The 72,089-nt window shown below is 35.0% G+C and overlaps 1 protein-coding gene across 1 annotated transcript; it reads left to right on the plus strand.

Annotated features, from left to right (window-relative positions):
- The first annotated feature begins 16,112 nt into the window (after window positions 1-16,112).
- On the plus strand, window positions 16,113-53,077 carry LOC111058054 (nascent polypeptide-associated complex subunit alpha, muscle-specific form-like). The gene is made up of 2 exons (XM_022345554.2): window positions 16,113-16,769; window positions 48,343-53,077. Exons 1-2 carry the CDS (start codon window positions 16,749-16,751, stop codon window positions 52,420-52,422), a joined length of 4,101 nt encoding a protein of 1,366 aa, XP_022201246.2. The 5' UTR covers window positions 16,113-16,748; the 3' UTR covers window positions 52,423-53,077.
- Window positions 53,078-72,089: the final 19,012 nt, after the last annotated feature.

A 72,089-nucleotide genomic window follows, 5' to 3' on the forward strand; every position in this document is an offset into this window, starting at 1 on the left:
AATAACTCACTTGATGAAGCAGGAGCCTGGTTCAGAGCAAATGGATATCTTTTAAATGCTAATAAGACTGAAAATGTCATATTTAGTCTGAGACCATATGATAATAGATATACTCAACAGGATATTGTAAATAATGTTAAATTTTTAGGGGTACACATTGATCATCAACTGACCTGGGGAAAACACATTGATTATTTAAAAGCTAGGCTTTCAAGAGTCATCTATCTCATTGGACGTCTGAAGCAATGTGTGACTCCACATAGTGTGAGAATGGCTTACTTTGAGTTTTTCCAGTCCCTCATTAAATACTGTCTTATTGTATGGGGCAATTCTCCGAGGCTTGCAGATATATTGAGGTTGCAAAAGAAAGTTGTTAGAATTATCAATGCTTGAGGTCCCTTGGATCACTGTAAGCCTATATTCATAAAATCAAATATTAAGACTGTCATCAATCTTTACATCTTTGAACTTGTTGCTTACTCTTTAAATGTTCAATTGGCCAATAGCTATTGATATATGAATTTCGAGTTGCAATACAACGTGCAGTGGTATCATTAAATATAAATAATAATGGTTACGGGTTATGTGTTTTCTTTTCTAATTTCTTAGATGTCCACTAAATTCATCGAGTAGTAGTATGGCTATAACAATTGGCTCTTCACAGTTTTTTATCCAATGTTGTACTTTACAATGGGAGTGCTGATAAATGGAGTCCAACTGAATATCTTGCGGTTTGCTAACGATGTGATGTTGGTGGCTGGAAGTGCTGGGAAGATGACGAAAATGTTGAATGCTTTGATAGAGGCCAGCGAAAGGATGGGCCTTCAATTTTATTGAATGCGAGCAAAACGAGAGTGATGACAAATTTCAACAAAGAGGAAGTAATGGTGACCTGTGGTAATATTGAATACGTCGAGGAGTATGAATATTTAGGTCAGCTTCTATCTTTCGATAACCGAACTGAAAAGGAAGCAAAACAAAGGATCAGAAAAGGATGGAAAATTTTGGTCATTGAAAAAAATATTCAAAGGTGACTTCTCAAACAACTTGAAATCAAACGTCTTGAGGAAATGCATACACCCGACAATTTTATATGGCGCACAGATGTGGTCATTAACATCGCAGCTAGATAGGAGACTCGAGACTACCCAAAATGTCGAAAATGTTGAGGAGAATACTTGGTTTACGGTTGAATCAGCGAGTCAGAAACACTCAGGTTCTGCAGCAGGTGAGAGTTGAATATTTTCAAAAGGAAGCGCATCTCGTCAAATGGAAATGGGCAGGACACGTGGCGAGGATGGCACCGGAACGTTGGGCAAAGATCTGCACCGAATGGATTCCGCGGGACACAAGAAGAACGAGAGGACCGCCCAGCCATTAGATGGAGGGACGCGATCGCTCAGCGTGTAGGAGATATGTGGCCGACAACAGCCACGGATCGGAGAAGGTGGCAAAAAATCATAAACAATTATTTGTAAAAAATATATTGTGAATTGAGTTTTTATTTTTTTCAAAGTTGTTTTTTTGGTAACTGCCAACCAAATCAACCAAAAATGGAATTTTCACAGATATGAGACTTGTGTCAGTTGATAGAGCTTATCAATGACTATTTCAGGTATAAATTTGATCAAAATCGTTGAAGCCGTTCTCGAGAAAATCGCGTAGAACCCTGTTTTAGACAACATTTTCGCCATTTTAGCCGCCATCTTGAATCGCATTTGATCGAAATTGTTCGTATCGGATCTTTATATTGTAAGGACCTTACGTTCCAAATTTCAAGTCATTCCGTTAATTGGGAGATGAGATATCGTGTACACAGACGCACATACACTCATACACACACACACACCACACACACACACACACACACACACACACACACACACACACACACACCACACACACACACACACACACACATACATACTGTGATGAAACTTTTAAATAAATCTCATGAGAGGAGAGAATCAACCAGAAAAATTGTAATTACCCTTATAGAATGAAAGAATCTGCTAAACGAATAGTTAGCGACCGAGCGATAAGGCTTCCATTATCAACAGCTGAGTATCAGATAAGAGTACCGTTCTGTACCTTACATTTTTCCAGAGAATTATTTAATAAAATTATAATTATTTTGCAAATTGAGTACGAACCATTTATGAATTGTTCATTGAATTTTGGAGGTTACACTTTTGTTTACTATTGATCAGATGTTTTGTAGCAGCTCAAACACAGCTGACTGATTCAATATATTATAAAATGTCATGCCAAGTTTTCATGCAAGCTGTAATATTATTTCTAAAATTAAGAACTATTGATAAAGGACCAAGAACTTCGAATAGAAAAATAAAATGTATGTATTATTGTTGAAATTATTTATTATTCATGAAATTATATTATAATGTCAAGTATTATTGTAACTAACTAGGTCATAACATAGAGAATTAAGCAGTTTAAAGAATTATACAAATTAAGTTATTATTGTAATTAAAGGAATTATATTTTACTGCTTGCCACTGACGTCATGCCTACGTCATAATCATTCTACCAATGGCAAATTTTCATGCAAATTAATTACACAGAGATTCTCGAAGGAAAGGTTCTAGCCCAAAGCCTAGAAGAAGACACTGCACTTCCCTTTTGAAATCCTCACCAGTAAGACCTTGTTAAAAGTTACCAAAGACCTATCTTGTGAAATTTTGTTCGATTTTATATGTTTTATCTGTGAGCCAATATTTTAGGCTATTTTATTTGTTATTTGTAAATTTGTTTTATCAATCGATAATTCGAGAATTTCAAGTTTAATTATTCCCTGATTTATTTTGGTGAAGGAGATATTTAATTAAATTTCCACACGTGCTGAAACCGAAGCCTGGACCCTCCGCCGATCAAACAAATTTGATCTAAAGGAAAAAACCATGACCGCCAAGGAGTTTCACGTGAGTTTTGAAAATTTGGGGCCCCAATCTACGCTTCGAAATAAAATACAGTGCAGAAAATATAAAATTTTCTTCGTAAAATTAATGGCCACGCTGACAAGCGCTTATTAATTATTAAGATCTTAGAATTTATCTGGTATAGAATTTTAAGAACTTGTAGTTGATTAACTATCCTCTGCTGCCAGAACCACGACCCCGAGCAATTTTAAAAATCTTTTATAATTTATTTTCACCATTTTTTCACAAACTGTTAAATTTATCAATCATAAAATTCTGTTGAATCATGCATGGTATCATGCGAGCACAAGCAAAATTCTGATCATTTGTTAAGCTATTCTCAATCTGTAAATCAAGCTCTGAATCTGCACTGTCAAACTATATATTTTATTATATTATATTTCAATTTTGTCAATTCGTCTTCTGAGTTCGATTATTTCTTGAGCCTGTCAATTATTGTGTCTGACACGTTCCATATTATCAAGAACCGATCGAATACGATCATTGAAATAATTGAATCAACCTGGATATTGGAACAGATCTAAGTGGATGTAGTGTGTGGGGTCAGATCGAGATTATTTATTCTCTGTCCTTACCTGCTCATATATCAGCTTTTATCTGTTACCAACTTCGACTTAGGAGCGAATTCGTCAACTGTACAGCAGATGCAGCTGGAGATCATATAATTTCCTACAATAGAGCATAAAACCCGACAAGACTCTGTTCTCGAAATATATTCCGAACGATATCTGGTCCCAGTACCCTATCTTAATCCTTCGGAACTTATTAGAGACGCAGTCCCGTAAATTATCTACATCGGGATTTTTGCTCGACCTGTATGATTTTATATGTTGTTTCATCACAGGTAATAGTTCTAAGATATCTGGATTTAATGTTTAGCAACCGCTACACTGCTTATAAAAATTTTTATCACTATACAATCTGTCATAAGAAGAATCAAGGGTGAGCGAGTGTTTATGCCTCCCGCGATTCAGACGATTGTATCGAATCTTGTAGTGAATCGATCAGTCTGGTACTCACTTAGCGTCCACGCACGCATTTTCAAAATTTATAACCTTGATACTGGTGACTCAGTACAAGATTCATTATACGTGTATCGACCTATCCTTGGAGGCGAGAGTAACTCCCCCAGGAAAAGCTTTACATGATTATATGTGTGTGAGGCGTGTTAAAATACCGCTTTACAATACATACAGACCAATACCCAAAGATCACTTTTTTGGACTCAGGGGACCTTGAAACGTATATAAATTTAGAAATTGAGGTACCTTAATTTTTTTCGGAAAGCAATACTTTCCTTACCTATGATAATACGGCAAGGAAAGTAAAATACTATTTGAATGTTATGTAATATATTGTGATGAGAATTACATCATATTCCGACAAATAGATATGAGAGCTTCATCATTTTTTATCAATGGAACAACATTTATTACTCTATCATGACACATTTCAAAAGTTTTTAATTTATTCTTTTTGGAGATCCAGCTAAGTTAATAATAACATAAAAATGCTTCAATAAGTGAAGGCATACGATTTTACTTATAATCCCCTATAAGCTCCATTGTAAAATTAAAATTAAAATTTGGAATCTTTATGGCGTTGGCAAAAAAAAAAAAGAATTCAATGGCCATACTGTGGGATATAATAATAGTTACTGTAGTCAGCCCGAGTTGAAAGCAGAGAGAAAATAATACTATGTTTACTTTCAGTTATTAATTGCATGCAATGAATAGTCCACACGAACGAATGGTCCAGCTGACTTCTTACTAAGTTACATTGAAATATTAATTGCATGCGTCATAGCATGCAATGAATAATCCACTCGACAGCTGATTCAAGATGAATAATTCTAAAGTCTGATTTTTACGGTAATATCGACGTTCGAAGGAGATTCCTTTTCCTTTTCTATTATCCTTAAATGCAAATTTTCAAAAACCTTATGTATAGGCCTACGTCGACGTGAAATTCAAAAAGGAACATATCTGTCAAATTTCATAAAAATCTATTGCTGCGTTTCGCTGTAAATGCGAAACATAAATATAAACATATAAACATAAAGAGAAATATTCAAAACCGTCGACTTCAATCTTAGACCTCACTTTGCTCGGTCAATAAGTTGAATTCCATACCTGTTCAATGATGGAATAAAGCCTCTAGTTTTCCACTAGAGGCTGGCAATAAATTCTGCAAGATTTTGTTATTTCCACGCACGAGAAGAATAATAATCCGGAATACTCATTTTTATAATGGGAACAAAATGATAACAACAATTTATCATATGCTGTTATGATGCTGCATACTTATAAAAAATGAATGAAGTATGCAAGAGGATGTTATGAATCATGAATGAAAGTGATACAAAGCAATGAAGCGACAATAATAGAGGATGGAGTATGTGTGAGAGTGAATTTGATCACTGTTCGAAAACCCAACTAAAACAAAGCGCCAACCGTTTTAGCATTGTTCCAGCGTTTTGAAAACATTCAACGCACACAATGAGGCTGTGAATTTTGCGACAAAAGTGTTCACATGTTCCATTACAATTATTATGCAATACAATGCTCGGCTATGAGCAAATTACAGCAGAATGTACAAAGAGATAAGTAGCCGACCCCGCAGAATATTTACGACAACCATGAATTATTGTCTTGCCGAATGCTCGGGCGGGAACCAAATGACGTTTATCAGATGCAAAATTCCCATTTGCCCCGTCTGTTCATCCGTGTTTGACGATTGAAATATCTGGACCTAAATCTAGGAGAGGAGTGAGATTATCATGCCGTGTTGATGAGCGATAGTGTAATTTGTTGATTACATGCTGAGCTTTTACGAGGCGTCTCGTTAATTACTCAAAACGATTGAATTGAACCTCAAATTCTGGGAAAATTAGATGAAAATGAACTTGATTGACGTCGCTGTTCAATTGATTCCACCCTTTATAAGGATAGTTCTTGAATTGTAACACATAAATGTTATCAATTCGTGATTAATTTCACGAGTTTCAAGCCTATTTGGTTCTTGCTTTGAACCATACCACATTTCAACCAAACCTCTTACATTCATTCCGCATGAATCTATACGATCTCATTGTATGTGGAAAATTGACATATCTATAACTGAAGGTGCATCCACATCTTCATTTCATAATGTTATCACCGTTTACAAGCATTTACTACCGGAATTAAGAATGCTTCCTCTAGTTTCCACCTATCTGCTGAAGATTAAAACGCATCATCATGTTAAGGGTAATGCTACCAACACAGATTGAACAAAAGCTTTCACCAATTTATTCTCAAGGAAAGCGGGAATTGCATAATAGGCTTTCTTTTTCTAAGCATGTGTGTATGTTCATGTGTGTGCTTAGGACTAGCCAGTCCTAGACCCGCACTTTTATTGATATAACACTCTAAACAGGCCACTTTCACCAACTTACAAGTAAGATGTGTTTAGAAGGATTTTGTGAACTTAACTGATATCAACAATTGGAATTTTGAATTGAGCAGGCTAACGAGAATCAGGAGAGGGCCATTTCATTGGATATACAATCTTGGTAGACTTTATTTAGGGGAACTTCAATGGTATAATCATAATCACTTTCAAGAATTCAGGAACTTTGTTTCCGGTGTGACGTAACACCATTATGATTCAAGAGTATACTATTCGAAAACAATGAGAGATAAGATTGGATTGAATAAGTTCTTTATTCATGTGTGTTACAATACATAATTCATAGAGATACAAATATAAGGAGGTGGAGTATACCTCAAAATATTGTGAAATAAATCGTGATATTATTCAAGTTATTTGAATACAAAGTATTTCTACAAAAAAAAGTGAACGCCTTCAAAGAGTATTCAAACTAATTCGAAATTAATCATGCATTCACTTGTGAAAATAGTTTTCTGATTCTATAGAGATTATTTTCTACTCGGTATCTCCTATCAGTTTATAATGTTCAATTATTGTGTAATCAAAGAGAATCATCATTCTATTTCTCAATATTCACAATTCAGATGATGAGCTCTCCTCTTCGAAATCAAAACTCGGATTCACGAAAATGGATAATCGTGAAAATTTGTCAAGAAACACTGTATGATATTCATATATGAATATTAATTTATATACAGAAGACTAGAAGTACGAGTAAAATGTTATAATGTTAGCTAGACATCTGGGAAAATATATTCACATTATTTTACGAGAAAATCGCTCCAAAACAGATTAGCTTACAAACGGCAATGTTTTACAACAAAATCGGGTTTCATTTGCAAGCATGCACCGGCGATTAGTGTGAAGAAGAGTAGACCAAAACAAGGAAGATAACAGAAAACGGAATAACTGTGAGCATAGTCCACTTAATATGCAAATCCAGGCGGAAGGACTAGGACACATACAGATATTTTATTCTAGATTGTGTCAGATACGGAGTATGACATCAAAAGCAGTAATTTGCATACTTATGCTTCACAACAATGCTTCTTATCATGCTTTGTATTTCTGTGAATATGGCTACAATGCATGTACAAAAGAGGGTAGAAGGGAAACGGCGGTGAGAAAGGGGGAGAATATCATTATTTGGAAGTTATTATTTCATAGTTTTCGTTGTGTTGTGGTACCTCTTCATTTATTCTTATTAATGCTTCTATTTTCGTTCCTTTTTTGTTATTACTCTCCCTATCCTTTCTCGTCATTTTGCTACTCTCTCTTTGAGGGTTAAGTGTAAGAGAGGGCCGACTGCGCCCTAACTTCGCCCTCCCAGGTATAAAATGAAGGCAGTCATTCTATTCTATTCTATTCTCTCTCTTTGAACTATTTCCTTTTTACCGGTTCTCCTCTTCCTCTGTCACCAGAAGATAGCTATAGCTATAGAATATAGTTCAAATACATGAAAAAAACAGAAATTGGGAAAAATTTTAATGTAAATAATTTAAGAGATCTATTTGGGTTGTTTTATTCCATATTAGGGTCTCATTTTCTTCTAACTTCTTCTGCTCTCTTCATCTATCTCTTTCTCATCGACATGATCAAAGTTCACAAGGAGAATAGAAACAGAGTATGAAGGAGGGTTCTCTCCCTTATCTTGTACAACACCCTTTCTTTCTACCTCATTCTTTTGCTCTTTCAGCTCCCAATTCTCTCTCACTCATCCACTGTTTAGTTTGACTTGCAAACTTCTTCAAGACTCGTGTACAAATGGGAACATTTCTCGAGAATTCCAAATTCGTTTCGGCCGAATAATTTCAATCTAGTGTTGGGAGCGATCCAAGCATTCCTCTGTACGATTAAATGCGTTCCATGGAGCGACATTACAACAACTCACATTGCATTATTAAGAGATGGTAGCTGACAATAAATGACTTGTTTATTATCTAATCACATTTAAGCTTGTCTTTTCATCTCTCTCCCAATTAAAATTATGTGTAATATATTAACAAATGAATGAAGGATGAAAGGTTTGCCAAGAGTTTTATTTATCAAGAGATGATATTTTCACAAAGTATTATATATTTTAGCTTGTCTGTATGGAAAGAAAGAAGAAATTACATCAAAAGGCCATTTCATGGGGATAGCACTGACTCGAAAATTACAGTGAAATTCCAAATTTCGTGTTGAATGGCAATTATGAGAATACATACAAAACAATATCAATCATTCAAATTTCATGCATGATTCACATCATCAAAAATTAAAAAAAGAAATACATACCATGTACTTACACCGTGAATCAAACGAAAAATACAAATAAAGGTCATTCCATTCACAGTAGTAAAACGATGACCTTCCACTAGAATAAAACCAATGCCGTTCTACAAATTCTAATGTCTATTTGGAAAATTCTATCGAATGATGCGATCAATCTTTCCTCAAAAGAGTGCAGGTTCTTTATTATGGTCTCACTACATCAAGCTCATTCAGTTCGGTATATCTTTTCACGCCTCCATCTAACAACATTATGGTTTGGAAAATGCGATGCTGGTGAAGGATTAAGTGGTATTGCAGAATGCTCGACCTTGATCCAAATCGAGTGCAATATCATGTGTTTGTATCATTGATGGAAATTCAAGAAAGGTCGTGAACTTAGAAATTTGTTTTATTCTGTGCAAAGCATATCAGACTGTTTACTTGGGACCGTGATCGAGTGACTAATGTATCGTGCGCCTTCAATAATTCTCAATGATAGTGTGAGTTTTGTGAGTTGTGTTGGAGCCTTGGATGAAACAACATAGATTTGAGAGGTTGCTGTCTTGATGCTAACTGTATGAGGTTGGTGTTGGGTCGTGATGAATTGTTAGATCATTGAACCTCAGAAACTGGAGAATACACTTGGAAATGTTGCAGAGCAACATGAATGGTATCATTGTTGAGAAACTATCACGCTCTACCATAGAATAACTATTCTATTAATAACACAACTATTGTGGTTCACGTTGTATATGAAATAAACAATCTAGAAGGCCTTTCATTACTCCTTGGTTATACTGAGAGTTCTGTGGAACAGTGTGAGCTCATTATTGATTCAAAGTCGAATTAAAATTGTAATGAATTAATGTAGTTTATTTACAATCCTGTAATTTTGTCAAATATATTATGTTCAATAGTAAGTTCGAGTTTAAAAACTGATAATATTTATCGATACGATAATATTTTGAATGAGTTTGATATTTATAAAATATAAAATAATTCCAATAATACGATTGAAAAATGATTTGTAATAAAGGTTTTTTCAGATGGAGTTTTGAACTGCAAACTGTACTGTATACGTCGTAGACTACGGTAATCAATAATCAGAAATTAATTACGCAAAAATGTTCCAATTGATGGTGATTTGAGTGTGATATTTTCGTTTTTTTATTCTGTTTTTAACCATCAAAATTTAAAATTTTCAGTTTTCGTTGTTTTTTCAGTGGAAATGGACTAAATTTTGGAAAAGTGAAACCATAACCCTATCTCGTACTTTTAAAAGTTTATTCAAATTTGGGAGGAAAATGGTACAAGGATTATCCTTAGTTTTTCTCTCCCAATCAGTGCTACTTTGTAAAAATTGTAAATAAATAAAAAAAATAAATAAAAGAAATAAATTCAGTATTAACCCCAAATTTCATGATGGAATGTTCAACAACAGAATAATTAGGGGAATATAAGAATGTTGCACTTGAATTCTTTCAAGATAAGTAAACATGGACTCTTATCAGAGAGATAAAATGATATGGTGTGCCCATCTTTATTTCTCTAAAGCAAAACAAATAATGTTAAAATAAGCTTTTTTTTCAAAGTGGATTTTCATTTTGTATTTTTAGCCGGGACAATGTTTCGTAATAATACTAGTAGTTATCTTCTTCTCTCTCTATATCTATAAACGGCTGGCCCCGACAGGCTGAAATAACACTACAGCCCAAACTACTGAGCCTACAAGCTTGAAATTCTGCACAGTTGTTTATGATAGCCTCAAAACATCCACTAAGAAAGGATTCTCAGAAATTTGCCCCCCTGAGGGAGCTGGGGCCCCCCCAAAATTTTGTACTTTTTAACCGCTCATTGTACAGCAAAGTCATAACGAACTTTTTTGTTCAGCTATTGGAAAAACTCAGACCTATGCAGAAAAATTCCGACCAGGAGCACATAGGAGACCAGGAGAGGGTATTTTTCGAAAATTTTCATGGAAAATCATACTTCAGCCCAAACTACTTAGCCCACAGACTTAAAATTTAGCAAAAAATATTCTTCAAACATGCTAGATGCGCACTAAGAACGTATTTTGAGATATTTTGCCTGTAAGGGTTTCAAAGGATTAAAAAGGATCCAACTAAGTGAGCTTATAAACATTTAAACATTTAAACATTTAAACATTCAAACATTTAAACATTTAAACATTCAAACATTTAAACATTTAAACATTTAACATTTAAACATTTAAACATTTAAACATTTAAACATTAAACATTTAAACATTTAAACATTTAAAAACATTTAAACATTGAACATTTAAACATTGAACATTTAACATTTAAACATTTAACCATTTAAACATTTAAACATTAAACATTTAAACATTTAAACATTTAAACATTTAAACATTTAAACATTGAACATTTAAACATTTAAACATTTAAATATTTAAACATTTAAACATTTAAACATTTAAACATTTAAACATTTAAACATTTAAACATTTAAACATTTAAACATTAAAACATTCAAACATTTAAACATTTAAAACATTTGAACATTTAAACATTTAAACATTTAAACATTTAAACATTCAAACATTTAAACATTTAAACATTTAAACATTTAAACATTAAACATTTAAACATTTAAACATTTAAACATTTAAACATTTAAACATTTAAACATTTAAACATTTAAACATTTAAACATTAAACATTTAAACATTTAAACATTAAACATTTAAACATTTAAACATTTAAACATTCAAACATTCAAACATTAAACATTTAAAACATTTCAACATTTAAACATTTAAACATTTAACATTTAAACATTTAAACATTGAACATTTAAACATTTAAACATTTAAACATTTAAACATTTAAACATTTAAACATTAAACATTTAAACATTTAAACTTTAAACATTTAAACATTTAAACATTTAAACATTTAAACATTTAAACATTTAAACATTTAACATTTAAACATTTAACATTTAAACATTTAAACATTTAAACATTTAAACATTAAACATTTAAACATTTAAACATTTAAACATTTAAACATTAAACATTTAAACATTTAACATTTAAACATTTAAACATTAAACATTTAAACATTTAAACATTTAAACATTTAAACATTTAACATTTAACATTTAAACATTTAAACATTTAAACATTTAAACATTTAACCATTTAAACATTTAAACATTTAAACATTTAAACATTTAACATTTAACATTTAAACATCAAGAGAAATGACAAACCGTCGACTTAAAAAGGAACATACCTGTCAAATTTCATGAAAATCTATTACCGCGTTTCGCCGTAAATGCGCAAGAGAAATGCCAAACCGTCGACTTGAATCTTAGACCTCACTTCCCTCGGTCAATGTTATCCTTGAAATGCAAAATTTCCAAAAACCTTGTGTATACGTGCAATTGAAAAAGGATATATACCTGTCAAATTTCATGAAAATCTATCACTGCGTTTCGCCGTAAATGCGCAACATATAAACATTTAAACATTTTTTAAACATTCAAACATTCAAACATTTAATCATTTGAACATTTAAACTTTAAGAGAAATGCCAAACCATCGACTTGAATCTTAGACCTCACTTTGCTCGGTCAATGAACACCTTGGAAACCACGTAATTCTTAAACTATAGAGATTAAAACTCTCTGTTTTCTATTGTTCAATTTTTCTTGACAAGCATACACGTATCATGCTATTAATTAAATATCTGTCAAAATTACTGCAGAAAAACTCCCTAACCCAACTTCTTTGACTCATATATGGACCAGAATTCCCTGACCCTGATACCTGATTATAGCTAACGATCAACTCAGATTATTATACCGTATTCATTACATCAAAGTATGGAGGCAAAGTCTGTAACAGACTGAAATTGAATTTGCAACCAATTAAATTCATCGTTGATCTATCTATCCATCACTGACTTATGACAAACCGTGAGTATAGAAATTTGAATCGAAGATCTGCGATCATAAACTTTAATCTGTTATCAAGGGAATGTAGACCATACAGAAGCGGCATTCAACTTGTTACATATTTTGCCACAATTGAGATCCGGTTCTGTTCTCCGTAATTCAAGAAACTAGAAGCAATTTTCTCTTGCATCACTCGATTATTCTTGCACTTGAACCCAAATTGTTATCCATACCTGGTTTGTCGGCAGAATTAAATTGAATAACTAAGTTTTTTACCAGATCAACAAAATCTACCAGAGCGTGAACACGTTTCCACGAGGTCAGACAATCATGCTATAAATTATATGATAGAAGTTTTTGGTACTCTTATATTCTGTAATATATATACTCAGCTTGGAGCATTTATAACTTTTCAGATAATACTATGGACAATTGGACATACTAATTATCATTATTATCCATAGTGAAGTATCATTTTTGAAAACATTTCATTGTAAAAAAATAAAATATTTGACCGAGCGAAGTGAGGTCTAAGATTCAAGTCGACGGTTTTGCATTTCTCTTTATTTATGTTTATATTGGGTATGTTCCGCATTCACCACGAAACACAGCAATAGATTTTCATGAAATTTGACAGGTATGTTCCTTTTTGAATTTCGCGTCGACGTATACATGAGGTTTTCTGAAATTTTGCATTATAAGGATAATACAAAAGGAAAAGTAATCTTCAAAGGAAAAGTTCTTCTCCAAAAGGAAAAGTGATAACGCCAATATTACCAGAAAAATCAGACTATAGAATTATTCATCATAAATCAGCTGTCGAGCGGATTATTAATTGCATGCAATAGCGCATGCAATTAATATCTCAATGTAACTTTGTAAAAAATCAGCTGCTGTGTGGGCTATCAATAATTGCATGCCTCATTGAATGCAATTTTTATGCACTATTCAATGAACTATTGATTACATGCAATAACGCATACGATTAATAACTAAAATAACATAGTATTGTCTCTCGATTTTTCTCTGCTTTGAACCCGGGATGAGCTGTTGCCACTATGTTTGGATATAGAGATTTTATGATAATATTTATGATATTATATTATTTGTATATGCCACTATTCTATGATATAGAGATTTCTGCCAAAGAATTTAAACTAGTGCATAATTAGATCTTTTCATTGATCTCTTATCGCTTTATCGATAGTGGCCGTACTTCTTATCCAAAAGAAGACTCAATTTTATTAGAATGTTACCTTGTCTAAGCTGGCTGTTTTTCAGTTTCCTAATTCTATCCAAGATGGTTTATTTTACTGAATTATTTTATTGTGTCAAACGTGACATCACAATCTGGCTTCAGTAGTCATCACATTTAAATGTACTCTTATTGAGATGCTACTATAGAGACCACGAGAATGCAATGCAGTCCTCCAAAAAAAATGATCCAAAGATAACAGTGATTTTTCAACAAAAAAGGGTTCAAAAAATAATGAGAAATTAGAAAATAATAACCACCAGTTGTCTTCCTCCTCAACAAGTTCCATAAGACTGATACGGTGTATCTATGTGAGAAGGGAACAATAAAAGCAGAGAGCCAATATTGATCGACTGTGAATCAACTGATGCATTGTGCTAAGTGAATGGAAGCCAACTCAATGGAGAAACGGGTGCAGTCTGTAGTCTGTATAGTGGCCGCGTAACAATTGTACCTCTATTCTGGAAGATTTCATGGCTGTAGCAGGATAATAATGTACAACTTCCTTTGAAGCGCCCGTTGCATTCATTGAAAACACGCGGCCTGAGAACACACCAAAACGTTTGTTTGCCTATTATAGGAAGTAAGCTAATAAACTTGTTATAGTTTGGAAGAAGTAATTGGAGAGACAGGAAAAGCTGTTCCAGATGGAGGAGAGGAATGATGTGGTGAAGGAGAATGGGAAGAAACAGAAGAATAGCAGTTTTAAATTAAATGACGTATCGAATTGGAACGTGAGATAATTATTTTTTTTGGACAATTGAAATTGAGTTAGATTGTTTATTACGTAATAATTGTATTATCGGCGATCATAGCATTGAATGTATGATTTGGATCAATACAAGAATTCCAATTAATCTATAGTACTGATACAGACACACAAATAGGAGTGATTGCAACGTTCGTAATGTTGCATTCAACAATGAATTAATTTATTTATTTATTCATGGAGACAAAAGGTAACCCCATTTTGAGGTCAAAATGAACTATAAGAAAATTTAAGAAGAAATGATTATTTTCATTCATTTCAACCATTTTGATTATTCTAGAATTGTGAATTACCAAATGATTTATTGTTGCACTGGAGAAAAAAATTATTTAAAAATCCATAGATATTGGATCAATATCGGGAATAGAACTTTTCTGCGATGATTGATTTGTAAAATAATCTATTGAGGATTGTAGATGAAGGCTTCACGGAAGATATAGGACTGTTTTCTATCTATTTATTGCGAATAATACCCACATGAGCTTTTTTCTTGTGCATGGGTTATGGAAAGTGCTTTGGTAAATCGATAAGATGATCAATCATCAATGCCATCGGCGGGATTCGAGCCCACGAACGAGGTGGTGCTAGCAGACTGAAATTTGTAACGCTCCTTACCACTAAACCAACCCGGCCACCGGTTTGAATAGTCAGCCATAAGTCAAATAATCTTTAACGGTATCTTCACTCTTTGATTACACCAAGAAACTGTTTGAAACGGTTAAAAAGTGGAAAGAGCGATCAAGGTGAACGAATGCAATACTGATTCATTCATTCATTTCTTTATTCATTTATACAATAAGTAGCCTACATTATGAAAAAGTACTGATATGAATAAAGTTTTGTTGCATCTAACATATTCATTGATTTTTGTTGATAAAACAGTATTCAAAATCAATTAACATATCATTCAGTTTTTTGCTAACTAATGAAGCTGAATTTTCTTGAACTGTACACAAACTATTTCACATTAGTCTTTGGAATTTTTTGTTATTTATCTAACTAAGAAACGTTACATTATCGTTTTTATAAGTTTATACCATAATAAGATATGATGTATTGATAGTGATTCTTCATATTATGAAAAAATAATGTGGTTAACCGTACAGCGCCCTGTTGAAACAAAACTGCAAGCATCATCAACGCAAGCCAACGTGATGAGACAGATGCACAAGCGAGTGACGCATGCGATGTGTTGGTGTGCGAGTAGAGGCAGCCGACATACCGGTGCTCGGTGGGAACTTTCTTCGCGCCATACCGGCGAACCGAGCAGACCCAGACATGATGCGGGTCTCAGCACGAGGAAGGAAGAACAGGCGGCAGCGGATTACTTGAGACCGCTGCTAGCCTACTTTCACCTTCACTCACAAGGTCCTCATCTTCTTCCTCCACTTATTCATCAGGTCCTTCTCCTCCCCGACTTCTTCGACGCCCTTATTGGTCTAGTCCCCTCCCCGGTCCAGAGTCTATATATTCACCCGACAACCGTTGTCTTCGTTTAGTCCAGCCCGCACTCCTCTCAAGGGCGACAATGAAAACTATCTACCGTGTGACAGCTTCCTCCAATAGTCTCTTCAATCTGTTGCCTATGTGACATAAACACTCGTCAGCTATTTAAAATCAAATCTCCACGAACTAACCAATTTTATAATAAGGTAATAAGATAATTTTGAACTCGCAAAATTGAACTAGTGAACCCGTGTGCCATCAAAATCGATCCCAACTCTACTAGTCACACTACTAGAGCTTCAAGTGACTCGATTTTCGACTCATTTTATACAGTTTTGTGAACAGTGTAAAAACATCTTCATTGTCGGTGAGAAACACATACGATCTTGGTGAATTGTGGAGAATATAAACTTTTTCAACAAAGTTTGATAGGAGGACAAAGGATTATGGATAATTGAGTGATTGATTAGCTGCTTCCTGAATGTCTCACAGTTTACTTCGTGGACTGCATATAGTTCATCATCAAAAACGTATTAGTTTTGTGGAGGAATCAGTCACTTGAGTAGCATCCTGTGTGAAGTGTACTGTGATTGTGGGACCTCTCTCTGCAAGTCGCTGCATTTGCACTAGTGATATCCTAACTGTCCAGTGTGGCATCCCGTCTTCAAAGTGGATCACAAGCACAAATAGCATGAGGATAACGATTTATAAGGTAATTGTCAATTTATTACTTCTATTACTTAATAATTGTCAATTATTCTAATCTTCCTGCAAATTCACTCGACATTCTTCTTCAAATAATAACCAATTCCCTGGAGTTAATGTCTAGATAGAATCATTGCATCTCGGATGTAGGCCTATATAATATTTTCTGAAGAATATGAAATGAAATGAACTCCAAATTAAATTTTTAATGACACCAAACAAAGAATAACATAAATAATATGTGTTAAAACCATAAACATGACCAATAATAAAGGTCAAAGGCAATATAATATATAATATTCATGGATTCTCTCATATAATTGGGAACACAAATAATGATGATTACATGAACAGAATGAATCAATATAATGCATAAATGGAAGCACTCAAATGAAGTATATTATTATGATAAAATTAATAAGTGTGATTGTTTCAAGAAATCTTGATAATTAATTTGATTAAGCAAGAACTATATCATCTATAATCATAGATGGTAGGGAAGATACTATAATACTCAAAATAAACCATTAACATTGAAATAAAATTAGGGTGATAATATAATGAGATATTACGTTCATGAATGATATCAATTATTCAGTATACGATGCTTCACTTGAAAAATGTTTAAATTGAATGATTGAATGATTCATAGATGAATAACTAAATAAATAGATAGATTAAGTAATGTAGATAATGGGAATCAAATCAATCAATATCCTATACAAATATAGAATTGTATTTATATAATGGAAGTGAATCCAAAAAGATATTATACACAATAAAATGTATTTCCTCGGAATCAATTATTTGCAAGAGAGTCATTTTGAATTAGGAAATAATCAGTTCCAATAAATCAAATATTGTATTGGGAGTAATGTAGAATGAATTGAAAAAAGTACTAATTTCAATTCGATTGATCATTGAAATTCAACTATAAATTGATATTCATATTCTCATTCTTCATTATTTGACAAGTACAAAAGGATATTTACAGAGTTCCAATTTTTCTTGAAATGATAGAGGAACTAGGAACAATAAATTGACACTGAATAGACTACATAGGGCTAGTAACTCTACACGACTGAATGAAGTAAATTCACCACAACCCTAGGATTTAGTTCTAAGAAACTTAGCTCGTAGCGAGCAATTCTTCCAACAGTTAATAGCAACACAATGTAGGCTATACTGTCGCAGCGCTACATCTATATTAAGTTGCGCATTCAAATTACAGGGAGGAAAGTAAGCTCGCTTCCCTCGAGAGGAAAGACTTACTTGTTGTACATTGGAAATTACAGAACAATTCTGGAGCCGCTTTCTTACGGTTAAGCGGACATTAAAGATTGATACCAACGACCCCCTTGGAAGAGGGGGAGGAACTACTGAACCCCCTCCCGTCACAACATTAAACTAACCTCCAACACAAATGTATTCCAACTTTGCTAGTTGTTGCCGCCGCGCAATATGGAGAAAGTTCATCTGTGCTAACCGTTCTGGCCTGCAAGAAAGTTAGATTGGGTGGGAGAAAAAAGTTCAACCAAGCAATTTCATTGTAACGCACACACATTATTTATCCTACCAACTTTTCTCAACATATAACCAAATATTTACACAGGGTACACACAACCACGCACCCAGCGATGAAAACTTTTCATGAACTCTGGATGATTGAAACTTATTAGGTGATTTTTGTCTTGAGGAAAAGGGTTCATTTGTGTCGGTGTTTGAAGATGCATATTACATACAGTCTCAATTCCTGGCTGTTTCCTCCAAATTTCATGTATATCATGAGAATAATGCAAAATGCGAATATAATAGTATGATGCATCACGGTATTTAGATGAAAACGGTAGGGGTCATGAAATGTATGCGCAGTGGCCAGCCAGCTAGATTGTAACATCGCCACCAACTGAGGTTTTCAACACCTATTGCCAATTTATGGAACTTATTTTTTAAAAACAGATGATTGGATATAAAATGACGTCAGCTCCACCGGAAATTTAGCACAAACATGCGCGTGACACCTACCGTCTTTTTCTATATACCGTGTGATGCATGATAATGTAAGCAGTACATACAGTATTATTAGTTCCATATGGTGAGGTTAATATTATGAATTGACTACGGGTCGAAATCTGTGTTCGCATAAAATAGGATTTACTTCATATACAAGCTTTTGTGGTTCAGTGATCTGGTGGGGAGGATTAGTCTCTGACTGTTGGAGAAGTTGTATCTCCAGCATCCAAATTATTTCATTTCTTTACGAAACTAACTCTGAATTCATATTCTTCAAGCAAGAAAGACCCACTTAACAAACATACATGTCACTTATAGCTCCACGCGGTCTTTGTCATTTTAAGAAACATAATTTCAGGTCACAATGACTTGATTATATCCAATCTCTAATGTAGGTAGATAGTCACATACTCATCAAGCGAAATTATCCTGGGATAAAAATTGTCAATGTCTTCTTAGTGCAGTCACCTTCATAAAGAACCCACCTCATGGGAAATAATTACATCAAATTTGGAATGACTGGAGAGTGAGGATACTGAAATTTCTTCCTGAAATACGAAGGTCATGCTGGATCACGTTAGAAATTTGAAGTGTCTCTAAAGAAATCCTTCAAACTAATCATCTTACCAATTCCAATGAAAAATATAATACGAGCATGTTGTGGATACATCAATTTTATTTCTAGATACTTTATTTTATTAAGAGAATAATTTCACAAAGTCATGATAATTTAAAAATGATATTCTCATATCAATATGAAATGATTACCCTAATATTATCATAATTAATTAGAATATTTCAATAAAGGTAAGAGTAATATTGGAACTGTAGCCTGTTGAAAGGTTTCTTCAAGATCACGAATATAAAAGTATAACACAGAAGTGTGATAGAGGTATATCAATTTTCAACTATTTTCATTAGTGAACTAAAAATATTGTTTGTCCTTGACATATTTCATCACCTCTTCACCTCAATTACAACACTTTAGAGTACATATCATAGTGCACGACAATCTAAAGTATTCAACTCACCATTCCTAATGATCACTCTAATTTGTGTGTCTCTTTACAAATATGAATTTCTCAATATCATCTCGTTAGCTTCATCTCAAAGTACCAAACAGCATAAGGCTTGTTAGCCTTCACTGTACAAAAGTACAGTCAAAAAGTAGCTGAAAGTACAAATATATGCTACTATAAACACATATAGACATCATATCTGTGTGCCAGGCTCACTTTTTGGATAGATTTGGCATGCAGAGTACGCACTCTGTCAACGGCTCTAGTTTTCTATATTTGGCGATGAAGAGGTAGCGAAAAGGAGATGGAAAACAAGAAGAAGAACATAAAAAGGAGATTTTTGTGAAGGCCGTACAGCAGTGTTTCTGTGACAAATAATGATAATGTCTAGTAAGGGGGCGAGGTCGGCTGAACCATTTCTTCTCGAGCTCTCTTAATCTGAGCCACTTGTGCTCGTAAATGAGCCGCCTCAGTGACGAAAGCACTCTGTGTGAGTGTGTGACCCACGTTAATGAGCAAGCACGCACACACACGTCACGTCATATTATGTAACCAACAGTTTTTGTGTAGTGCTCTTCTATGTCTCCTCTTCTGAAAAGGAGCATTATCAACAACTATAGCACACCGTTGTCTGCTGGCTGAGACCTGGGCAGTGGGCATGGCGCAAGCGCGGTGGTCCGTATGCAGTTATTGAAATGAGGAGCCACGATGAGAAATAACGAGACATTGTTCAGGTGTTGCCATCACATTGTATCAGCAAACACCCCCACACACTGTGTTCTATGTCCATGATAGATGATGCACTGCAGTATTCGGGAAATAATAATTTCAATTATTTAGAAAAATAAGTTGAATTGAACGTTTTAATAGTAAGACAGACGTCAGTGTGTCATCATTACACTCAACTCTTCCAATAGAGCATTTGGTGTCCCAATCACTTTTCTGGAAACATTGTTGGAAATTCAAAAGGCCTGAAAGAGAAAAGAATAATTGGATGAGAAACTGTTTTTTGAAAAATTCAAACTTCCAAGAGCGTTTGAAGCCTGTTTTAGATCTCGCAAAAATCCAATTGATAAAACTTGTTAATTTATCAAGCTTCATTTTTGTATGGTTAGTCATGTTGGTTTGAACGTATCGTTCCTAAGCAAAAAATTCCACTTTCGAACCACCATCATCCTTTCAGAACTGAGGATGGAGATGTAGACCTCTATGAGGAATTCTGCCCACCCCTTAGTCCCAACAAAATTGGAAAGTCAAAAACTGTGTTCCAAACATTTTCTCCAAATTCCTCTGTCGATTGATCTATTATTGCAAAACTGAAGATTCCATACTTATCTCTGAATTGCTGCAACAGTCGCAATGTGTTCTTCAAAAATGTCACACCTTCAAAATATCTCGAAATCATTGAAGATATATTATGAAAAAAAATTAGATGGATAATTTGTGAGAAATTATGTGAGCTTCATTTGCATAGAATAGTGATGATGTCCGTGGGGCAGGTTCACGACAGGACAGGTGTGTCAAACATTTGTGAAGAGCATGCTCGACAAACAAGTTGCTTCATGGTGAAAGGCTTCGAACCACATTTTCTATTGTTTTCAACTCACTATTAGTTCTATGAACAGTAGACCTCACGCAGTATTCTCATCCACACGTACCTGATTGAAACTATGAACCTTATGGAAATACAGCAATACGGAAATACAGAAGAAACTGGCTTCTCCACACATCTATGTAATCACTCTTGTCAGCTGATTTATGATGAATAATTCTATAGTCTGATTTTTACTCTAATATTGGCGTATGAAGAAGGCTCCTTTTTCCTTTTATATTATCCTTGAAATGCAAAATTCCCAAAAACCTTGTATATACGTCGACGCGCGATTAAAAAAGGAGCATACCTGTCAAATTTCATGAAAATCTATTACCGCGTTTTGCCGTAAACATATAAACATTTAAACATTAAAACATTTAAGCATTCAAACATTCAAACATTTAAACATTCAAACATTAAGAGAAATGCCAAACTGTCGACTTGAATCTTAGACCTCACTTCGCTCGGTCAAATAGGCCTCACCCCTACCCCTGTGATAAGGTGGTGGAGGTGGTTTGAAAGTAACATATTTTGGTTTTTTGCATATATCTCTTTCGGAAATCTTTGTCGGATACAAAATTAAAGCTTACAAATCAGCCTACAAGTTTCATCTGTAACATTCTCCAATATATGTCATAGTTTTCTAGATATGGGCTCTTGAAGGTGTCACAATTTGAAGAGAAACCCTTCCGGCTCCGATTCTTTCATCTTTTTGGCCTCATAACTTTTTAACAATTGGTTGAAAAAATCCATGCCAATCATGAGCTCATTTACAGCATCATATTCTCTCAAATTTGATCTATTATTCCATCATATTACGCATCTCACTACGATTGTTGCAGCAGTTATAGTGTTGTAAAATCTTCAGTTAAACAACAATAGATCAATTGAGAGAGAAATTTGGAGGCAACGTTTGGAACACAATATTTGACTTCGCAGCTTTGTTTGCACTACTTAGAAGGTGAACATATCAAAAGTCCTCGTCCCTACCCCTTGTGCTTAAGGGATGAGGGTGGTTTGAAAGTTTCGTTTTTTCATTTCTGACTTACACGCATGTACCTCGGGAACAATGCATTTCAGCGACATGTTGAATGGAAACTGAGCAAAAATGAAGCTAGAGAATTTTACAAGTTTTGTTCAGTAGATTTTTGTGATATCTCCTTTAGTTTCCCATTAAATTCCCGAAAGACGCATATTGATCGAGATATATGCAGAAAACCAAAATATGGTACTTTCAAACAACCCCCACCACCTTAGCACGGGGGGTAGGGGTAAGGACTTTCGATATGTTTACTCCCTAACTATTCTTAAAAGAGCTGCGGGGTCAAAAATTATGTCCCAAACTTTTCCCTCTATAATCTTTCGTTGACTGGACTAAAAGCCTTCCGCGTGAATTTTTTTTCATTCAAAGACATGTCCGTTCACACAGTTTAACACACTTGTCTTATCGTTTGTGGCTGGGTTCAGACTCATATCTCTCGATAAATATCCGAAAACCCAAATAATCTGCACCTTTGAACCAACCCGACCCCCTTACCATAGGGGTTTGAAGTGGGGACTTAAAAACGAATCACAATATGTTCACTTATGATATATATATATATATATATATATAATATATATATATATATATATATATTATGAATATATATAATCACGTGACGTACCAGACAATGTTCATAACAAATATTGCTTCCAATTCCAACAGCGCTTCTCATTGAATTAAGAAAATGTCATAATACTTCCTGCTCATGAAATTGTTCTCACGAATTTCTCATCAATGAAAGAATCTGAGTATTTTTCGATTGACAACACAGGGACTTACACTAATGCCTACTCTGGTATGAAAACTGGAAAACTGGAAGTGCCTGAGTTCTTCACTCCACTTTAAATTTTTCAAGTTCATACGCTATTTACTCCGCACTTGAATGTATTCCTTTTCTTCGGTCATGTTCCCAATATGTTCAACATGTAGCACGTCAAAAAAAATTTCTAACGTCAGTGCACCTAGTGATTCGAAAGCTCATCACATACTCGTATTGTGATTGCATTCAATAATAGCCTACTTCAACACGGAACATATGTTGTTATCGTGTCTTTCATAGTTGGATTCATACCAGAAATCCGAAGGTTACTTGCTGACAGAATCATGTCTTCAGGTTGAAAACTGGATAATCTCAAATTGCCACAAGATACTGCATCAAACTGGACAGCAGAGTCAGCCTTCTGGCTACAAGAACCGTGTTTTTTCAGCGATGGACATTCACAGAATGTGAAAGGGGAGAATGAAGAGGAAATTGAGAAAGGGGGAAAAAAGAATAAATCATGAAGAGGAGAAGAGGAGATGTAAGAAGCATGGAGAAAAGTCTGAAGGAGTAAGTAACGGAAAGGGTTTAAAGGAGTAGGGGGAGAAATGAGACGATGGAAAAGGAGGAAGAGAAATAGAAGCAGTTAATGAAGAGAACATTCGAAGGGGAGCAGGGGGAGAACAAAAAGGAGTTGGATGGAGAAAAAAAGTGCATGCTGGAGCTTAAGGAAGAGAAGAGTATAGTGTAAGGGAAGACAAGATGTCTAAGAATTAGTCATCGAAGGGAACATTTATTGGGAGGAACGAAATGAGGTATAATGGAGAATTGAATAGGAGTAAGAACAGAAAGATGAGAGGAGAATGAAAAAAGAGGAGAAGAGAAAACGATTTTTGAATAGGAAATACAGAAAATATTTCTGACAAACAATACACAAACTATGAAAGGAAATGGATATTTAGATACATAGATACATGAGAGATGAGATACTGATGAGCATTATAGAAGGTAACACACATCAATTCACACCCATGTCGGTTTTTGTGCAGATTTTGCATGTATGAAGGGGGAACGCGAGGCTATTTGAGTTGGCTGAGGGGAACCTGATGGTTTAGTGGAAGCGAGGGTGGGGAAGGGTATTTTGTTCATGAACCGAGACTTATCTTTGTTTTAACGAGGCCATTCAATGAGAAAAGGCGGCTGACTATGCGTGGTGCATTAATTCGCCATATGAGACGCAAGCCTCCAATAAAACTCTTATCTACGCGCTTTCTCCCTGTTCCTCTCCCACTATTCCTCTTCTTTTTCTTTCTTATTATATTTTTCCTCTCACTACACCTCCTCACCCTACTTCACCTTATCCTTATTCTCATCCTTCTCCTCCACCACCTCCTCCTCCTCCTCCTCCTCTCACTAATCGTATTTTTCTACGGCTACAGGCATTTACATTCTCTTCCAGAAAATTGTATGATCGGATTACTCAGCACTCAATAGGCCTATATTAACTTCTCTACTCTCATCCTCTATTTCTCTTCTCGTTCTTTCCTTCATCACTAATTTTTCGCATCCATTTTACTTCTATTCATCCATATCTTTGACACTCACGTTTCCATTCTTCATTTTTCTGATTATCTTCTCTCTTTTCTCTTCTTTTTCTCCCCCACTGTATGTCGTTTCATTCTCATATTCTCTTTCCGTCGTTTTCTATTCACTTGTCTTCTCCACATTCTCTTCAACTCCTCCATCACTTTGTTTTTATTTTCTTCCTCTTTCTTCCAATTCCACTTTATCTATATACTCCACTTCAATATTTGCAATATATTCCTCCTTCGTCTTCAACTTGCTTCCTCCTGTGTCCACGCATTTCCTCTTCTCTTACCTGTCCTTAATAAATCTTGTTTGTTCCTCTCTCTCTTCCTCTCTCTCTTTTCATCTCTTTCTCCCCTCTCTTCTTCCTTATGTCTCTATAAAAAGCTCTCTCATTCTTCTTATCGCTTTCGTGTTCGACACTTCTAGCATTCTATCCCCGAAAGTTATCCCTGACCTCAGTATGGGGTATAAGGCCCAATCACTGATGAGCATCGATATAATCAGCTGCATTCCCCCCCCCCCCAGGCGATGTGAATGAGAGAAAGTACTTCATAGAAGATGACAACGGTTGATGATCGAAGTTTCAGCAGTGGTAATTTGGCGGTTGTTAGTACTTACTACCACATTGTTTCTGTGAAATCGGGGAGGAGAAAATGGTGATGATAGCAGGCATCGTTCGCGGGTCGTCAGTAAATTTTAATGCAACTAAAGTTTGAAAGTATGATTTGCGACAATCATAGGCATAACTCCGTCCATCTCCTGGGCTTTTTCTTCAACTTCAGTTAATTTCTGTTCAAATCTGCCAATTAGTTTCCAAAATCTACTGCTAACATCAAAACTGTGGCATGTGAAAGTTTTTTATTGAGGGTACCTATTCGATTATCACTGTTATGGATAGTTTCAAAAATATTTTAATGAAACACCTAATGTATCAATCGATTTAGAGAATAAATCTAATGTAATTATGCTGAATCATCAGCCATGGTAATGTGAGCTTAGACTAGATAATTGGGAGATGGAAAAATGTAAACGAACAGAAAATAATGGAACTGATTCATGGAGGATATAGGATGTGTTCTGAAGTGACTGGAGGTGAGTGATTGCTGTAGAACTATATCTGAATAAATGGAGCACTGGACAAATGAAATGAAGTGACTGAAGAACAAAAGATTCAATCAATGAATTTAGTCACATTAATTAATCACATCTCGGAATGCAAGTAATAGTTATGCGCCAATAGTCATAGAGATTATGAATAAGGAGAAAGGATAAACAAAGAAAATAGAAGAAGAGATAGTAGAGGAAAAAAATAAATATTAGTAGATGAGAAAAAGTAAAAAAGAAAGGAAGAAGATGCTGATGACCAATATGGAAATATTGCAATGTCATGACCCACTCGAACTCATTCAAAAATATTTAAAAAACGGAATTTCAGAGAAACACAAAACGTTGAATACAATGATCATTATCACTGTTCAATGATCAGATAAAACACTCTTGAAACATCCATTCCCAAGTGAAAAGAATGTAGAAAACGCGGTTTCTGGGATGCGAGGAACCACTTGCCGCTTATAACACTTCTGGGAATGAATAGTCAAGTCAACAGTCACGCCTTTTGCATGCATCACTATCACGCCGGAAGCAAGCTAGCAATACTTTTATCTACAAAGGTAACACATGGTGGAAGAAGCTCTTTGAAGTACCGATGTAGCAGCTCAAAATTCGGTATAATGAAATTGTTTCTAGATCATGAAAACTGATGTATTGTGTGAAGTACAGAGTAGGTACGAAATATCTTGAAGCCCTGAATCTTCCAAAATTTTCCAGTTTTTCAGAGTTTGGACTTTTTAAATAGTTATTTACTGTTAGGCTAGCCGCATATTGAGATGCGACGTGACGTGACGTCATGTGATGTGACGTAATGTGACGTGAAAGCGACGCAAGTCTGATGGATGACCTTATAATAATAATATAATGTTCACATTGTGATGTTCATAAAAGTGTTTATAATAATCACATTGGGACGAAGCTATAACATATATCATAATGATATTGAATCATCTAGCAGACTCGCGTCACGTCATGTCACGTCGCTTCGCGTTTCAATTTGTGAGAGGCCGAATACTGATAAGGATTAAGATTAATTAATATATTCACTCTAGATGTTCTTACTAACTACAGTTTTCTTGATGAATTCAAAATCTATTCTCTTTGTTCCGGAGTAAAAAATCGATCAATTGAATGATTGACTGTGTGACAGTGTCACATAATGAAATACATAGAAGCAATGTCTTGTTATTGTCAGTGTTGTTTTTCTAAAATTTGTGTTGTAATGTGGATGATTCTGTTGAAGCTTTGTTGAAGCTTAGGTTTCATTCTTTTTTCATTTTTGAAACTCTGGATCCTTATCTGGGAAACAACAATGTATGCGAGGGAAGAACCATATTAAGATTTATCTCGTTGGTTTGAGGTGTTAATATTAAGATCATTACTAGAGAACTAAGTGCACTTCTTTATTTATCACACTCTTGAAATTGTTATGATCACAATGTTACCTCTCAAAACTATGACAGTAAGTAGTGAATTAGTAAAAGTACAAATTGATTGTACTTCATGGTCAGTCGGTAGAGAACATTGTAGATGTTCCTTTCAACCGATGACATCAAACAAGCATTATCAATTGAATCCGTTAACCTCAGCAGCAGCTCAAAACCAAGCATCCATTCATTACCTTTTTAGTCGTTGACCAAGGGCCCCAATCAATACGCACGCATACACATGCACAACAATCACCGATAATCGGAAATGGATTATCATGTGCAATTAATTTCGGCTGACTTCACATTGTAATATAATCAAATAGCTCGATTTCCTCAGCCAAAGCCGCTCACTATAGGCAGCGATTCGAACTACAGACAGATTAATGAGGTTATTACAACATATCATACGGGCAGGGCAGTAGTTGTCAGTGACAGAAACTACGATTACCATTGAATGCCTGCTCAACTGCGATAATATAACATATTGTATGTTGGTTGCATACATGTTAGTGAACAAAGGAAATTAATGTCTAATGGTTGATGTCAAATTCTGCCAAATATTATAGGGGTCAATATTTTATTGTATAATACTGATAGCAGCAAAGTTAGTAAAGGTCGTTTCAAAACTTCATCATGATGTCTGTACATTTTTAAACTGATGTAGGCGGAACAATTTTCTGCTTGTTTCTTCTATTGGAGAGCTCATTCGAGTGGTTAAGTATTGGACAGTGCAAGAATACCAATTAAAGAATAATAATTTTGTATGGGAATATTTATGAAAATGAAATATTGCATTGGATAAACTCCACAAACTAACACAACATTAAGTGCCGTTTGCACAGTGACAAATTCAGTTTAAAACTAAATTTAATTTAGAACTGAGATAAATCCATATATCAGATCTTGTTCATTATAATGAGGTTCATTTTGAGTTTGATCAACCAACCGATTAAATTCAGTTTAAGCTTTGACTGAGAAAACGGTCCCAAGTTTTTTTGAAAAAATACAAGTCACGTGAACTATGACGTTTAAAGCCTGAATTTATGCAAAATCCCCAATCCTCCAAGGAAGTAGTTATGAATGGAGAAATATTAACTCTTTTACATGACAATGAAGAATGAAAACTGATTGGGAGAAGTTGTGATTGAAAATACTACAGTGAAGTCCACGGTATAATGACAGTGAAGAAAGGAGGGGAAACAGCGTGATGCCTTCTATAAAGGATAGCTGATATCGTTATATCGAATTTGATATCAACAGTTCATTTATGTTAAGAATAATCAGTTTTTAATTCGTCAACAAAATGTACTTTTCAATGATTCAATAATACATTTTCATAATTGAGATTAAATATCTTGTTAATTATTCTTGGAAAAAGATCTGGCAACGTTACAGAGCTGGAAAAATACCTATCTGCTTAGTCGAATGATAGACCAGGATATTAACACCAATGCTAATCAAATACTGCTATACTGCTATAAAGCAGTGAGAAGTCAAAAGAAAATACAGTATTTTCAAGTTGCATTGAATTATCAATTGCTTGCGATTTTTAGTTGCAGTCATTGCATGCACTTGATAATCAACTCGACAACTATAGAACGCTATCAATTCTAAAGTCTGATTGCCTCATGTTCAGTGATTGTAATATTAGAGAAGAGGAAAAATATCATTTTCATTTAAAATACAAAATATCAAAAACCCGCCGCGGCCGGAATTTTGAAATATCAAAAAATATTAAAGACCTGAAATATACATACTTCGACGCGCAATTCAAAAAGAATCAAATCTCTTTCTGTCAAATCTCAGGGAAATCTATTCACACGTTCTGAACATACAACCATACAATCATGAGTGCATACTAAAGTCCGATCAAGTTAAACCTCACTATGCTTGGTCAATAAAATGGATTATTTGATTTTTAGCAGAAGTACAAGTCTTCAAATCCCTAAATTTATTTCCCAAAGAAAAGATTTCTTTTTCTCAACCCGATTCCCACTCATGTAATAATTATTACATTCTCATCCAGACTATACTAATTGATGACGTCACACCATATTACTTTCCACAAGATATCATCGTAATACAATCTCGAGATATGGTTCAATTAGACCTCGCCTGTGTCGCCCATGACGGTGTAAAATGACAACTTCTTTCTCTGCAATGATTAAAGATCTGCATGAATTAAATCTTTCAACGAAACTGGTTTAGCTAATCTTTGCCTTCAACTGACAATGAAAGGAAGGAATATACATTCAAGAAAGACAGGTTATATGAGGAAGAGAGAGATGAAGCGATGCAAATAGTGTGTAAGGGAGTGTGAAGGAGGAAAGAGAATGACGTTCAACTGCAATGCTAGTTGCAGTCATTAATCTTTTAGTGAACTCTGTGAACTCTCAGTCTCATTAATTATCCTCATTTACCACATCAAACTATTCGTAGCCAGCTAACTCCAGTGTGTATGCCTGCCTTGACTTTCCTTCTATTATTAATTTTTGCACGGTTTCACCACCTCCATGCGCGCGCATATACTGGAGTTGTGTATCGGATGACTTGACCCAGTTACCTATAAGATTTCCACTTTCTTTGGTAATCGCTGATTATAGCTTATTATGGCTGATTGGCAATCCAAGGACACATTGTCTTGGATGCTCAGGGTGAGATTTCACCAACTATTTTGTGGAGATTGGATTTGAAAATATGGGTGAGTGGAGGATGCTCTGTGGGAAGTTGCTGTGATGGAATATTTCATTACATTGAATATTTTATCATATTATATAAATGTAATTGATAGGAAATTTCATCTCTGGATTCAGGGGAAAAATATTTCTCATAAACTTAGGATGAGAAAGTTACGGGTCTAGTCTGTTGCTTTTCTTCCAAACTTTTTTATGATTGTTATTTCATTCTCTTACTAAGTGTGCAGAATTGAATAGGTATGTGTTCTCGTTCATTGCATTATCAATGCAGAGGAGATCTTGAATTGAAGGTGAAAAATGATTTTGATTTATAGTTCTAGAGTGAGATTGGGCTTCAGTTACTCTTTTTGAATTATACGAATAGTAACGTATCTGATTTGATCGTTTCATGTTACATTGGTTTCAAAAAATTACAATTCCAAAGAGGGAATAAATCATGTGAAGTACTCGAGCGCAATATCATTGAAAACTAATCAATATAGAATAAAGCTATTACACATGAAAAATGGAAAATAGAAAATACTTGATTAGAAAACAAATTCTCACACAGCAATTTTCAAGACTAGTTTATCCACCACACATTGGATATGGAATTATTATCAAACATAGTAAAATGAGATTGCATGGTGAACCATTAATGTTGACACAGCTCAAAATCAATGACCTAATGGATGTCACACGAACTACATTGAATCCACTAATAGCATTATAGGCCGCTGCACATGTTGACTCAGCCGAGTGGGTTTAGCTAGGCCGCACCAATATCCAATGCATTAGCTTGCTCGCTGATTATGTGCATTCTGAACTTGGCTGTAACGAAATCGAATGATTTGCAAAAGAGAGAGAGAGTGAGTGAGAAAGTAGGATAGTGTGAGAAACGGCAAGGTGATGGTGGAGGATACAGAAGGAAGAGTGGAATATGAAGGTGATAAAGAAGCAGGAATCTCCTCGATTGCCGCATTATCAGTAGTGAAATCTTCTTCACTTTAGTAGACAACTTTCTCGTCTCATCTGCCAGTGACCAGGTTTGGGTTATTAGCATTGCCGGCAGAACTCAGAATGCTTCTTGCTAAAAATGATAATCTTGTGACGTACCCGATTGGAATGGAACAGTGACATAGAAGAGACGTACAACTTAACAAACAACTTTTCCAACTGCAAAGTGTGCCACTCAACACCAATGTAATAAATAAGTTATAAACATAGTTATATACACAAGGCCGGCATGGTTTCTCTCCACTGTCCGGGTCACACGGATGTTTGTTATCATGTTTTGAGTGAATTATGATTGGAGGAAAAGTGCGGATTGAGTTAATATCGAACAACAAAATTTGAAAAATATACTACTCAGTTTAGTGAGGCTGCATCATGTTCAGTGGAATTAGATCTGTGGAACATGTTGAGAGAGGTTGATGTTTGGGACTAGTTTAGATTCTACAAGAATTAATATTCTCACTGAATATGTTAAAACATGATTGTTTTGTTGAATGGGTAAAGATTATTTTTAATGTTTTTCAGAGTGAGTAGAGATTTTTCATCTTCAAAAGATGAAATCTTGAAGAATCATCTTCAAAATCATTTGAATATAATATTTTGTATGGAAGCTTCGAATTCAAACCTCATTCCAGTAAACACTGTTCCATTCGGGTAAATTGTATCACTTATCAGCTTTAAAATGAAGTGCTCCAAGTTCGATCTCCAAGATTTTATCAAGATATCCCATCTTTGAATAGAAATTGAATTTGAACTGTTACCTCTAGGCCAAGCGCACACGTTTTGACTGTGCCTTCAACTACCGTCGCAAAATAGTTGAAAACTGGTTTAACATAGTCTAGAAACGTAGAAACAGTCTCGTCGTTCGCGTATCCCAACTGATTAGCAGCTGTAGTTGTAAAACAATCACACCGTATGTGCTAGGCCTTACTGAAACATTCTAACCAAACATCATGTTGTAATGAATTGCCATGGAGAAATTTTAACAGTAATTTACACTGTTTTCACTAATGTGACTCCAAGCTCAAATAGAAACTATTTTGGCAGTTCAAATGTCAGGGAAAACTAGAAACACAAACAGACCCAACCGCAGTTAACTAAATGGATGTTATGCTAACCACTAATTTGCTAAGTTATGAGAATTTGGTTTTCACTTTCTTGGAAGCTGGCTACTTTCTTATTTGTAATTAGCTTTGCCGATAATTCCGAAGTTTATTTTCGGATGTTAATTTGGGGGTAGGAAGAGTTACGAGGGATATTAAGTGACCAATCAATTGATCGATTATTCAGGAGTAAATGAGCAATCAATCATCTAAGTAGTGAATTACTCAATCATTTATGATTCAAACAATTCAAATTCATCAACTGATTTCTGATTATGATGAATGCTATCCATTTGAGCATGGAAGAACCTAAATATTGATGACATTATCAATTGTAAGCTTGGGAACAAACAATCTATTAATTATTGATATTGGATATTGTCCAATAATAAATTGATATTGGAGATAAGTCAACATAGTCTGATAGTTGAGTGATGAACTCTATTATCTACAATGTATCGATGATTATGTAATAGTTATAGCTACATGGCAATCATTTAACAAATCCTTTTTCAGAATCAAAAAGATCGAGTAAAATAAGGAAAATGCAGCCGGAAAGGAAACTGTACCAAAGACAAAGACAGTGATTGCTCATCAAAGTTGAGGGTTTAATAATAATAACTCTAATTGATTGAATTATAATTACAATTATTATTATCATTAGGCCTACCTATAACTATTGAAGGTTATTATAGGCATAACAGCAAAACATTTTTCCAATAGTATTTTCTAGACATCAGTTGGACAAAACTCATTTTGTTATTTTTCCACTTGACGCTATGAAGATAGTCTTCACTACCTTTTCTATAATAGGTTTAGATATTTGGTGAGAATTCAGTCACAATTTCGACAGAATTAAACTTGCTTAGAATAATTGAAATGAGTCTAGGCCGAAGCAGAGAAAACTTTTAGATTGTTTTGTTCTATGGCTAAAGTATACAGAGAGAGAGATAGCAGTTAATGAAGTAAACAGTGCTCAGGAGATCTAGCTTAAAACAAGAATTGGAATAATAATGTAACTAAAATTGCAAATGAACGCGGATAATCGAACACAGCGAAACTCAGAAGACATTATAATATAGCTATGAGTGAAACATTATTGAAGCTCCATACAATATAAATGTCCCTTATTATCCAGGTAGTCTACCATTTTCCCTCTTAAATGAATTATTATTACAGAAAATTATGATTATTCATTTTCTACACCAAAACTCTGTAGAACCTAAACAGTGCATGAATCACCTCGTATTCTTTTACTTGTTGATAACTTAATTATCAAAAGTTATCCTTTAAGTCTCTCCATCTACAGACATCTCTCCTTCAGAATAAACCTTTTCACTCTTGTTTCTAAAATAATTACTATATTTGAATTCAATTCAACATTACTTTTTCAATCACTCGGTTTATTATTGAAGTTGGACTAACCTGCCTAACTTATAACATCCATTGTTAGTATAATTCAAAATATCCTATTAATTTATCCTATTGAGAGAATTGAATTTTCACTTTCATCCTCATGGAAAGGATCTCATCTCCTCTAGTCAAGATAAGAGGAAAAGCATACAAGGACAAAAAACTAATGTTGTTGTACGACCCAAAAACTGGTCCCTTCCAACAAGATTAATTTCTATTTCAATGGTGCTCTCAATTTGGGTGTCAGTTTGGAGGAAAGTTCAATAATAATCCAGTTTCTCCTCACATCTTAATCACTAACAACACGCCATATAATCTTTTTGAGGATACGTTGATAAAAGCCGTACAGTTACAGTATAATCAGAGTCGAATTAAGGTGTTCTTTAGGCATGCTCAAATTATTTGTTGAAGTTGAGGGTCCATAGACTTTTGGTCAAGAAAGGAGGAAAATCAAACTGAGATCGTGAATTATACATTTCAATCTCTCAAAATATCCGAGCAGAGAACAAGATTCTATTGAAAAAGAACGTCTGAGAATATTTCCTCCGAATTATTATATATTGTTCTGATTTTATTTTGAATCTACCACTGGCTTGCATAAAATTTGAATAAATGGTAACAAGATTTGGAATTGGAAAACGAAGGAGAATTTTCATCTAGATAAAATAATATTTTTTTGAAAAATCCGTTAATAATGACATTATTCCTCATTCACTATTCCGAATCCCTTTCTAGTGATCTGAGAATACAGCAAAATGCGTCTTAGAATGAGAGATATCTTAGCCACCTCCAATACAAGGCCCTGGCCTACGATATTGCAACGTCGCAGTGTAGGCCTAGAATCTATAACATGATTGGTGAAAAAGATTTGAACAAATACCAGCTGATCTTTTTTTACCAAGGCCAGGGCCTTGTATTAGAGGTGGCTATGGAGATATCCAACAAAATATTCTCATAATTTTTTTTTGTTTATAAGGAAATCTCCTGCTGCATTATCAAACAAAATAATATTACCTGAATAAAATATATTACGCATTGACGCTGTTGAAAAAGATCACTTCTACTTTTTCAATTTTCATGATGAAATCAAATTGATAAGAGAATAGGAGGCTAGAAGTAGCTTGTCATGATTACATTTGTATACTAAAAATCTGGTGTGGTACACTTACACAACTTTCCTTGCTCATATTCGAAACTACGATCAGACTTTTGTATATGTGTATATATAATTGTTTTCAGAGTACTTTTTCCTTTGTGTAAATTGTGAAATTCAATGATTTTTTTAGTCGTCATTTTTTTAAAGTCGTCAAAACAGCTGTTCTACAGATGAAATATCTCGACTATGTGTGTTCTTTTTATGAACTGCTCTACCTACCTACCTCATGCACGAGAAGGAGGTTACAAAGTCCATTTCTCAAGGATGGGGTGGACCCCCCATTAGTTTCCCAGAAAGGAGACTCATGCCAGTTAATAGAGCTGATAAATAACTATACAGAGTATGAATTTGAAAAAATCGGTCAAGTTATTTTGAAAAATCGTGAAAAACATGTTTTTTTAGTAATTATCCGCCATTTTTCTCAAGAATATTACGGAACTCCTGCAATTTTCCAAGGAAAAAACTCATGTCATTTGATAGGACTTATGAATAGCTACCCATGGCTTGAATTTGAAGAAAATCGTTAGAGCCGTTTTCGAGAAAACCGTGAAAAACCTGGTTTTTGGTCATTATCCGCCATTTTCTCAAGAATATTACGGAGCTCATGGAATTTTCCTAGAAATGAGACTCATGCCAGTTGATAGTGCTTATGAATATCTATCCATGGTATGAATTTGAAGTAAATCGTTAGAGCAGTTTTCGAAAAAACGGTGAAAAACATGGATTTTTAGTCATTATCCGCCATTTTTCTCAAGAATATTACGGAGCTCCTGAGATTTTCCTAGAAATGAAACTTATGCCAGTTGATAGGGCTTAAAAATAGCTATCCATGGTATAAATTTGAAGAAAATCGTTGGAGCCGTTTTCGAGAAAACCGTGGAAAACATGGTTTTTTAGTCATTTTCCGCCATTTTTCTCAAGAATATTACGGAGCTCCTGAAATTTTCCCAGAAATAAGACTTATGCTAGTTGATAGGGCTTATAAATAGCTATCCATGATATAAATTTGAAGATAATCGTTAGAGCCATTTTCGAGAAAAACGTGAAAAACATGGTTTTTTAGTAATTATCCGCCATTTTTTCCGCCATCTTGAATTGAATTCTATTGAATTTCTTATTGTCGGGTCCTCATAGTATAGGGACCTTAAGTTTGAAATTTCAAGTCGATCGGTTAATTAGGAATGGAGTTATCGTGTTCACAGACATACACACACACACATACACACACACACACACATACACACACACACATACACACACACACACACACACACACACACACACACACACATACACACATACACACATACACACACACATACACACATACACACACACACACACACACACACACACACACACACACACACATACACACATACACACATACACACACACATACACACATACACACACACACACATACAGACCAATACCCAAAAACCACTTTTTTGGACTCAGGGGACCTTGAAACGTATGGAAATTTAGAAATTGGGGTACCTTAATTTTTTCGGAAAGCAATACTTTCCTTACCTATGGTATAATAGGGCAAGGAAAATAAAATGAAACACCACTTATTGAGGAGACTTGTTTTCTTATCGAATCAAGCAAGTTATGGTAGAACAAAATGACAAAGATAAGAGGCACAGAGTGCCTCATGATGAACTGAACAGAAGATAAATCTTGAAGACCATGCCAAAACAAACATAATCAGACAAATTTGTCTTCATAATGAAAAAGTGATATGTTGCCAAGTGTTGAATGAGTGCATTACACGCATTGATGATGGTGAGCCCTGAGCCGCAAATTGATAAGTTGTTCTGACAGCAGAGAACTCGTTTGGCCACCACTAATGAACCAGACTGCAACATTTGAGTAGCAACTAGCAAGAGAGTTGAGTACCTACTCCAAGCCCGTAAGGTATAATCATAATGTACTCCGAACTGGTTTTTATCATGTACTACCTAGAATCGAAATTGAAAGTGCTGGAAATGTTTCAGCTCGAAGTTCAAGGACCAAGTAATTGAACTTGCCTAGGTGATAACAATGATAGTTTAATGTATATAACAGATCACACAACAAAACCAATTTATCAATCTATTCAATATTCAGTTCCACTTGATATCATGTTTTCAGTATTTGAGGAGTTTAATTACGTCTTATCTAATTCAGTATAACCATAGAATGTTCTATGATTATACTGGTCACTGAAAAACGCTTAGTGGGCGTAACAAGTCTGACGTTATTTTTTAATTGAATAACGATTTGCCTCGGCTTGGCTGCAATCGGTAAAGCATGAGTGTAAAAATATATAAGTCTGGTCGTGGTTTTTTAGAATACAATTTCGATAAAATCCTTATATGCTCGCTCAGGAGCTCCTGCAGTTTATTGCTTTTGAACAGTTTATAGAAATCTTTGGAATGTATTATTTCCAGAGAATTTAATTAACCATGCCATATATTGTTGTGTAAACCAGCTTATTCTATTACTGATAAAATTGGATGGCAACTCTCTTAATGATTTAATACTGATAAGTAATAAATAGATATGAGATTTGTCCTGCGTGGTATTGGGGAATAAAATAAATGGTACACCATAAAAAATTTGATGCATATATTGTACGAATAAATATTAAAAGTCAGATAAATATGGAAAATATATAGAGCATCAAAACATACACAACAAAAACAAGAATAAATATATCAAAAGAAAATATCACAGACTGGTACACTATTCTTTAGCTCTTCAGCACGAAACATTACCATGTGCTTTTTCAATTCATTGATAAATGATAATATGCATTCATTGGTATGCAGCTTAGGTATCGACTTGCTGTTGCTTGTCGATTTAGGCAATCTCACTTTATATCTTATTCAAAAAATCATAGAAAAATAAATTGATAAATCAAAGATTATAAATATATTAATTTCTGTAGTTTTCAGTATATTTCTCAATAATATATATATATATATATATATATATATATATATATAATATATATATATATATATATATATATCTTAGGGCATAAGGTTTGGCCTCTGATGGAGTAGATGAATCAATTTATCCAGTGAACAAGAGCTACATTATATCATTACAAATTATTAAATAGAATCAATGATTGAGTGAGCGTTTGTATTACAAGATAAAAATTCAATATTCCTTTAATTTGTGTACCTTTGGATATGTAAATTGACTTATTCTTATTTAATAAAATATTTCTTATACCTTCTTAAGACTTGCGCAAGTTTTATATTAATTTTTAATATTTATAACCTTTCCGACGAGCTAGCTTTTGTATTTGTTTCACTCAAAGCACTGAGGGCGCCCTAACTTTATATATTTCGACTATTTATCACTCACGTGCTGAATTTTTATAAGCTGTAGGCGGCGATCCGATTTTCCTGGTAGTCCTGGATTTTTGGTGGCCGAAGTCGTCTTCTCCAAGGGATTAAATAAATATTTAATGACTTTCGCTTTAATGCAGCATCACTAAGTCTTATGGGACTAAGTCTTTAAAAGTACAAAAAGTAATAAAGGGTCTTGTGCTCTACAAATTTTAGTGTCATTCCATAGTGGTGTCTGGCAGGCAAGTGTGCAGGTTCTAATTTTATTTCTACAATTTTCATTTCCGACTTACAAATTTACATAAATTTAAATAATTCGCTACTACGCCATTTAAAGGTTCAAATAGTCCATGCCAATCTACTAAACCATTACTTATATCCCAGGTCTGATACCTTATATTTTCTCGGACCATATCCGATACATAAACTGAGTAATAAAAATTTATAAAATCTTATCATTTAGAGAAATATTTATAAATATATTTGAATCGGCTCTCTATTGCCGCCCATCAATTACTACAATTTGATTGGTTCATGCAAATTCACTACTGTACACATGCGCCTGGGAACATCCTACTTCCTTAATACTCTAATTTATTTTTATTTGGTGGTTTAAGTATATTTATTACATATAATATATTTTCATAAGGTTTATAAGTTGTTTCTCCCTCTACAACAATTAGCCATGTGCTTTTTTAAAGTCCTCCAGTTGCATACCATTTGTTTACAATAAATTTTTGCCAAGGTGTCTGGCTAGATTTTACGTTATGCGACTCGATCGATCATTATGTCGCCGATCAGTAGGTATTTTAAGCCTAACCTCAAATCTCCAATACTTTATATAATATAATATAAGTAGCAAATAACTTTCTTTTTCTATTCGGCTGTTCTAATTTTAGCCGTGATACCTGTTATTATCTAATCTTTTAATAATCGTTATGGCATTTAGCGATACTAGACTAGCTATTTCACTTCAGACCTATAAAATTCTCCCAAATAGGGATTTTGTTTACTCATCAGATTTTAATATGTTACACAAGAGAGAAGAGTGCACTAATGATATAATTATTTCCCCTACGGTATAGCTAACTCACTTTTTTGTATGAATCCATCAGTTTATTGTCTTTAGTTTCCATAGGCTAACTTATTCATTCAATTTGAGAGACAGACTTGAAGTTAGAGAAAGAAGTGAGATTGTAGTTTATAGCGGTGCAGATAATATGAAATTCAAGAAATACATTCTAATGAAATGAGTTAGATTCTAATGAGAAGTTAGAGGAAGAAGTAAGATTGTAGTTTATAGCGGTTGAGATAATATAAAATTTAGGAAATATATTCTAATGAAATGAGTGATCATCGGTACTCATAACAGGTCTAGGCTATTGAAAAAAAATATTGCATTGAAAAAATCAAGATGATTTATTTCATGAGGTTTCCAAGTTTTATGTCATCAGTTATCTATACTATTATAAAGAAAGGAACTGGCTCATACACGTACGGAATAGTAAAATTATGTTTGAAGCATCATCACGTCTGAACTACTCAACTGATTAATTTGAATTTTGCACATAGATTCTTAATTTATCAACGGGGGATTGTTACAGGCCTATTTTCAATTCTTCAAGATTCCATTACGTCAAGTTTTCAATTTGTCATGCTCCCAGCTGTTGTAAGGGAACAGCTGAACATTTCTTTTAAAAGGGAGATTAGATGATTGCTATGATTGGGGATCATAATTGAAATAAAAATAACTGATTTTCTGTTGCATCAAAATTTTGGTCCAATATCTTGGAACCGCCATTTTGAATTCACTCATTTTTTCCAAATTAATTATTTTAAATTCGAAAGTAATCATGATTTCGATACAGAATTTCAAGAGAAAATGATGAAAGCCGCACCAATTTCTCAAACCGTTCAAACGTTTTTTTCTCATTCAAAGATACAAAGATGGATAAATCATCCATCAATCTATCATCTATACTATGATAATGGAAAGAACTGTCTTATTATACTTGTACGGGATAGGAAACTTTATGGTTGACGATGAAATCATCACGTCTGAACTACTGGACTGATCGACTTGAAACTTTGTATAAATATTTTCTACTAACCGATGATGGTAATAGGCCTATTTTCAATTTCCAAATATTTCATCACGTCAAGTTTTCAGTTTGTAAAGTTTTGAAGTAGACCCTTGCAGAGCACGGGTTACCTGATAGTTATATCATACAGAGTGGGTGAAAAGTCCGAGAACGGCTGAATATCTTATACACAAAGGTAATTTGAAGGTGGATGTGATTAGGGATCCTACTCAAATTGAAAATACTACTTCACTATGATTTTAAAAATCTGGTCCGCCATCTTGGATCCGCCATATTCGATGCCACTTCATTTTTTTGAATGGGAAGATTGTCATGTGATACATTATTTCGATGCGAAATTTCAAGAAAAAATTAATGGCGAAAACCGCATATCGATATCTCAAACCATTTCGAAGATATTCACATTATTAATCAATACTATTCAAAGCATAAAGGAGAGAAAAAGTATGAAAATGGCTTAGTATCTCATAAAAGATTGTGATTCCAAGGTGGGTGTGATTAGGGATTCCACTCAAATTGGAAATACTACTTTACTATGACTTTAAAAATCTGGTCCACCATCTTGGATGTAAACAATGTTAGTGGAAAAACATTCCCCTGTTAATAGTTCTGCAGATTGATTCTGATCGACTTCATTTTGCAGAAGGATAAAAGATAATTCTGCAATCATCTGAAATTTTTCTCAATTTATAATCATTTTAATCAGCTATTCGAAATGATTATACTCGTATGACTTGAGATGTGAATAATTTTAGAAAGAGTATTTAAAATTATCATCTTTTCAATGATTCGTGAAATTTCTAATCAGATTGGGAAGTTTGTATCTAAAAACACCTTATGGAAACGTAGTACATAACATAATTTGGGTGGAAAAATATCAATAATGCATGAGTTGTATCATTCCATTGGAATTCCAACAGTGATAGGAATCGGGCAAGATCTCAGTGAGGGTGCAAAGCCTAGTGAAGTGTGATCTTATATTATTCCCACTACTCACTTGTTCGAATGATCCGCATCCACTGAACAAGAAACAAGATCAAGGTGCAACGAAGGAAGTCCTCTTTCCCTAATAAATAACCCAAAAAGCTCCTTTGCGAAATTTGTTTGAGCTTTGACCCCTGTGAGGGGTCGATCCTTCACAAAATATTTCTCGCCCCTAATATATTTCACAGTTGAACCCGTTTTCCAGTACCCTATCATGATCAGCTCTGAAGTAAACTACATGGATACGAGCCAAAAGTCGAAGAAATACAATTTGATACGATAAACAGCGTCGGAAATTTATTGAGAGGGTCGAGTGTGTGTAAATGTATGGGTATCACATTTTATGCGAGTGGGGTGGCTGTCAATGCTTATTGTCGAAACGATAAGTGGGTTTGACCAAAAGTGGTTGGTTTTCTTGAGAATAGAAATAAGTTGGAAGAAGAAGAATAATTCACTATTAAAAAATGCCTACATATAGGCTATTATCTACCAGTCTAGTAGAATCGGATTTCTTCTTACTATGACAGGGATTCATCTGAAATCAGAGCCTCATTCGACTTTAGCCTCAAATGGTGATTATAGTTTTTATTGGCACATTCATCTAAAAATTGATCAAGTTTCTAAATCCAGCATCCAGTAGAAATAGCCACCGAATCAAGAGGAGGTGGGAGAAGGTGAATTTGAGGAGGCCATATGGAGAGGCCATTCGAAGAGGGTCAATATTTTTAGATACCGTAATTCAATTCTTGGAAAAGATGAAATAAGTCATTATCATACATTCATTCAATTACTGTTGAATGAGCAGGCTATGATGAGTTGTATCTAGCTTCAATTAAGTAATAGGTTTCAAATTATTATTAATCTTGAAATTCTTCATCCTAATAAGAAATCTATAGTTCTATACAATTCTCGTAGAGAATAGATAAACATGATTCAATTATATGAGGGTGACGAGAGAGTTTTTACTTCATAAGGAACAAGTTCATTATTAAAGTTGAAGTTTCTAACTCTCTGAATTCCCATCTATACAGAACCTATCATGTTGTCTACTACAATTTTACAAAGAAACTTTTCCTATTACACCATCATATGTAACAGAAATAAGCCAACAATAAGCTTTCAATCTAATAATAAGGGAAATAATATGTCAGCCTGATATATGACTATGCTAAGCAATAAAATACTTTATTTGTTCAAATTAATTTCAAATCTGAATATATGAGTTCAATTACAGAACTATTAGTTAATCAAATCAATCATTATCGAAGTCTATCAAAGTATAATATTATAAAGAATTATGAGATAGTTTGTAGAATTTCAAGAGAGATTGAGATCAACTAATATGTCCTTCGTGATTGAAAACATCAGGAGTTGAAATGTACAGTAATAAATAAGATTATGTATTTGTGATACGTAAAAGTTTTGTGAAAATACACCGATTGTTTAAATAAGAATTAATTCAAGTAACGCAAGAATGTTTTCCTTCTCGAGGAAAAATAGTAGCTGGAGAAGCATTTACTAAGTTTGCTCACATGTTTCGTGAGAAACAATACTCTCGAGAAAAACAGTACTGCACAGAAGTCAATTCAAAACTAGTCTATCTCTGGGATGTGAGAAGAGATGGTACGCACGACTGCACTCTTTTTAGATATTTTCTCAAGTATTCTATCTATCTGTATTCTGGACAACGTCAAAAGATAAAGACGGTTCAGTCTGAAGAGGTAGCTGGTTGTGAATGATGACATAGTAACTGCTGAAAGTGAACAGTCCAATGCTTGATTCTTTACAAGTGAATTTAACAGAAAAGCGAAAATGGTGTGGAAGGAAAGAGAGAGATGACGAAGGAAGTGGAAGACATTCTGAAAGGAGTTAGTGTATGAGACAGTGCACTTTCTTCAGACATTATCGTGAACACCTACATCACGAAGATTGTCAATTAGATGCAGATGCACCGTGATAGACACGACGTTGACCTCAGGCATAACTTTGCCTCCATGCTGAAAAAAGATACTGAACTGCACGCTACTTAGCCATGACCATTTTTAGGTGGTTCTTCTTGTTCATTACATAAAAAAACCATTTTCCCACGCAGTCTCCAGTGCTATAAGGGAAAATTTTATAATAGTATAAGTTCTTCAATGTAATTGTATTCCAGACATAATATATTCAGAATAAACTGGCGCATTCGAATTGAGATACCTAATTATTAAAATATATCATAAAATTCCGCTTTAACATTCGATTTGATTTCCTGCAGATCATCAGTTGAAATAATATACTGTATTATATCAAATTTGTAATACAAAATGATTCTAGCCTATTACAATTTTTCAGAAGCAATAGATATCGCTAAGTAAAGAATAATATTTTCCCCCTATTCAGTTCTTTTGTTTATATTTGCATTATCAGTTCTCAGTTCTAATAATTCATCTTCCGTTGAAGATTTGAATTAATCATTATTAGAATACAGGACTACTTTCTCGGAGGCACCCCTTCTCGTCAAAAATATTGAAAGAAGAATCAGTTTTTCTAACAAATTTGGAAACTAGAGTAACTATGTTTGTTCATATTACTCATTTACTCCAATTCCTTGCAACTAGAACTTCAACAGGAAAACCTAAGAATTTACAGAAGCGAAATTGATATTCCTGGAGACGGAATGGGGAAATCATACAGCGATTGAGCTTGGAAGTAGTAGCAAAGTAGTCTCCTCGGTACTTCTCAATTTTTTCCGCCAAAGCGCATTTACTGGCTTCATCCATTGCTTTGCCGTCAAATAAATAATTCATCCATTCCATTTGTGGTGGTACAGGGCACAGTATCGGTGGATGGAGAAGTAAATACAGATGCAAGCACAAACGGTGGTTGGGGGGTTTGTGATGGGTTTTTGGCGATGGAGGGGGGTTTTGAGCGGTCGAGGGGGGGGGATGCGAGCGCATTAGTATTTTCAGCCATACCATTGAAAGTAATTGATTTACTAGAGTTGTGTGCCATTAGCGAAACAGCTCACGGGACTTGCAACAAACGTGCTGTTGGTACCTTTCTGAAGCATGGCGCAGTCTAGCAGACAACTATAGGCTACTACTGACTGCTCTGTCTCTTAGTTCAAGCCCATCAATGCTGTAGTTGATGCCAATCATCAAAACAAATAAGCGAAAAACTAGGAAGCTGCACTGGAATTCAATTTTTGGATCCGTGGTTGCACTGAAATCAAATTAGTGTTTTGTTCTTCCAGAAGAGTCTGGAATAATTTGAATGAATGAAGGATATCTAAACTGATCTACTATACTAACTAGAAGGAAATTGTGCGGCAGAATAAACTCAAACTGCACTTTATGGAAGTAAATTTCAATGAAAGTGAAGAGATTCAATTTTGAACTACAGCAGGTAGCTTGGGGAAAGCTATTCTGAATACACTTCAAATAAGGTGAATCATACTGAACTATTTTGTAGTTTATCATAAAGGTCTCACTATTCAATTGTATCGTCTAAAACCAGACAACTGTCTTGAATGAGTTCCCGATAAAAGTATTAATAGTGAAAGCATTCACTATGATGATAACGGTTATAAATAGGGGTTACCTATTATGACTAGGACTAATATTGAGATAAACCATTCCCAATCAACTCAGTGACCATTTGGTTTTGTGTTCTAGAATACATTACATCCACTTTATGATTTCAAAAATATCTAAAATTCCATTAAAAATTAAAATTCTAGTAAAATTGATTCATGTAACAATGAGGAATCGAAATTAGCATTAAGCGTAAACAAATGAATGGTTTTTTGTTAATCATTATTGATTTTTTTTAGCTATCCATTATTCATGCTATGAATAAATGATTGCCTCATTGATTATATTTGATAACTTATTTTATTCAACATGTAGAATAAAAATAAAGCCGGAATTTAACGTTTCTACAAATATTATTGAATTATGATTGATGATAACATTATTCTATCACACAGTAATCTTGAGATGCGAATATTTTCATCTAGTCTAGAGTGACCTTGCGATAAACATAATGAAAGAGTCAGTCAAGATTAATACAAGCCTCAAATAATCTTAAAATATTTTTCCAATGCTGAACATCATTAACGTGATTTTGTGTGAGTTTATTTATTCGCTCAAAATATAATCGAACACTGTACAATTAATCATCTTGATGCACTTCCCACCAGTTACTTACACAAATTTTCTCTTGACTATTGTGAGAATGAGGATGAGGTTCAAACTTTCAATCATTATACTGATGAATTCTATCCACAAATTTATCCACGTATTTATTTCATGCTACAGAATTCATAAGTATTCTCGTTGCAGTTTGGATTTCATCGTGTATCATTCTAATCATTATGACATAAGGCATCATTATTCACAAAAAAATTACAATTTCTATCTTGGTTTCCATATACTCAGCAGTATTACCAGCAATTCAGTTTCAGTTGTTTCGGACAATTTCCAAGTTTCTCACCCATGAGATCACCACACGGAAGTGCATCCCACTCACTCATTCATTATCTGGTGAGATATCTTCGAAGCCAAGTGAAAGTTGGCCGATTACTGGGATAAGGTACATGAGAATTTGAGCGGGAAATTATCATTAATAAAATGAGCGCTATGTAGCTGTTTGCTATGACTGTGGTGCGTTTGATATTGTAACCAAGAGAAACAACATAAGACGAACGAAAGCAACAAGAATGGGGTCAATAGTCACTTGAGGCAGATGCCCGGAACAGGTTCCCAGTTTAAGGTTATGCCCTTAACATTGTTACTGGTTCAACATTCTTCCGCTTTCTTCTTACTCCATCTCACTCAAACTTGTTTGTTTCCCAGTAGTACTTCTTCCTCACTCACTCACTCGCTGACTATCACTCTCTCTTCCTCGTACAGCGACCGATACTGGAGGTTATGAACTGTGACTTGACTCCAAGTTGAGTTATTTTAACTAAAGTATCAATAGAAAGTCATTATTGGACTTTGTGTGTGAGTAAGCTTGGGTATCCACTCTTGTAATATGTGGATTTCTCAATGAAATTATGAATGTAAGCAGTTTTTGGAGTGAATAACATCAGGAATGCCCAAAACTATTCATTGAGAAAATCGTGTCTTATGACTTGTTTACCTCCTTTCGTCTGTAATGCTGGTTTTATAGTGTGTATGCTTTTCCTGTAACGTGCTTTGATTGACTATCTCCAACAAATTTCACTTATGATTTTGATCATTGAGGAGCTTGAAGGAATTGAAAACTTGATGAACTGGGAACTTGAAGAACTTGAGTCTTGACGTACTGGAATTTTGAAGAACTGAAAATAGGCCTCTAATCATCCTCGGTATAGATGATAATTTTGATCCTTGAGGTGTCCTTATACGTGATTATCCACTAAAATTTAAAGAATTTTATGATTCTGTTAGAACAAGATCTCAAGGTCCAGGTGTGACCAGAATAACCCCCCATTCTGAAACCCCATGGAACCCAAGTCGTTAAGGTACTATTCATTCTGCTGAGAAATTTCTCTGGGATCCATCGAGATTTGATTTTTAGGTGCCCCTGTAGAAACCTCTAATCATTCTTGAAATCTCAAAAGTCAAATCTCAAAAATCTCAATTTCAGGACAATGAAATTAATGATGTAGGTTTAAGTTGAATATTAAGTTGCAGCTTTAATATAAAAGAGATTAGTGTTTTCTGAAATACAAGGAGCATTGTTTACAACCTACTTGGAAATCAAAAAATAAGATGAAGCGATCTACCTGGTCTCATGTTGTAGAGCAGATAAGAGCCCTGTCACAGGGTCTATCTTCCTGAAAATCATGTGGAATCACAGCCTGAATAAGCATTGGGCATTACTGTCAATTTGTTCTCAAAAAAGTTTAGAAAATGAAGAGAACGCTGGTAAACACCAGAATTCACGCATGATTCCTAGAAAGCCCCCTTGACACAGCTTAGATGAACCTTTATACCAAATTCGAACATTTTCTGTCTATTAGTTAAAAATCTGTATCCATGCAGAAATACAAAACACTGATTTCGAGCATATCTTTGGTGTAATTCAAAAGTCCTTCTGATGCAATATTTGGATAGGCCTCGAGTGAGCTGGTATTCCTAAATTGAATATTTCATGCTTATTTGTCCTTGAAAAAGCTGAGAAAAAGCAGATTTTGGATGTAACTTATCTATGGAAATAGGATTTTATCCGTTTTCAGTGCGCCTCTTGAGAGTCAAAAAATTGAATGTATTTGATCTAGTAGATTTCTAGTTTCATTGATAGGTGAATGAGTGAATGGTTGGTGGGATGGATGAGTAAGTGCTATTGGAGTATGCGCATAGGTATATCAATACAATATTGTTGTTGGCTTATATTTTATCATTCCTTATTCATTTTTCAATTATCCTATGTTTATGGCCTACCCCCTATTTGAATAAAAAATAGAATAACAACTACTTGTGGGTGAGTACAAGTGAAAGAAGGCGATGAATATCACAAGTGACCTATATAGAGGGGGATTCCTGATGGAATAAAAATAAACAAAAGCAAGCTTCATTTTGTTTTAGTGAATGCACAGTTTCCTGATTTCGTTTTGATACCTAAAATAACTCTTAAATACCTTAGAATGGTCCTTGAATGTCCACATAACAATATTCTTTGAACTTTTCACAGCCTTGTTTGAAATCAAGTGCACCCTGTACCCCCCTCACCTACAAAAGAATACCAATGGTCCATACTTTAGGTTGCTTCATGCAGATAATAACTTGATTCTCAACTCATTGAAAATCAAAATAATATTGTTAATGTTTGAGGGAGAGTAATTGGTGATAATATTTTTTCCCGATGACTTCTAAAGAGAATGGTATTCTTCTTGAAAATTTGTGTTGATAAAATTGCAGTTGGATGGAATATTACATTCATTTATATTCTGATTATTCTATACTGTTATCTTGTTGAACTGATATTTTCCATTGAAAATCAGAAACACCAATCAAAAATAATATGATTGAACAATAATGTATTATGGAGTATCAATGAAAACTCTCTTCTTCAGTTACGTAATGATGATATATTCCAGTGATTATAGGTATTTTTCCATATAAGCTACAATCTTCACACTCTTTTCATAAAATAATGCAATCTCCATCTATGATTTATGTATTGTATCACCAGTTTCCTGAATGTTGAAACCTCTACTTAGCACTAGAATTAATTGATTTTCTCTTATTCACAGGTGTGGCTGCTGACATGCCTCTGTCTAGTATGCAGCGGTACATCAGCTGTGGTGACATCCGCATCGAACTCAACGGAATCCCTGAAGATTGAACCACTGCCTCTGAGCACGGCCGATTCAACAAAAGGAGACGATGATGCACAAACGAGTGACACAAACAACGTTCCAGTAAGGAGAGATGCTCCAACTGGATTGAGTGATTCGTATGGGGCACCCCTTCCTTCTGACTCATATGGTTTACCACACAATTCATATGCACCCCCAGCATCATCAGCTGATAAATACAATGGGCCAAAACCAGTATATGGGCCTCCAAAGCCCCCATCAGACTCTTATGGTCCACCAATAGGCTCAAATCATGGTCCACCAAGTGATTCCTATGGACCACCACCGAAACCCTCATATGGACCACCAAAACCATTATACGGCCCTCCACCAAAACCTCAATATGGCCCTCCTCCTAAACCTCAATATGGTCCTCCTCCGAAACCATCTTATGGTCCTCCTCCGAAACCATCTTATGGTCCTCCATCCAAATCACAATTTGGCCCTCCACCTAAACCACAATATGGTCCACCAAAACCATCTTATGGTCCTCCACCTTCTGACTCTTATGGTCCTCCCCCATCTGATTCCTTTGGACCTCCACCCAAGAAGCCTTCAGACTCATATGGCCCACCAGATTTATTCAGACCACCTCCCAAGTCTCATGGACCACCCTCAGACTCCTATGGCCCACCAGATATATTCAGACCACCTCCCAAGCCACATGGACCACCCTCAGACTCCTATGGCCCACCTATCAAACCTTCATATGGAGTACCTAAGCCTTCATATGGACCACCACCAAAACCATCATATGGTCCACCTCCAAAACCATCCTATGGACCACCAAAGCCAGAGTATGGTCCACCAAAACCACCTTCTGGTCCACCACCCAAACTACAATATGGCCCACCTCCAAAACCGTCATATGGTCCTCCACCTAAACCATCCTATGGCCCACCACCTAAGCCATCATATGGACCACCCAAGCCATCCTATGGACCCCCACCCAAACCAACATATGGACCACCAAAATCATCATATGGTCCACCAGACAGCTCTCCTCCACAAAGTCAATATGGACCACCCACTGCAGCAGCACTTTTCGAATCCCCACCCAAACCGGAGTATGGTCCACCATTGAAAGCTCCTGAGCAAACATATGGACCTCCTCCAGACTCATATGGCCCGCCTCCACATGCTCCAGCTCCCAGGCCTTCTTATGGAACACCAGTGATTGATAGTCCTCGAGGTCCACCAGGAGTGCCAGCCCCCCCAACTCCACCAGATATCAAATATGATGGATGGCAACCCATACCCAATCCATTTGGTGAAGGTCACCCAGCTGGACACTCGAGTGGGCAAGCACCAAGTAACAGCTATGGTGTTCCAGACTCCAACTCAAATCACCATCATAATGAGCCAAGCTCATCCTATGGTGGCCCTCCACCACCATTGCCTGACTCATCCTATGGTCCTCCAGATGGTAACAACTTCCTAGGTGGACCTGATTCATCAAAGTGTTGTTCAACAAACTCTCATATTAGTGTTGGACAATCTCATGGCTCCACATCATTGATTGGAGGAGATGGTCATGGTGATTTGAATGTTTTTGCCCAAGTATCATCCAATTCTCTCAATAGTGGAGGTCCAAGTATCTCATATGGGCTTCCACCATCCTCACCGCAGTCTGAGTTTGGTGTACCTCAAAGTGATGCCTATGCTGCACCAATTGGATCAAGTATTCCAAGTGACAGCTTTGGACCACCTCCAGTTCAGAGTTCATTCCAGAATGTGCCAAGTGGTGATTATGGAGCTCCTCCCCAAACAGGTCCACCCAGTCAATCATATGGAGCACCTCCTGAGGAGCCACCAAGTTCATCATATGGAGTCCCTTCGTCAGGTCCAGGACCTTCTTTTTCAGGTCCACCAAGTGAATCATATGGACCACCTTCACAATCTGGTGGATCATTTGAATCCAGCAGTGGACCAGGATTATCTGTTCCTCTTAGTGTTAGCTATGGACCTCCTCCCAGTGGTAATTATGGGCTTCCTCCTAGTGAAAATTATGGACCACCACCAAGTGACAATTATGGGCCTCCACCTAGCAGCAATAATGGGCCTCCACCAAGTGGATCATATTTTCCACCCTCATCTAAAGGTCAAGCAACATCTTTCAGCTCACAAAGCTCTGGATCATTAAGTGGCTCCTATGGCCTACCTGATAACAATTTCTTAGGACCTCCTCCCCCACCCAGGAAAACTGTGCCAAGTCATGGAAGACCACCAAAAATGAATGGTGTATTTGGATCAAGCAAGCCAAGCAGCTCTTATGGACCTCCAAAGTTTTCAAAAAAACCTAGCTCTTCATATGGACCACCGAAATCCCAGTATGGACCACCACCAAGCAACTCTTATGGTTCACCACTCTCAGCACCTTCAGAGGCATATGGAGCTCCACCCAGTGATATTAACATTCCCAGTGGATTATATGCTGAGCCACTTGGACCAGCATCAAATACATATCTACCCCCCCAGCAACAAGAATTTGGAAGTTTTGGGGTACCAATGGGTGGATGCTGTGGAACACCTCCCCCAAATATTGCTTTGGAAGGTGGAGGACACTCAAATGCACACTCAACAGCAGAGAATATTGATCACGCAATTGCAAATCCAGCATTGTCCTATGGAGTTCCATCTGGAAAGCAAATTGAAGGTCCAAATCTACAACCGAAAGAGCCAGTGAAGTTCAGAGAGCCAGTTCCAAAAGGACTGATTGAGGCAATCGCTCAATCAGCTCAGTACCATAATGGAGGTGATGGTAAACCCTTCCAAGGTCAAACATATATTCCTCCAAGTGTTCCTGAATTAGGTAAAGAAGGAAGTCAAAACTATCACAGTGGAGGTGGTAATCATGGACAACAAGATGCCTTACAAATAACACAATCCGTCCAGTATGACCTTTCACCTCCTCTACAGACCACTGGATCATCTCCAGATTATGGATTACCTCAATCATCACATCCAAGTGGTCCAGGATCGGGTACCAGTGGTCCAGCAGATCTGTCGAATACATATGGAGCACCAAGCCAGCAGTTTGTCAACTTTGCTCTACCTTCAGATCAGAACAATAATTTGAATTTTAATAGTCACCAAATCCAAAGCAATGACCCAAGAAACGTGAATCCAGTCAGCTATCAGAATACAAACTTCCTGGCAAATGATAACAATCATATTGCACAGAATAGTGATGCACCTGATGTTCAATCAATAGTCCAGTCTTTAGGTTTGGAAGGACATTCAGTGCAATCATCTCAGCAGATAGACCTGGGAGCAATTCTGAATATTGATCCTGGTCAAAGTTATGGCAGGATTCAGGGTGTTGAAAATATACCAGTGCAGGGGAATTTGGGTCAATATACACTGCAGATTCAGTCAGCTGGTGGTAATGGAGAAGGAGGAGCGGTTCCACATCATCAGGTTCTGTCAAACGGATTATTGCAAGACATTCTTGCAGCCATTGAGCAGCAGTCCCCATCGGATAGTAAACAACAATCAGCGGTATATGGTCACCATGAGCCTTTGCAAGGTTCGGCATCATCAAACTTCGAATATCAGGTAGTGAAGAGTGCAGACAGTGAAACAGCAGCTAGTGCAACAGCTGAATACATTACATCGCTGGGTAAGGACAGTTTAGAATTGAAAAAATTGATTGATCCAAATCCAACTCAACTGCCTCCACCTGAGAGCAGTAGAAATCATCGCTATGAAGCCGAGAAAGATGGACCCATGTTCGTCAATAAGGGCATAGCACTATACTACAATAGTGAACATGGCAAGAATGGACAGAATTCCACGGATATCTCAGCTTTACAGAAAGAGATCAATAATCTAGAAATTAAAAGCAAAGACAATAATCAACAATTGAGTGGTAGTTATGTTATGTTCAAATCACAGGATACTAATTATTTGTATGGTGGTGTATCCACATCAACGAACTCTACTGCATCTGATACGCCATCATCTGTGAGATGAACGACTGGGAAGACTGAATTCTATGAATTGTGAATTATGTAATCTTGATCATCTGAAATGATTCCATGAGGGTGACAGAACATTATTACCCCAATGATGTTCATGAACTTCAAAGGAACAAGAAAATTGTTCTGGAATTGGACTGAAGCTGAATAGATGTTGAATCTCTAATATTTTGATATTCTCATAACACTTGTATGAATATATTGAATATATTCGATAAACTGTTGAATATATTGAATTAAAAATCCATTGTAGCTGTAGTAGTAAACTATTGATCTTAATATTAATTTATTTCAAATCTAATAATATTATAGTCAATAGAGGAATAATCTCAACTCAAGCTTTAGGGGAAGATAATCTATTAGGAACGCCATCGAAAGATTCTTATGGTTTAGGAGTACCACGAATAAGCTACATATTTTTGGGATATGTTACAGCGGAATAAACTATGGGTTATTTGATTGAAAATTATTATTTGAAAAAGAAGTAAACAGGATCGTCAGGCAAGATTAGAGTTTGATACAGGCCCATCAACCAAGTCATCCAATAACCTTCCTCATGGTATAAAACTGATGTAAATTTTTATATGTATTTATATTTTCATTGTATATTATTCCATTATTGTTGTAAATAATATTTTTTGTAAATTACCGTCCAGTCTTTCAATTCATTCTCCATCAACCCATATATTATTGAAAATGATAGAAGTTGATATAAATACCTATAGTTCACATTTATGTTCAAATAATATATACCTAATGTTCCCTATAAACGGAGGAAAGTCTGAATGATACTTCTCTATGACTTTTAGAGAGTGAGGAATAAGGAGAGAGGCAATTGGTGGTTAGTCTAAGGCTGGTCACTTATGGTAGAGCATACATGTACTTTAATGCACATGTTCATCATGCTTGTTTTGTCATCAGCGAGAGGCTTCTACCATAAAATGAGCAATTAATAACAAAATAAACCACTGGAGAATTACAAATTATCATGATATGAAAATAATTTTACCTCAAATACAGCAGCGAAGAAAAAATCAACAACAAAAAATCGGAGGTACAAAATCCCAATCTCAAACAAAGTTGCTTGAAGCCCTCCGCTGTGATGATGCAACATTGTATGACGAAATGAGAATCATGCTTGTTCTACCGTTAGTGGCAAGCCTTAGTAATAATAGTCTACGAATTTTAGCAAATATTAGTACAGAATGTCAATTAAATCTTGCTATCGGAGTATACAATAAGAATCTTCTCATATATAACTTTACTCTGAAAATCTATTTGATCTACCAGACTCAAGACAGATAATAGATGCTCTTGAAAAATAAGCGGTTATAATATTCTACAAATATCAATTTCAGTACAGTGATTAACATAATTAGATTGTAGGTGATTTGGAATAAAACTCATTTATAGCCAAAATTATTTCAATCATCAAGAATTGAGTTGGTGGAATTTAGTAAACATTCCATTATCATCCATAGTGAGTGAAGTATTCTTCTCACTCCCGGTGTAGATTATCGCCAATTATTGCATTCTCAGAATTCAGTACGGTAGTATGTATTCACATAAGATCATTTTCAATGGTGGAGAAGTAACAATACTCATGAATAAGTAGATTTATGAAATCTACATTTTGAAGATTGCAGGCAATTTGGAAATATAGGCTACTGGCGATAAATTCCAGGATAAATGATCATAGCTTTGATATCCCATCACTATAAGTCGATAATAACATCTACCAGAACTATATTTTTATTTTGGTTTAGATTTATTCATTTGGATTCATTCATACATTATTGAAACTTGATTTATGATTATTATTGGACAGAAATCCCAATTAAAATCTGCAAATCATCCCGAAAACTTCTGCTACTGCAAAAATATTGACAACAGGATAAACATAAATAAATAAATGAATAAATTTTTATTGTCACTAAGCAACATTGGCAATAGACAAAGTCAAAACTATACTAACATTATGCAAGTCAGAAGGTTATAAGTTAATGTAATTGAAAGTATATACGATATACATATATAAACACATAAACATAACTACATCTAAAGTAAGCCCAGAAGAATTCAAATATTCATCACTATACAAACAACAGTACAAACAAGGCCCTGTCAAAATGTTAAAACAAGAAAGAAAAGCTTTAAGCAATCAAGGAATCAAACATCAATAATCATATCGGAATCCAAGAACTCTTGTATAGAATACATTTGTGTTTTCACTAACCAGTTGAAAAGGTTCATTTTAAATCTATCTGTAGACTCATTTATTAAGCTTAGAGGTAACTTATTGTACAGTTTCAGACCAATAATATTGTAGCTATTCATTGACTTTGAAAGCCTTTGGAATGATATATTCAGTCTATTCTTATTTCTTGTTGCATAAGAATGTATGGTATGTCTTGGAATTTTCTCTACCTTTGTTTTTACATGTATTAGAGCAGTATATATATAAAGATTTATGATTGTCAAGATTCTCAACTTAATAAACGAAGGTCTACAATGCTCAGTACTATTACGCGCATCTGCTAATATCCTGATGGCTTTTTTCTGAAGTAAAAGTACACTGCTAACATGGCTACAATTACCCCAAAACAACACGCCATATAAAAGAATACTTTGAAAAAATGCAAAATAGGCTGACCTGACATAGCTATCAGGTACATAATTTTTTAATTGCTTCAACAAATAAATAACCCTAGACAATTTACTATTTACATACTCAATATGTGGCTTCCATATTAATTTTTCGTCAATATATATACCTAGAAACTTGACATTATTTACACTATTATCTGTTGGAATCTCTCTTAAGCTGAAAATCATTTGTTGAGTCTTATTATTATTCAATAGGAAACCATTTGCCCTGAACCATATGCTTGCTTGGTTTAAAGTATGTTCCATCGTAAAAGCAAGTTTTTGAAAATCTGAGTCTGAATTGAAGAAAGTGGTATCATCTGCGTAAAGCATTGACTGAGATGTCACTGATAATGGAAGATCATTTATCATCAGGGTGAACAGTACAGGTCCAAGGATAGAGCCCTGAGGAACACCAAACTTGATCATTTTTACCTTAGATCTAGTATGACCTACATAGACTATTTGCTTATGGTCGAATAAGTATGACCCAATTAACATGAGGCTTACACTGTTCATACCGTAGAGACCAAGTTTATTCAGCAGGATTGTTTTGTCGACACAATCGAATGCCTTGCTGAGGTCACAAAAGGTAGCCTGAGCAAATTGACCTGTTTCAAAAGAATCGAACACTTTTCTAATCAGAGCATCTATTGCAGATGCGGTAGATTAACCTTTTATAAAACCAAACTGAGCTTCACTTAAAATGTGCTGTTCACTTAGGTAATTTGAGATCTGGATTTTTATTACTGACTCAAAGATCTTTGAAAATATAGGAACTAATGATATGGGGCGAAAACTAGATGGACAATCTTTTGGTCCTTTTTTATAAACTGGTACTACTCTTGATAATTTGAGTATAGATGGAAACACTCCTTCCGTTATACAACTATTGATGCAGTAAGCTAGAGGTTCAACAATGCAGTCTATGACCTTTTTTTATCATATTGCTGGATAAATTGTAGATTTCTACACTGTCAGATGACTTAAAGCTATTAACTATATCTAATATAATGTTAGGAGTTACTTCAGAAAAACCGAAGGCAGGCCTCCTTACTGTAGTGCAACTTTCAATAAGTTGGGCAGCAGTAGTGATTGGCTGAGCAATTTTATCATGCACTTCTTCAAATGATTTTACAAAGAATTCATTAAAAGCATCTGGAGGAATACCCATACTAGCATTACGACTCTCTTTTTTAACTTGATTGATCATAATTTCCAGGCTGATTTACATCTATTACTGGAGAGCTCAATCTGAGTTGAGTTGTACTGTTTCTTGGCTGTATTTATAGCATCCTTATACTCAGTCCTAGCATTACAATACGCTAATCTAGATAAGTTTGTCTTGTCTCTTATATATAAGTGATGATACAATAACAATTTGTTTTTCATTTCTAACAACTGAGGTGTATACCAGGTGGAAGGTTTCCTCCTCACTTTGGCTTCAGGAGAGTTAGTTGTGACTCTAACAATTTTCTGTGGTATGCACAAATCAAAATATTACAAAAATATTTCCATAAAACGGTTAAAAATAGCTTCACCACCCACTTGGTTAGATAATTTGGCTACCCAATCTATATTTGATAGTGCAGATCTAAAATTTTGCATCTTCTCCACAGTTATAGGTCTAGTAGAAACCATCTTTGTCCTGACACCGCCATCCCCTTGGGCCAAATTCAATAGGCTCAGAAAAACACAATCATGGTCAGAAAAATGGAATGCTTTTACATCTGTGTAGATATATTGTGTGCCTATGTTGGTAAATATATTGTCAAGGCAAGCAGATCCCCTAGTGGGCCTTAAATTTGTGCAATAAAAGTTGAACTGCCTTAATAGATTTTTCAACTCATGAATTGTTGCCTTATCTTGTAGTACATTAAACTCAGCATTAAGTTCACCTCCCAGTACAATGCGATAATTTTTCCACCTGGGTCTACTGAACAAATGTAAAACCTCATCAAGACCCTGTAAGAAAAGAGAAGGGTTTCCTGAGGGCGATCTATACAGAGAAACTACAATAAGCTTAAGTTTATTAATAGCTATGCCTGTTACTTCAAGGAGTTTTTGGAGATTTTGAAATAAATTCTGAAGCTAATTCACTCTTTGAATTGTCACTCGCAGGATCCAAATCTGGAGCCGGATGATTGTGCTGTCCGATTGTATCGAATACTTTATTTATGCCCGAATTTGTCTTCAAATTTACCGGACAGCCAATGCTGAGACATCTCCACGAGATTCTACCATCAACCATAATGCGACTTTTGAAATTAAATCCATCAACCTCAATAGCAACATTCCCTCTCGTCCTCGCTGTAAATTTTCTTATTAAAGGAGTCATAAACAGTTCGAGCTCAGTTCGGCGCGGCGTCACTCAGTTCAAGGAATATAAAGATGAAGTCAGTTTTCACTGGGAATTGGAGATTCATAAGGGAAAAGGATAAGGAAGCGTCTTCAGGGCAATCAAAACAAAAGCGGAGAAGGAAGCCCCTGAGTCAGGATATGATTGTGCGAATATAGGTAATAGAAAATCTTCTTGATTTAAACTACGCGCTTTTGAAGTACTATGGCTACGAGTAAACAAACAACAAGTTGAACAGCTGTGAAGCGCTCGGTCTATTGACAGATAGTGATAACACTTTCTCTCTCTTACCGTTATCAGCTAATCGACGTCACAATTCAATAGGCCTACTGGCTCTAGCAGACGACAGATAGATTCAGTACGGTAGTTGTTTATTGTTATTAGCAATCGCAGGAAAAAACCGGCACTCAGAAATGGCCGAAAATATGTCAAGTCCGTGTAAACAGTTCGTAAGCTTCACTTGAATATCAGTATCTATACTTACAGTTAACCTCACGTGGATATTATCAGTTGGTACACCAAAACTTTATAATTCACATAGAACCAACCAGTCACCAATTCTTTAACTTCTACCACTTATAAATTCATGAAAATACGGAGTAACAAATTTGAGCAATAACAACGTAGCCCACTGCTACCAACCGTTGATGGAAATTCGATGAGCGCTACTATAACAAATTTAGTTGTCTCCGGGCTGACAAATAATTTTTGTATAGTAGTGCTCATCGAATTTCCATCTAGCTGTTTACCCTGTTGTCGATATTTGCAGTAGTAGAAGTCTTCGAGGTAATTTACAGCATTTAAGTTAATTGGGATTTTCGTTTAATAATAACTATCCATTTATTAGCATTTGAGCAAATGCAATATCTAATTCATTTCCATCTGGAAACTCCATTCGTTTTTTTTGTGTTACTAGTTCATCTCAAAATGGTGCACATAGATCAACATTAAATTAATGCATTATCAAATAATTTCGATCAGAAAAACTTATGTTTTCCTGACCAAACGCTACACAACATCTCAGTATATTGAAAATAATTCATAATGTGTAAGTATTTGCAGGCATTGAAGATTTCTATTAATATGGGTTGCGTATTTGCAATACGTTGAATAAACAATAATAAGGAAAAAATACCAATATGATAATTCCTCTTGGTTTTGTGAATAATTCCAAATAATATAGAGTATAATCGAGCCCATGTTGTGTTTTGATTGCTACTTTGCGTTTAATAATAATACTCCATGGAGTTGAAGAATAAAACAACTTTGGGTGCATGAATGAGAATGCTCAAAAGAAGAAGCCCGAGAGTTCCTATTTCCTGGTAATTTCGAATACTTTGAAACTTGTTGTGAGATACTTGTTGTATGAAACTTGTAAAATACTTTAAAACAGCTGTGAATAAATCATAACAATACATAGTGAGTTCAGTGAGTATAGAATACATTTTATATCATTTCTTAAATATTGTTATGATTCCTTCACAACTGAAACTCACAACAAGTTTCAAAGTATTCGAAAGTTCCAGAATGTAGTCTATACTCACTTGATGAGTCACTCAGTCCCTGTCATTGACTAGAATCAGTTGTTTATTGATAGATTTGGGAGAACATTTCTCCTATCATCCACTCATCGAATGGTTGTCTCAAAACCGATAGAAAAGAGAAACATATGCATGAGCATTTCCCTCTCTTCCCAAAGCTGCGCGTGCACTAGGTCGGTTGGGTGGCGCGGCACGAAGGAGAGCGGAAAATGGAAGGTCCGTGCACTACGAGCGCGGCGCGGCGCCGTTTCGGCCTAGTTAGTGGTGACGTAGACTTGTCAATTGCGATTTGAATGAAGACATAGTTGTTGAAGTTAGAGTTCTCAAAAATCAAATCAAATCAATTTATTGCCATACTTTTTTTTACAAACAAGTGAAACAAAAACATTCTTATAATGTTATAACTAATTATAATCTAAACTAATTTAAAAACATATTCAACGAATGTTTTCTTTTATTTTAATATTGAAATAATGGGCTCTCCCAGAAAAGCTAATGCTTGAGCTCTGGAAGAGAGTTCAAAAATGTTAAAGGTAATTAGGATGGGTGTCTAAGACAATTTAATTAGTACCAGAAGAAACAATATGCAATGTAAACACTAGAATATAAATGTATGTACAATATAACAATGTAAGCACTAGAACAAAAAGTCAATTAATCTTCTGAAATCTCAAGTCCGAACTTTCCTACATACTACGAACTTTTTTGTAGGAAGTAAACTTTCCTACATACCCACTCTCTTATTTCATAAATTAAACACTTAGTGATTCTATTTAGAATGAATTTCTTAGGTGGACAATTTAATATTCTATGGCAATAGAAGGACAATTGGTGTTTGCAAGATGTAAGTCTAGTGAATAGGTTATTGTAGGTATTGAAAACATTTGGACGTATTAGATATGGTGTATTACGAGTAGTGGATTTGTCTTTGTTTTTATTAATGTACAGAATTGCGTTAGTTACGTATGTTTGTCTCAATGTTGGTAAATCAATTTCTTTGAATAGTAGTCTACTAGGGTACATTCTCGGTCTTCCCAGGGCTGCACTGATAATATGTTTCTGTAGAACAAAAAGTTCTAATTTGAAATTAAAAATAACTCTTCAAATATTAACTTACTCTGTCGCTTCAACATCTTGAATATGCTCATATGAATCCAAATTCATGATACATTATTTCGATACAGAGTTCCAAAAGAAAATAAATGGCAGAAACCGCACATTGATATATCAAGCCATATAATTTTTTAGATGTACAAGTTGTGAATTATGCACTATAATGGATTATAACTCGCTCAAGAACTGTTGTATTAATTGCTGTAATCTTTGAAACCCGCAACTTTCAATAATACAGAGTTGATGAAAATTCTGAAAACAGCTGAATACTTCTTTTACAAGAATAAAATTTATCAGTAGGTTTTATTGGGGATCCTATTTGAAATGAAAAAATACTCTTCAAATAATTACTTACTCTGTCGCTTCAACATCTTGAATATGCTTATATGAATCCTAATTCAGTATAATTTTTTCCGATATAGAGTTTCAAAAGAAAATGAAATGACAGAAACCGCACATTGATATATCAAGCAATATCATTTTGTAGATGTAAAAGTTGTGAACTATGTTGTATTATTCACCAGCTGAAATCATGTCTCAGAGCGTGTGATAGCTCTTAAATTGCCTCAGCTGATGTTATGAATGAATAAATGGAAAACTGTAGTATAATTTATAGCATGCAATAAATTCTTGAGATGACTAAATGATAAATCATATTTTTTCTTGTACACTTTGAATGTTTTTAAAAATATCCTGAAAAAGGAAGAAGGAGTGTGTCAATTTCGTTGTCCAACGAGCTTGTCCTGTTCCAAGAATACGTGTTCAAAATTTGAAGCTGATTGATCAATCCTTTCTGAAGTTATTGTAGAATATACAAACAGACGGATAACGACTTTCGCCTTCAGTAAGTAAAAAGTGAGAACTCGATAACGCTCGTTCAATAACCAGTAAATTTTTTTATTTATTCATACAATTTATTCACAACACACAAAAATAAAATGAGCAAAAGCAATTCACAACAGAACAGTAATTACAAAAACTATAGTTATATAGTTACTGTAGCCCTGGCCATGTTCGAAAGAAGCAGAGCTCGGAAACAGCCGAGCCCTGACGAAGTTACCCGAGCGCGGAATTTTTCCGACCTGACCACCGTGCACTAGGAGCGCGGCGCGACGCGGTCCGACCCCGAAAAGTCCAGAAACTTTTCGAGCTCCGCGTCGCGCCGCACACCCAGTGCACGGAGGTACACTTGATCACATGTATTTAATTCCAGGTCGGAAATACTCCGCGCCGCGTCGCGCCTCTCCACCGACCTAGCGCACGCTCTACTTTAAGGGAGTATGAATTCACTCGTTATGTTCTATCTAGTTTCCAATTAAATTACCATCATGAAGGAGAAATAGAGAAATTAATGAATAAGTTGCGTGAAATATTGTGTTGTAACGGGTTGGAGTTATTTATAACACTACCCCACACTTGACATCATTTGTAACGGTGGGAGGCCAGGGGGACTTTGTTATACCCACATCTTGTAACGAAGAAAAAATATATAATAATTGATTTATAGATCTCCACTCAACTATTAACCCGTTTTAAACTATTTGAAACCACAGTTGGGAGCTTTGGATGGATTCGTTCATTGAAATGCCAAGATCTTCACTATTAACAACACCTGTTTTAGCAACTAAGTAACTTATCACGAGCCAGGAACGTAAAATAAAAGATTTTGTATAAATGCTACTGGCATTAATTTATTAGTTGCATTCAAACAATTCAATAATTATGAATATTCAGATAAGAATTTGATATTTAGACAAGAATTTGCTAACTCACTCTACAATAAATTTAGGGCCTCGGTCAATTTATGTGGTCAATCTATTTGAGTTTAATAAAATAATTTTGGCACTCACCATGCAATCGAAAATTTAACAAATAAATCGGCACTCACGTTTACATTTTAACTTCGGTACTATTTCTCAAACTACATGCTTTCAAATTATACAAAATAAAAATAATAATAATTTCCTTCTAAATAGGCCGAAGCCTAGTTTAGAGGCCGAGACAATTTCTATGACTACATCTTCTCGCGGTGACGACTCAATTCGAACTGCTGCTCTTCCACTCAAATTTTCCAATCTTCAAGAAAACACGTGGAGCGCCCGGCCTAATTTCTGGTTCAAACGTCGTGGGGTCGCACGGCTCAAATACATTTCTAAATAATACGTTTGCATTAATTTCATTACGAAATCCAAGCCAGTACTATGGAAATGCTAGAAGACTGCAATAATTTGGATGGATAAGAAGCAAGTTAGCAAATCTTTTATGGCAACACAAAATTTAGGTGCTTACTTTGTGCATGAATAAATTCTTTAAAAATCAAAAACAAGGTTCACTAGAGTTCATATTGGAAAAATTTAATTCAATTTTGATCAGTTCAACAACCTGAAAGAAAGGTACAAAAAAACTACAATTCAAACCTCTCAATATTCACCATATTTCAGTGTGCTTCACGGGATTAGATTCCTTTTTCTTCCTGTAGCTGTCCCCAGGCGACAACTGTTTTTCACATGGGAAAAGGTTAATGCCTTATCAGTCCCTAGAAGCGCAGATAGCTATTCTCTCTTCAAGTCATCACTACAAGCTTTATAATTCAATCGTCTTAGTGATATGATAACTGTGAATAATAATATTCCAAGATCATGCTGTGCTATGAAATGGTTGAACTGCTACTCCCACTCGCTCGATTCCAACACACCAGTCACACTCAATGTGATCGGCACAATGAAAATATAATTTCGATGAATTCTGATTGGACTGTTCCCGATCAGCACAGACTAGCAAGTTTGAATAATTTCATTTTAACTGTTGGGAATAATATTTTCGTGTACCGGTCACTGTTACTGGTGTGCGGCAATCCATCTTTATTCTTTTCCAAATTTTGTTCCAAGAGACAGTTACAATGTCGCATAGGACGTTGTTATTTAAAAGACAACATAACTAAATTTATTTGATCACAAGATTGATCATGAGGGGCAGAAATTTTTCTTCTTTCAGAAGTTCTTCGCCTATGCTACGCCTAGGTAAGAGAAATCTTGACAATGCTAGTAGTTTTTCAACTATGTTGAGTATATTCTCATACTAAAATCAAGAGTTTTGAAATAATGGAAGACGCCAGAAGGAAGAATCTGAATCACATCTTTGAATCAAGAATTGGATTCAAGGTTAGATTTTGGTAAGTAGATGATTCCAAAAAAGGTATATCAAAAGATAATACATTTTCCATGCAAGTATCCAACATTCCTTTCAATCATCATTTATTGATGAATTAAACTCTCTCAATAAATAAGAATTCTTCAAATGCATTTATGGATCTAAATGGATGGAAAACGATCACCTTGATTGGAGAGTGAATGACCAATGCCCAACAGCATCGTGCATGGATATCGACATAAGAAAAAAGTTGAAGGTCTCTTGGTTTAAACTCACAGATTTTAAGAAAACTTCAGGAATTGAATTTTATGTCATTTTTTGACTCTGAAGACATTTGAGAATAAAGTAGGGTCCGTACACTATGGATTGTGAGAATGCACAATAAACGTTCACTTAGACAAAATTTGAATGAGATTTAATCTCGCTCATGCTATTAGGATTTTCACTTCCCCGTGAACGGACAGAATGCTGATTGACTTACCGCTTAAATGAAATGTTCCCTCATCGCTATGAACGAGATTCTCCTGAATTGAACATTTTTGTGCATGTTGACAAATCACCATCGTGTGTCGATCCTACACTTTTTGTAGATCTCGTCCGAGCCTCAAAATTAATATGGCCACATAGAAAACTTTATTTTATACCATTAGGCCCATATACTTAATGCTTCTATGAGTAATTTGATGTGGAATTGGTATGTGTGCTTCTTCTTTTATGGTAAGTATTATTTTGTTTGAAATTGAGAGTAAATTTTCAATCATTCCGACTTGAAAAAAAAACTGTCCTGTATTGGTTATAATAGCCCTTCAGAGCCTTTTCAAGGAATTTTTATTGTCGATTGGTAAGCTGTTCATCGTTTATTTTTACTTCTCTATTTTTTCATATGGAATATTATACAGTATTTCATCAGGATATACCGATAATTTATCATTTATCTCATTGTATTATCATTTCTGTCCTGTTACTATCCCATTACAAACGTTCATCTGTATTCTTTCTTGTCCATTCCCATCACAACTCTTTTTTTTTAATTTTTTTATAGTCAAAGTTAAAAAACTCATTAACTCTTTTGTCAGCAAAAACTCATTGTTTATGTTATGTAGTAGTTATATTTTTGAATATATTTGTACTATATTATATTATGGCTTATACAATAGAGGCGAAAAAATTAGTAAAATCGAAGATTCTTCTAAATACAGCCTCCAGGGCTGCAGGAAGGTTTGACACGCGGGCTATGGAGGATTTAACCAAGAAAATGGAATGAACTTATCAACAAAAGATTTATATAACTCATTATATAAGCTGAATTAACATCAAAATGATACAAAATGATATATGATTATTATGAAAAGTGATAAATTCCAGAATACAGTCACAAGGCAAGGATAGAATACAGCTACATTTATTTAGTATATATACTCTAAACTATTCTTGGTCACAAGGAAGTGGAAAAGTGCTGTTTGGGGAATTAATATTCCAGGAGTATTCTATGATTCTGGAGTATTGAACAGCTTAAATACAAGAAGTTAACCTTCTAGCCCTGGAGCTTTCTACAGAGTACCCCAAAAACCTTGGCTTTTCGGAACTTTCCAGTCTTCTGCAATTTTCGCCAAATCGAGCCATCGGACAGTAAGAATAACTTTTGCCTTTATTTAGATAATACAATTTGGAATGAAATGGAATAATTTTGAGCTATCTGCCTTCATTGAGTCCGGAATCCGTCAAATATTTAGGATTGATTTTGGACCAGAGTTCAACTTGGGACTTTCACATAAGAAAAATAAAAAGGTACCTTCTATATTTAGTAAAGACATTTTATCGATTAAGAGAGTTCTTCCCTGTATCTATTCTTCACATGATGTATTTTGCTTTTTTCAATTGTAGGTTGGAGTATGGCATTTCTTGCTATGCTTCCACATTCTTCTCACATTTAAAAAATCTTATAGTTCTACAAAAATCTGTCATTAGGGTCATTTATGGTGCTAGTAGACGGGCTCATACTTTCCCTATGTTTGAATCATTGGGGATTCTCCCTTTTAGATATATGTATGTGTTAAAAGTTCTATCCCTCTTTTATAAAATGAGTGGGGATAGATATTTGATGGAAAATATTGGACAAGACAGTTTGGTTACACGGCAAACTACACGAATGCTGGTGAGACTTCCCAAACCCAACTGTACCACCTTTCAAAGATGTTTCATTTTTCTGGGACCAAAATTTCACAATATCCTTCCTGAGGAAATAAGGAAACTGAAAATTTGCAAACAATTCATCCGTAAAACGAAGTTTTGGCTATGGCTTTATTCACCTTTGGAAATTGAAAATTTCTTCAGAGTGGTAAGCTAAGTAAATAAATTGTCATAAAACCTAAACATTTCTCTCTTCTGTCTTTAATTCTTTTTTCTGCCTTAAAATACCTATTGGTCGATTTATAGGTGGTGGCTTTCTCCCTACTGTTCACATGAAGTTTATATCACTATGAGATATCTATAATGAGGGGAATGCTCTGATGTGTCAATTGTCGAATATTGATGACTGTGTGTGTATGTGTCGTATCGTTTTCATATGTCCCATTATTCAAACTCCTATTCACGGACAAGGGCTTTGCGGAAGCTCTTTTGTGAATAGTATTTTTGTTTGCATCGATTCTCACATAAAATGTTAAGGCTTCCACCATCAGTTACATCATTCCAAAATGTTGATATGAGTTGTGTACGTATAAGTTTAAAGTTAATTTCTACTGTAATATTGATACATTATGATATAGTGCCAAATTAACCTTTCAGAAGTGCTTAGTATCTTTAAATTGTTAGTTATAGGTATCTGATGAGATGTTTTTTATTTTGTTGTATTGCTGATGTAAACACTAAAACTTGAAACTTGAAACTTGAATTACAATCTTTCAAAAATGAATGTTATCTCGGGAATTTCAAAATTTGAATGAATTTCCGATTTCCACTATTCAGTTTCATAGTTCAGAATCCATCAGGGAATAATCTGCTGCTCTACAACCTGATATCAGCGTGCCATCTTGAATAATTCCAGGTACACTCGATAACAAATTGCCTTGTATTTGACCAGTTGGTCGCCATGAATAAACCTGCTGGTTATTGGAAAATGTATTACTTAAATGGGAATCTAGCACGGAAAAACATAGCCTACACTCTGAAATTGACAGGACATTAATCAAAAGAAAAAAAGCTTCAGAAGAGTATGAATTATGATTCATCATTTTGGAGCTACGGGATTTTTTTCCAAAAAACGAAAGTGCAAACTTTTATTAGTCAAAATAATTATGTGGCAAAAGTTTTTCTTGATTCCCTGGCTTTGTAAAAGAATAAAATCCTGAAAGATCAATATATGATAAATTTTATTTGACATCAATAGTTTTAATTAAGCTCTATCGATCCTCTTTTTATCACTATGGGCTCCCGGAATAAGCAGCTTTGAATACATATTTCTGATGTGTATGAAAATATAGGTTTCAATACAATCTGAGATAATTTCCCAATTTTTGACCGAATTAGACTTATGATGCGATATCTTGAACCGTCTAGACGAATCGATGAGATTAAGATTTAGTACGAAAAAATACAATTATTGAATTTGAAGTTTTGAGTGTTTAAAATTTTTATCCTTGAGGTGTCCGTATGCGTGCCTCTTCACTAAAAATGAGTTCATCCAACAGGTGAGTCTAAAGTATTGTGCAAAATGTCAATGTGAGGAACATAAAGTTAATGATGGTGGTTGAAACAGAAAATCTGGTGATTTTCGGAACATGAGAATATTCGATATTCCTAGAAATCCATCCTAGATAGAATGGTCCACCTGGTCTCATATTGTAAAGTACAAAATTATCCTCAGAGTGATTCTGAATCATAAATGGATGAAATTGGAAGATATAGTTGATTAAAAACAAAAATTACTCTAACTTTTGTTTCTTCCAAAAATTCTACTCGTTTATGGGAAATTGTAACTCAGAACTCAATGAAGATAGAGAGCTCTGATGTCATTTCATTTGTAATTGTATCATCTGGGAAAAAAGGCAAGAGTGATTTCTTCTCTCCGATGGTTCGATTTAGCGAAAAGCCCAAAGAACTGGAAACGGAACCGAAAATCCGTGGTTTTTGGGCAAGATGGTCAACTGGGGGCGCGACAGTCGAGACCGACGACATTCGAGGCCTGCGACAGTAGGGGACTGTTTTCCAGTCCTCTACGGTCGTAGGCCTCGACTGTCGGGAGTGTACGAAAATTGAAGAGTCCTCTACTGTCGCCTAACGCAGGCGACATTTGAGGCCTCTTTTTCAGGAGTCCTCTACCGTCGCAGGTCTCGACTGTCGGGGCTGTACAAAAATTAGAGAGGCCTCAACTGTCGCCTAACGCAGGCCAACTGTTTGTAATGAAGATGTCCAATATTCCAGAACTATTGCACGAGAAAATCAGCTGTTCAGAGTTTTCCCCAGCAAAAAGTACCTGGTGACTCGACTATATGTACGGTACAAGTAATCATCATTGGAATAGATTCAATGAAACCGGAACGAAGGGTGAAATTATACAAAAATGAAATTTAAGAAACATGAAAAAATGAGAAACTATTCACTATACATAAAATCTCAGGAAGTGATGCACATTCAGAAAAATCCGATGAAATTTCTGTCCTACAAATCAGGAAATAGTTTTTTTTTTTAATTGTCATAATTTTGTCAAGGTTCCTCAATATTTATAAAGATGTGCAACAATGAATGATGATGAACCATAAGATTAATCATTCTATGTTAGCTGTATATTTTTGGGGATCCTCAAACATCCCAAGCAAGTGGGTTCCTCATGAGGTTGGGCGAGAAATTGAGACACTGATTTTAAACATAAGAATCGACTACTGAAACTGAAATACTGCAAAACTTGTTTTGTGGAACGTCTATTAAAAATCGTAGTTGGTGACACGACTTGTGAATAAGGCTGGATGAGTTCCCAGTGCTTACCAGCTCTTAGAAACGCTTCGCCTTCAAGTCTTCGACTATGCTACTTCTTGTACACGTGAGAAGTGAAAAGATCTTGGTAATCACTCGGTGCTAGTCGAGTCTATTCCTTAAGAATACGTCAAAAATGATTTTTCAATCAGTCATTTTAAATTTTTTTAAAAATTCTATCATCTCGACACGTCTCTTTCGATTGTTGCTGTGAGTGTTGAGTTTTAAAATCTTCAGTTTAACAACAATCAATAAGATTATATTAGATTACAGAGAAATTTGGAGTGAATGTTTGGAACGCAATATATCACTTCGCAACTTTATTTGAACTAGTTAAAGGTTGAACATATCGAAAGTCCTCATCCCTACCCCTTGTGTTTGAGGAATGATGGGGGTTCAATTGTTACGTTTTTTTGGCTTACAAGCAGCATGTATCTTAAGAACGATGACTTCCACTTCGACTATAACTTAACACAAATAAAGCTAGATAGTCTTCGGAAATGTTCATTATTTCTTGAGATATCCGCTCCTGAAAGTGTTTAATCTTCGAAAAAACAATTGATGATCCTACTTTCTGCATTATAAAGGCATATTACCCAACAACAATGCATCGAAAAGACGAGTACTGAACGTTGGGTTGAGGAGCATTCAATAGCCAGTGAGTATAACTGCTTCAACAGTCGTTCTAATCAGTACTTACATTTGAATAATTATTATTCCACTCAACAAATAGCTGGCAACATACGTAACTTATAACTTATTAACTTAAAAAAAAAACCAAATCCTTCGCTTTCATATGCAATATTCACCTCGCATATTCCCCGTTTGGTAATATAAACTTCACGTGACTCAAGTTTACAATCATTTCTCTCATGGACGATTGTTCAAAACACCCTAAAGGAAATACCATATAAAAATATCGTAATTCATGAGTGCGATATCTCAATTGAGGGAGTATTTCAAGTTTTCGTTATTTGTATTAAATTTTTAATTGTATCATCTAAAATTACCAACACATTTTTAATAGTACAAACATATTGCTATTTCAAAGCCAAAACCTATAACCCCCCTAACCTTTCCTTTTATATTCAGAACCTTGTAGGTTATGTCCATGCTCTAAACAGAATGAAATCTTGCAGCTATGATCGATTTGCGTGATTCATACTACATGTTGAACAATTAATTCTTACTGTAACTCGTGACTTTCGAACTTCATTTTCGAAATAGACTGAGCAGTGTTGTAGAAATGTTTGATGATTCATTGCATGATTATCCAATACAATCAATCCATTCATAGAACACTCTTTACTCGAAGTAGACTATTTCCCACTAAAACAATTGGTAAATTGTGCGAGAAACAGATAAGGGGCGGATTGAGAAATTTTTATTGTCCATTTTCCGAAGCAATACAGAAGAAGAGAAGAATACCACCGTCAGTGATTAATATGCTACAATTTCAGTTAAACACGCAGATATGACAAGCAACCGCGCTGAAATAGTTATGTAGGTTCAGTACACCTTGAACTGCCTCCCTTGTGAAGGGTCTATCTCACCTTCCTTGAGAACGGAGCGTTGCGGGTTGTCTGTGAGTGCACTGCACTGACTCTTAATAAAAGCATGGACAGGAAATGAAAACGAAGCACCTCTGTGCTCTATGCTGTACGCTGTAGCTCAACTAACCAAACTTTTGACAGCGTGGCTACTCGGACGCAAACCACTTTTCACACAGACAGCCCAAGCAGTCGGAAACTTTTCTCTAAAATGAGAATATGAAGTATTGCATCACTCCATTCTTACATTCACGTTTTCTACTTCTCTTTTGCTGCATGCATTGTTGCCACATTTCACGAAGATCTCCAAAACCTCTGTATTTTTCCCGTCTACCGTCTTCCTCCATCACTTGTTCTTGATTTTCTTCTTCTTTTTCTTCTTCTTCTCTTCTTCTTCTCCTTCTTCTTCTTCTTCTTCTTCTTCTTCTTCTTCTTCTTCTTCTTCTTCTTCTTCTTCTTCTTCTTCTTCTTCTTCTTCTTCTTCTTCTTCTTCTTCTTCTCTCTTCTTCTTCTCTTCTTCTTCTTCTTCTTCTCTCTTCTTCTTCTTCTTCTTCTTCTTCTTCTTCGTCTTCTTCTTCTTCGTCTTCTTCTTCTTCTTCTTCTTCTTCTTCTTCTTCTTCATGTCGATGCTCCGAGTCAACTCTCAAGAGTTCTTCATGCTTGGTAATATATCAATCAAAAACGAGTTCTGGCGCTAAAATCACTCCACTTCTGTATAATTTTTCTTGGGAACTAGGTAAATGATGTTAGCTGAAGCTATAACTTAAACTCATCCATGGAATATGAATACTATTATCACTCATGAACATCGAAGAAGACCAGAAATAGAACAAAATTTTGGTTTAAAAACATTGAATATGTTATATTCATTGAGAGCCTGGTTTAAGATTGTTGAAGCATTCAAGGATGACATGATGTAGCTGAAGGGCAACCAAGATACCTCTTATGATTGGAAGGATTGAAACAGTATTTCTACTATTTCTATATCAGGGAATGATGGAGAGCAATGTATCCAGATACTTTCATGATCACATTCTTTTGAATACTTTGAAGAATTTTATTTTCAAAACAGTAGAATAAAATTCAACAAAACGAATTGTGACACGATATGATCAAAGAGTTGTACTCTAGAATTGGAATTGTACTGTTCTTCGAATCAGAACAGCACACTCACCACAACACTTTCGATTTTGAATACGAATCATCCGACAGCCTTGAAGATGATTTGCAGTAACAATTACTCGCGTCATCCTAACTTGCCTCTGCAAAGAAAGTAACGGGCAGTCAAGCAACGCAACGCTTGGTCCACATGACAGCGACGGCAACTCATTATTTGGTAATGAGCCGATATTTTTTCTGTCAGTTCCGCAAAGAATTACACACATTTCAAGCTGGTTGCGTCTTTTCTGTCCGTCAGTTGGATTTCTTGATTTGTCCTAATATATGTCAACTTGTCAGAGCAAGAAAGGAGAATGTGTAACATGAGAGAGAACGAGAGATGTTGAGTTCATGTATGTGAGAGCATAGTTGAAACAGAGGGAGGAGAGATATACGATACTAATGAGTTCATATAATAATTCCATTCTGACTCACTCATAAGGAATGAAGTGGGAGTGAGCATAAGATAGAGCAAGCAACAGATTTCGCACAGGGAAAATGGTAGATTATTGATGAGGCCTACTTCTAAACTTATTAACTTCTATACTGTTAGAAAATTTTGTATTTTTAAAGTAGGCACAATATTCTACTAGGAATTCACGTGAGAATGAGGATGGATCTTCAATTCCCGTATAAGAGAGATTCAAGCTGGATGATGTCTTTCTTTTCCATTCTCCTATCGAAGTATGAGAATCAAACAGAAGAGAGATTTTTTATTTATCTGAGCAATATATGTTTCTGAGAAGTGAATTATAAAGAAAGATGATCACAAAGTATACTTTTGTATACTTTACTCCGTCAGTTGGATTTCTTGATTTGTCCTTATAAATGTCAACTTGTCAGGACAATAAAGGAGAATTGTCAAGAATTTCTTGATAAGGTGTCAGAAGTGCAGGGCAAAATGCTGATCGTCAATGGAAAATCTTGGAGAAAAATTTTCAAATACAATTGATAATAATTTCACGATTTTCACTTTTTCACAAGCTCTGACCACAGGTAATCAAGAAAGGTGAGCTATTTTCTAGTGGATGAAAACTACTTAAAGTAAACAGTGTGACAAATTTTAACATAAGTCAATAGCTACTCTGGTAACCGTGATGTAAAATTATGAGAAAGACAAATTTCCAGTCATACGTTCATCATCAAATATTGAAAATAATTTCATTTGAATAAG

Source organism: Nilaparvata lugens, chromosome 4 (assembly GCF_014356525.2).
Source record: "Nilaparvata lugens isolate BPH chromosome 4, ASM1435652v1, whole genome shotgun sequence".
Lineage (NCBI taxonomy): Eukaryota > Metazoa > Arthropoda > Insecta > Hemiptera > Delphacidae > Nilaparvata > Nilaparvata lugens.

What these genes read in the sequence shown, in the direction of transcription:
- LOC111058054 (XM_022345554.2), top strand. Translation starts at nt 16,749, where the DNA reads ATGAGGATAACGATTTATAAG. An exon ending in TGAGGATAACGATTTATAAG is followed by an intron (nt 16,770 to 48,342) that starts GTAATTGTCAAT and finishes TCTTATTCACAG; the next exon opens with GTGTGGCTGCTGACATGCCT.